The sequence below is a fragment of the Somniosus microcephalus genome, unplaced genomic scaffold, assembly GCF_052327205.1.
Source record: "Somniosus microcephalus isolate GS21.2 unplaced genomic scaffold, FLI_Smic_1.0 unresolved_chr3, whole genome shotgun sequence".
In the NCBI taxonomy this organism is placed as follows: Eukaryota; Metazoa; Chordata; class Chondrichthyes; order Squaliformes; family Somniosidae; genus Somniosus; species Somniosus microcephalus.
In genome coordinates this window covers 28,230,477-28,301,120 of record NW_028225181.1, presented here as the reverse complement: position 1 = coordinate 28,301,120, position 70,644 = coordinate 28,230,477, and positions in this window count along the sequence as shown.

The following is a 70,644-nucleotide window of genomic DNA, read 5'->3' as shown; positions in this document are numbered from 1 at the left end:
TGTCTGTCTCTCTCTCACTGTCTTCCCTGTCTTTCTCTTTCACTGTCTCCCCCTGTCTGCCTCTCCCTCACTGTCTCCCTCTGTCTTTCTCTCACACTGTCTCACCTGTCTGTCTCTCTCTCACTCTCTCCCCTGTCTGTCTCTCTCACTGTCTCTCACTTTCTCTTCCTGTCTGTCTCTCTCTCTCACAGTATCCCCCTGTCTGACTCTCCCTCACTGTCTCCCTCTGTCTTTCTATCTCTCACGGTCTCCCATTGTCTGTCTCTCTCTCACTCTCTCGCACTGTCTGTCTCTCGCTCACTCTATCACATGTCTGTATCTCTCTCACTAATTCCACAGTCTTTCTTTCTCTCACTGTCTCCCCTGCCTGTTTCATTCTCACAGCCTTCCCCTGTCTGTCTCTCTCTCACTCACTCTCTCTCCCTGTCTGTCTCTCTCTCACTGACTCCCCCTGTTTGTCTCTCTCTCACTGTCTACCCGTCAGTCTCTCTCTCACAGTTTCCCTCTGTCTGTCTCTCTCTCTCACAGTTTTCCTCTGTCTGTCTCTCTCTCACTGTCTCCCCTGTCCATCTCTCCCTCACTGTCTCCCTCTGTCTGTCTCTCTCTCACTCTCTCGCACTGTCTGTCTCTCGCTCACTGTCTCCGCTGTCTGTATCTCTCTCAATGTCTCCCCCTGTCTGTCTCTCTCTCACTGACTCCCCCTGTTTGTCTCTCTCTCACTGTCTACCCGTCAGTCTCTCTCTCACAGTTTCCCTCTGTCTGTCTCTCTCTCTCACAGTTTCCCTCTGTCTGTCTCTCTCTCACTGTCTCCCCTGTCCATCTCTCCCTCACTGTCTCCCTCTGTCTGTCTCTCTCTCACTCTCTCGCACTGTCTGTCTCTCGCACACTGTCTCCGCTGTCTGTATCTCTCTCTATGTCTCCCCCTGTCTGTCTCTCTCTCACTGTCTCCGCTGTCTGTATCTCTCTCAATGTCTCCCCCTGTCTGTCTCTCTCTCACTGTCTCCGCTGTCTGTATCTCTCTCAATGTCTCCCCCTGTCTGCCTCTCTCTCACTGTGTCCCCTGTCTGTCTCTCTCTCTCATTGTCTCCCCCTGTCTGTCTCTCTCTCACTGTGTCCCCTATCTGTCTCTCTCTCTCATTGTCTCCCTCTGTCTGTCTCTCTCTCACTGTCTCCCCTGTCTGTCTCTCTCTCAATGTCTCCCCCTGTCTGTCTCTCTCTCACTGTGTCCCCTGTCCGTCTCTCTCTCTCATTGTCTCCCCCTGTCTGTCTCTCTCTCACTGTCTCCCCTGTCTGTCTCTCTCTCAATGTCTCCCCCTGTCTGTCTCTCTCTCACTGTCTCCCCTGTCTGTCTCTCTCTCTCATTGTCTCCCCCTGTCTGTCTCTCTCTCACTGTGTCCCCTTGTAATGTCCGCATATCAATTAACACACGGACTGCAGGAGAACGGTAATAACAGGTGTTTACTGAACAGAGGGTATGCTGGATATTAAAGTACAGAAGCCTGCGACTGCTTTATATACAGGTGTGGTCACTGCCAGTACTACAGTATAAAAGCAGTTCTCTCTTAAAGGTACATACACAACAATTCCTCCCCTTTTAGATAAACAGTACATAACATTCATTTAACAATTAAATAATAACTAATTACAATTACAATTTACATTGTACTATATACATTAGCTGAAAGTAATCATTTATAAATTCAGTCTTTAAGGAGGCTTCCTGATCCTGTCTGGATAGCGCCTTACTCGAGTATCCTGTTCTTGCGGCGGAGTCGATTCTGGCTCATTGTCATTGGTTGGTTCGTCAGCTTCCAATACCACTGATTCTGAGGTAGACGCAATCTGAACTTCGGGTTCATTACCAGGTGCGCATGCTCGTGGTATGGGTTTGACTTGTTCCTGTGACTCTAGAATCTGGTCAGCATGGCGTCTCACGATGCTCTCGCCAACGTCTACTGTGTACATTAGTGGTCCCTGCCATGTGCATATCGTTCCTGGCTGCCATTTTTCTGTTCGGTAGTCACGGGCCAAGACTGGTTGCCCTATCTTGAAGCTCCTGGTTGGCTTTTCATTGATGTGCTGGAATTGCTTATTCTCAACATCTCGTCTTATGTTTGGTTTGAGCAAATCCAGGCGACATCTTAACCCATGGTTAAGGAACATCATGGCTGGAGCTTGGTTGGTGACTGCATGTGTTGCATTCTGGTAAGCAAACAAGAAATTATCTGTGGTGTATGTAACCTGTTCCACCTTAAGAGAACTACCTTAAGAGATGTACTACTTTCTCTTGGCTGCTGTATACTGTAATATCGGTGGTGACCACACTGGTATATAAACGTTGTGTAGGGATTTGCTGGGCAGTTCAGCCCTGACCTCCGAATAGTAAAGACCTGTTAAAAGTTATCCTTGTGGTCTGTGTCCAGTGATTTATAATAAGCATAACTGGGACACATAGACTTAACAGTGGCGACGAGTCCGATCTTACCCTGCGGCAGTTTTACATCCAAGGCAGCTTCGTCCTCAGAACAGGCGTCGAGAAGAGGCATCTGCCCTCATCATCCTGCTGAGCACCATCGCACGGGAGGCATCGAGAACCCGGGTTAAAAAGAAAAATTCTGACCACGAAGCCCTCCATCAGCGACAGGCAGTGATCATCCCTTCTACCATGGTGGTGGGTAAGCCGATCAGCGACACGAGCAGAAAGTCGGCCACGTTGACTGTGGAGTGGGGGAGGGAAAACGGCGTAAAAAGGGCGGAGAACTCGATCACGGCCGGTGAAAAGGGCCGGGCTGCAATCGAGGCCGAGAGGCGCAGCGACTGGGGCAGCTTAAGTCACGAGAGCTGCGGAGAACTCAAACACAGCCGATGTAAAGGACCGGTCTGCATGCGGGGCTGAGAGATGCAACAGCAGGGGAAGCGTGAATGCCCACGGGAACCGCGGGGGAGCAGAAAAAGCAGCGTCAGGGAATTGAGAACCGCTGGGGAGGCGAGAACGGCAGCAGCACGGCAATCGCCATTGCAGCCAGCGGGGGAAGAAGGCAAATGCGGGAATCTGCCATTGTAGTCAGCGGGGGAAGAAGACAAACGCGGGAAGCCGCCATTTTGAGAAAAAGAAAAATTTAAAAACTTGCAAGGATGCCTAAACATGGGAACATTAATACCTTTGATAGCGATATCGAAGATTGGACCACGTATGTAGAACGCATGGAAGTTTATTGTAAAGCAAATAAGGTACCAGATGATGAGAAAGCACTAACCTTATTAAGCTCAATGGGTGCGAAGACATACGGGCTATTGAAGCACCTTCTATCACCAGATAAACCGATGGATCAGACTTTCACGAATATTGTTACTGTCCTGAAAAATCATTTAAACCCCACGCCGCTGATGATAGCGGAACGATTTAAATTTTACAGAAGAACGCAGCTGAAAGACGAAAGCAACGCTGAATTTTTAATTGAACTGCGTAAGCTATCAAAGTACTGTCAGTTTGTAACAGGACTAGCAGATGCGCTGAGAGATAAACTTGTGTGTGGATTGTTAAAAGAAGGAACACAAAAGCGACTGCTTGAGGAGAATGATCTTACGCTTGATAAAGCTGTCACTTTTGCAGCATCGCATGAAGCCGCAGTGAGAGGCACTGCGGAAATGCAGCTACGGTCACCAGAACTCAGCACCAATCAAATGGTCTTGGGTACAGTAAAATGTTATCGTTGTGGAAAGACAACGCACGATCAGAACCAGTGCTGGTTCAAAAATCAGGAATGCAGAAAATGTGGCAGGCTTGGTCACATAGCTAAAGTATGCCGGTCAGGAAAGAAGACCAGCAACAAAAAGTCACCGCAGGAAAAGTACAGAAAGGTACACAAGGTGACAGAGAACAGTTCGAACGAACAGAAGTCAAATTCAGACTCCAGCAGTAATGAACTGGGTAGTCTAAGAGTACACAATGTTGGTAATGAAGCAGACCTCCAAACAATCTGGGTCACACTTCAGATAGCAGGAGTCCAAGTGAAGATGGAATTGGACACTGGATCGGCATTGACGGTCATGAATAAGCAAGATTACAAAAGGTTATTCCATCGTATTCCCCTACGGGATACGGAGATTGTATTGAAAACATACACGGGGCAATGAGTATACCCCATCGGGAAGATAGAGGTAAAGGTGGTCCACAAGGGCAAAGAAAGCCGAGGAATGGACTTATATGTGCTACCTGAGGGAGGTCCACCACTACTGGGACGGGAGTGGATTAGGAAAATAAATATGGACTGGCATTCCTTAAAAGCACTAACGGTAGATTCCGGTAAAAAAGATGTCAAACCTAAACGATTGTCCAGAATATTGGACGATGCTAAAGAGGTGTTCCAACAGGGACTGGGAACACTGAGAGGAATTACGGCAAACATCAAGGTTGAAGAACATGCAAACCCGAAATTTTTCAAAGCCAGACCGGTACCTTATGCGATACGACCTGCTGTGGAAGCTGAGCTGGAAGGGCTAGAACGTTCAGGAGTACTGTCTAAGGTAGACTGGAGTGAGTGGGCCACGCCCATTGTTCCCGTCATGAAGCGTTCATCGAGCAACAAGCCGGGGGAACCGGGGAAGGTTCACATCTGTGGAGATTTCAAGATCACTGTTAATCCGGTGCTTCACACGGTGCAGTATCCGCTTCCGCGGATTGAGGATATCTTCGCTTCGTTGTCTGGCGGGAAACACTTCACCAAGATAGACCTGGCGCAGGCGTACTTACAGATGGAAGTTGAGGAAGAGTCATGCCAGTATCTCACGATCAACATGCATAGAGGCTTGTACCGGTATAATAGACTGGTTTTTGGAGTGGCATCGGCTCGAGCAATTTGGCAGAGGGCCATGGAGCAGGTAATACAGGGAATGCCAGGCACACAATGTTACCTGGACGATATTCTGATTACAGGAGATGATGACGAGGAACACCTTGCAAATTTGGAACTGGTGCTCACCAGATTGAAAGAATATTGACTTCGAGTTAATCGCCAGAAATGTGAGTTCTTTCAGAAGCGGATCTCGTACTGTGGTCATGTCATTGACCAGGAGGGGCTTCATAAGTCTCCTGACAAGATCGAAGCTGTTGTGAAGGCTCCCGCTCCGGATAATGTATCCCAGTTGAGGTCGTTCCTAGGGTTGATTAACTATTACCATAAGTTTCTGCCAAATTTATCCACGGTGCTGCACCCGCTGAATGCTCTTTTGCAGAAGGGAGTACCATGGAAGTGGAGCGAGGACTGTAAGAGGGCCTTTCACAAAAGCAAGGCATTGATCACCTCAGAGGAAGTTTTGGCTCACTTCAACACAACGCTGCCTATTCGTTTGGTTTGTGATGCTTCTCCATATGGTATTGGGGCAGTACTCTCACACAAGTTGCCAAATGGCCTGGAGAGGCCAGTTGCGTTCGCATCCAGATCATTGACCTCCGCTGAGTGCAACTATGCTCAGATAGATAGGGAGGCTCTCAGCCTTGTGTGGGGAGTAAAGAAGTTTAATCATTACCTGCAGGGCCAAAAGTTTACGCTTCTGACAGACCACCAGCCGTTGGTATCCATTTTTAACCCTAAGAAGGGTGTTTCGGTGATGACAGCACAGAGACTCCAGAGATGGTCCCTTTTCCTAGGGGCACATCAATATCAGATCGAATTCAAAGGTACAAAGCAGCATGGTAATGCTGATGGGCTGTCGCGCCTGCCACTACCTACAGAGGAGGAGGCACTGACGGTTGACCCTGTTGAGTTATTTCACTCGACCATCATCGAATGTTTACCAGTCACCAATGCAAGTATTGAAAGAGAAACCAGGAACGACCCAACACTGTCCCGGGTCTACGAAGTGACAGTGAAGGGATGGCCAGCACATGGTGATCCACTGTTACCGGCATTCTCAGCAAGCCGAGACCAGCTGTCCGTCTGTCAAGGAACATTGATGTATGGAACAAGGGTGATTATTCCTCCTAAGTTAAGAGAGAGAGTTCTAAAGGAACTGCATGAAGGTCATCTGGGGGGAGTCAAGATGAAAAGCCTTGCTAGGGCTTATGTGTGGTGGCCGGGTATCGACCAACAGATAGAGGATCTGACGAAAAGCTGCTCAGGTTGCCAAAAAGTGCAAAATGCACCTCCGATTGCACCGCTGCATCCATGGGAATGGCCTTCAACCCCATGGCAATGTGTACATATTGACTTTGCTGGTCCATTCATGGACTCCATGTTTTTAATTGCGGTGGATGCACATTCTAAATGGTCAGAAGTGATTAAGACGACTACCACTACCTCAGAAAAGATGATCGCGGTGCTAAGAACGATATTTGCAAGAAATGGATTGCCAGAACAAATATGTTCAGACAACGGACCGCAGTTTGTGTCAGAAGAATTCCAGAAATTCAGGAAGAAGAATGGGGTGAAACATTATACCTCTGCCCCATAACATCCAGCTACAAACGGGTTGGCCGAGAGATTTGTACAAACGTTCAAAAAAGCAATAAAGGCCATGAGCGAAGATCAGATTCCACTACAACACAAGGTGGACAAATTCCTACTGGCATATCGAAACGCCACTCATGCAGTGACAAACCAAAGTCCTGCCATGATGTTCTATAACAGGAGGTTGCGGTCCAGGTTGGACTTGTTAAAACCAAATGTGCGGAGGGAAGTTGAAAACAAACAGTTCCAGCATATAAATAACAAGACCACTCGGAGTTTCGAAATAGGTCAACCAGTGTTAGCCCGGGACTATAAAAACGAGAAATGGCAATCTGGAACAATTCGGGCCAGACAAGGACCCCTGATGTACACGGTAGATGTGGTGTATGTGCCTTTAAGAGCAATTATGGTGTCTGTGCCTTTAAGAGCCCCAGGTGTGCATAATGCCGGTAATTGCCACTTGGGCTATATAAGCCTGTGTATTGTGTATATCCTTTAGAACCCCCCCCCCAGACTTGCTTAGTAAATAGCTATGAACCAACTCCTGTCTTCAGTGTCTTTTACTACACACGGATACTGCAGTGGCGATGAAGTGGAAACGGACTTACCTGCAATTCGGCAGCACCTCAAGGACATCGATTCCTCCAGCGTCCAGAAGACTCAAGGAAGTAAGAGAAACTGTGGTTTCACCAGCTGGCCAAGCTGGTGACAGGTACTGCGCTAATCCTTCCTGGGCGTCAGGCTGGGGCTCCAGCGGCGGGCTCTACAGCTGAGACAGGCAGCGAAATCGGAGGCAAGCAATAACGGACTGGGAGGGTGCACTCGAGAGACGGCCGGCGCGGCAAGCAGGTCAGCGTTTAGACCTCCGTTGGGAACAAGTCTCCAACAGTGAATAAACGGAAACCACAGTAAAACAGCGTTGTTATCGGTAGCAGCGGCGGGAAAGCGTGGGAAGCGCCATATCGTTGCTACAGAGAGAAAAAAAAAAGCGCGGGAAGCGCCATATTTTTTCTAAAATGCCTAACTCTGGTAATATTGAGGCTTTTGATGGCGAAATAGAAGATTGGACCACATACGTGGAAAGAGTAGAGGTTTATTGCACTGCAAATGGAATAACAGATGAAAAAAAAGCTTCAGTACTTCTGAACTTAATGGGCGCGAAGACATACGGGCTGTTACGAAATTTAATCACTCCAGCCAAACCAAAGGACAAGACTTTTAAAGAAATTGTTGATACCCTGCAGGAGCATTTAAACCCAACACCGCTGCTGATAGTGGAACGATTCAAGTTCTTCAAGAGAAATCAACACAAGAATGAAGGTAACGCTGATTACCTAACCGAATTAAGAAAGCTATCAAAGTACTGCCAATTCGGAGCAGGACTATCGGATTATCTTCGAGACAAATTTGTTTGCGGTCTCTTAAGTGAAGGAACACAAAAAAGACTACTTTCTGAAAAAGATTTAACATTGGACAAAGCTTTCAGTATGGCTGTATCATAAAAAGCAGCAGCAAAAGGAGCTGCAGAGATACAACAAGAGACACAGGACTTCGGCACCCATGAAATGACACAGGAGTTCGGAAGATGTTATCGCTGCGGCAGATCCACCCATAACCAGAGGGACTGCTGGTTCAAGGGCAAAGCATTCAGACAATGTGGTAAGATTGGACACATTGCACGGGCATGCCAATCTGGACAAAATAAATCCACTGACAGAAAACAAAAAATCAATAAAGAAAAGTACAGGAAGGTACAAATGATGATGGACAATAGCTCCGAAGACCAGAATAGCGATAGCGACTCCGGAAACAAGAGACTAAGCTGTCTCAAATTACATAATGTGCTTGCCAAAGAGGATTACCAAACCATTTGGGTTACCCTCACAATAGCAGGGTCCCCAGTTAAAATGGAGCTAGATACAGGATCAGCTCTAACCGTAATAAATCAACGAGATTACGAGAGGCTTTTTTCGCATATACCTCTAAAAGACACATCCATTATCTTAAAAGCATATACAGGGCAGAAAGTCTACCCCAAAGGAAAAATAAGGTGCCTGTGGTATACAACGGCAAAGAAATACAAAAGTTGTATTTATACATTCTACAAGATGGTGGTCCACCGTTGTTGGGACGTGAATGAATAAGGAAGATACGTTTAGACTGGCACTCCATTCAGGCACTGACGGTGACCAGTAAGGAAAAAAACAATGATGACATCATACCTGAACGATTAAAAGACATCTACTCCAACGCCAAAGAAGTGTTTCAAGAGAAACTAGGAACCTTGAAAGGCATCACCGCCTCAATAAAAGTGGAAGATACAGCAATTCCAAAATTTTTTAAGGCAAGACCGGTGCCATACACAATACGTCCGGCAGTCGAGGCAGAGCTGAAGAATTTGGAAAAGGCAGGCGTATTATCCAAAATAGATTGGAGCGAATGGGCAACACCCATCGTTCCAGTCATGAAAAGAACATTGAAAAATAACTCTGAGGAACAGAAAAAAATTCGCATCTGTGGGGACATTAAGGTGACTGTAAACCCGGTCCTTCACACGGTACAGTATCCTCTTCCAAGGATAGAAGATATTTTCGCCTCACTATCCGGAGGGAAACGTTTCACAAAAATTGACTTGGCACAGGCATATCTACAGATGGAGGTGGAGGAGACCTCTAAAAAGTATCTCACAATAAACACACACAAAGGCCTGTACCAGTACATTCGACTGGTTTTTGGAATAGCATCAGCTCCAGCTATCTGGCAAAGAGCTATGGAGCAAGTCCTGCAAGGGATTCCGGGGACTCAATGCTACCTAGACGACATCCTTATAACAGGCGAAGACGACAACGAGCACCTTGCCAATTTGGAGCAGGTGCTCACTAGGCTGAAAGAACGGGGCCTACGAGCAAATCGCCCCAAGTGCGAATTTTTCCAAAATCAGATATCATATTGTGGCCACATAATTAATAAGGAAGGGTTGCATAAGTCACCTGAAAAAATTGAAGCAGTTATAAAAGCCCCAGCACCTGAAAATGTTTCACAATTAAGGTCGTTCCTGGGATTAATAAACTACTATCATAAATTTTTACCGAACTTATCAACTATTCTACACCCCCTTAATGATCTTTTACAGACAGGAGTGATTTGGAAATGGAACAAAGACTGTAAACGTGCCTTCCATAAGTGTAAAGACTTAATCACATCCGAGAAAATTTTGGCTCATTACAACCCATCACTACCAATCAGACTGGCGTGCGATGCATCCCCTTACGGCATAGGAGCGGTATTGTCCCATAGATTCCCTGATGGCTCGGAACGGCCGATAGCTTTTGCGTCATGCTCATTGAACTCAGCTGAGCGTAACTATGCCCAGATAGACAGGGAAGCACTCAGCCTGGTATGGGGAGTGAAGAAATTCAACCATTACCTACACGGACAAAAATTTACCTTGCTGACTGACCATCAACCCCTCATCTCCATATTCAACCCTAAAAAAGGTGTCCCCATTATGAAGGCACAAAGACTACAGATGTGGTCCCTTTTTCTAGGGGCACACCAATACAACATTGAATACAAAGGGTCAAAACAGCATGGGAATGCTGACGGTTTATCACGCCTACCATTGCCAACGGTAGAAGAGGCACCTACAGTAGACCCAGTAGAGATATTCCACTCTACCATAGTGGAATGTCTACCGGTGACAAATTCTGCCATTGAAAGGGAGACAAGAAATGACCCTACTCTCTCACGGGTCTACGATTTAACAGTGAAGGGATGGCCAGCACATGGTGAACCACTGTTGCCAGCATTCTCGCAAAGAAGAGAACAGCTGTCAGTGTGCCGAGGCACCTTGATGTGTGGATCCAGAGTGGTGATTCCACCCAAACTCCAGGATAAAGTGCTAAAGGAGCTTCACGAGGGGCATCTGGGTGGAGTGAAAATGAAGAACCTAGCTAGGGCGTTTGTATGGTGGCCAGGTATCGATGGAGACATCGAAGACATGACCAAGAGCTGCCTAGGATGCCAGAAGGTCCAAAATGCTCCGCCACAGGCCCCTCTACATCCATGGGAGTGGCCCTCATCTCCCTGGCAAATGGTGCACATCGACTTTGCTGGTCCATTTATGGACTCAATGTTCTTAATCGCAGTTGATGCACACTCCAAGTGGCCGGAGGCAATAAAGATGTCCTCCACCACCACGGAAAAAACCATCACAGTATTAAGGACCATATTTGCCAGGAATGGGCTGCCGGAGCAGATATGTTCTGATAATGGACCGCAATTTGTGTCCGAAGAATTCAGAAAGTTCTTAAAGAACAATGGGGTATAGCACTACACGTCCGCCCCATACCATCCCGCCACCAATGGATTGGCTGAAAGGTTTGTCCAGACCTTCAAGAAGGCCATCAAGGCCATGGGTAATGAAGACATAAAACTTCAGCACAAGGTGGATAACTTCTTATTTGCATATAGGAATGCAACGCATATGGTTACTAACCAAACTCCCGCCATGATGTTCTACAATAGAAACCTAAGATGCCGGCTGGATTTGGTCAAGCCCAACATCCGAAGGGACGTGGAGAACCGGCAGTTTCAGGGCATGAATGAAAGGCCAACTAGGGCCTTCCAGATAGGCCAACCGGTTTTGGCCCGGGACTACCGTACCGAGAAATGGCAGCCTGGAACTATCTGCACACGATTAGGACCACTGATGTATACCGTGGACATCGGAGACAGCATAATAAGGCGCCATGCTGACCAAATCATCAAGTCATCCGAAAAGGGACAACCTACACCACCACTCGATACATCTAACGATGAAGTAGAGATACCCATATCTACCTCCGATCCGGTGATACTGGAGCCCGATGAACCCGACACTGGCCTTCAAGCCGAATCAGCCTTGCCAGAAGAACCTACTACACCACCAGAAACTACTACACCCCTGAGGCGTTATCCGGACCGAGTCAGGAAGCCTCCTGAGAGACTAACTTATAATTAATTAATATAGCAATGTATATTATTTTGCATATAACATGTAATTAATAATTACTTAAAATATGATGTACTAGTTAACTAGAAGGGGAGGAATTGTGGTGTATGTGCCTTTAAGAGCAATTATGGTGTATGTGCCTTTAAGAGCCCCAGGTGTGCATAATGCCGGTAATTGCCACTTGGGCTATATAAGCCTGTGTATTGTGTATATCTTTTAGAACCCACCCCCCCAGACTTGCTTAGTAAATACCTATGAACCAACTCCTGTCTTCAGTGTCTTTATCTACACACGGACACTACAGTAGATATTGGTGAAAATGTAATACGGTGTCATGCTGACCAACTGGTAGAATCGAGAACAAGGGTCGAACCCAGGGTTATGGCAGAGACAACCGTGGAAGAAGTTAGTGAACCTGAAGCATCTACCTCAGAAGTGAATGTACCTGAGGATGATGTCCAATCCATAAGAGATCAACTAGATGAGTCACCCCAGCAATGAGAATCAGAGACCCCTGAAAGGCGTTATCCAACTCGAATCAGGAGGCCTCCTCAGAGACTGAATCTTTGAACTGTTTTGCATGAAGTTGTATATATATATATCTATATGTTATTATGTTATGTTAAATGGGGATATAACTGTTAAGCTAAAAAGGGAGATTTGTGGTGTATGTAACCTGTTCCACCTTAAGAGAACTACCTTAAGAGATGTACTACTTTCTCTTGGCTGCTGTATACTGTAATACCGGTGGTGACCACACCGGTATATAAACATTGTGTAGGGATTTGCTGTGCAGTTCAGCCCTGACCTCCGAATAGTAAAGACCTGTTAAAAGTTATCCCTGTGGTCTGTGTCCAGTGATTTATAATAAGCATAACTGGGACACACAGACTTAACATTATCCACCTTGTGTTGCAGTGGTATGTTGTCGTTATACATCGCCTTTATTGCTTTTTAAAGGTTTGAACAAACCTCTCAGCTAATCCATTTGTGGCTGGATGATATGGGGTGGCTGTGTAATGCTTTACCCCATTATTCCTCAAAACCTCCGGAAATCCTCGGACACAAACTGTGGTCCATTGTCGGAGCAAATCTGTTCTGGCAAGCCATTCCTGGTGAAGGTGGTCCGTAGGACTGCAATAGTTTTCTCCGTGGTGGTGGAGGACATTTTGATGACCTCTGGCCATTGCGAATGTGCATCCACGGCGATTAAAAGCATTGAGTCCATAAATGGAGCAGCAAAATCAATGTGTACCCGTTGCCATGGAGATGAGGGCCACTCCCATGGGTGTAGCGGGGCCTGTGGTGGAGCGTTTCGGACTTTCTGGCATCCTGTGCATCTCTTGGTCATTTCCTCGATTTCTTTATCAATTCCCGGCCACCACACAAACGCCTTGGCGAGGCTTTTCATTTCTCCCCTCCAAGATGACCCTCATGAAGCTCATTGAGCACTCTTTGTCTCAACTTGGGTGGAATTACCACTTGGGATCCACACATCAAGGTCCCCCAGCTCACTGACAGCTGTTCTCTCCTTGGCGAGAATGCTGGCAACAGTGAGTCGCCATCCCTTCACCGTCAAATCATAGACCCGAGAGAGTGTCGGGTCATTTCGGGTTTCCTTCTCTATACTTGAGTTTGTAACAGGTAGACATTCGACTATGGTCAAATGGAATGTCTCAACAGGGTCCACTGCAGGTGCATCCTCCACCATAGGTAGTGGCAGGCGTGACAGCCCATCAGCGTTTCCATGCTGTTTCATGCCCTTATACTTTATGTCGTATTGATGTGCCCCTAGAAAAAAGGACCATCTTTGCAGCCGTTGCGCCATCATCACCGGAACGCCCTTCTTTGGGTTAAAAATGGAGACAAGAGGCTGGTGATCTGTCAGTAAGGTGAATTTCTGCCCGTGCAGATAGTGATTGAACTTCTTCACCCCCCACACCAGGCTGAGGGCCTCCCTGTCAATCTGGGCATAGTTACGCTATGCTGAGGTTAACAAGCGTGATGCAAAGGCTATTGGCCTCTCTGAACCGTCAAGGAATTTGTGTGACAGCACCGCTCCAATGCCATAGGGAGACGCATCACATGCCAAACGAATCGGTAGTGTTGGATTGTAGTGGGCCAATACCTCTTTTGAAGTGATTAGGCATTTACATTTCTGAAAGGCATGCTTACACACATCACTCCATTTCCATGCTACTCCAGTTTGCAGCAGGGCATTCAGCGGGTGCAGAATTGTAGACAAATTTGGCAAGAACTTATGGTAGTAGTTCACCAACCCGAGGAACGGCCTCAGTTGTGACACATTTTCCGGTGCTGGAGCCTTGACTACTGCCTCAATCTTGTCTGGGGACTTATGTAACCCCTCTTCATCAATCACGTGACCACAATACGAGATTTGTTTCCTGAAAAACTCGCATTTGAGGCGGTTGGCTCGTAGCCCATATTCTTGTAATCTAGTGAACACCTGCTCCAGGTTGGCAAGGTGTTCACTGTCATTTCCGCCCATAACCAGGATGTCATCCAAATAACACTGGGTCCCCGGGATCCCTTGCAGGACTTGTTCCATCGCCCTCTGCCAAATAGCCGGAGCTGATGTTACCCCGAATACCAGTCAGTTGTACTGGTAAAGACCTTTGTGAGTGTTTATCGTGAGGTATTTTCTAGATGCTTCTTCTACCTCCATTTGTAGATACGCTTGGGCCAGATCAATCTGCGTTTCCCTCCAGATAGTGAGGCGAAAATATATTCTCTCCGCGGAAGTGGATATTGTACTGTGTGAAGGACTGGGTTCACAGTTACCTTAAAGTCCCCACAGATGCGAACCTTCTTCGGTTCCCCGGGCGTGCTGCTCAATGATTTCTTCATTACAGGAACGATGGGTGTGGCCCACTCGCTCCAGTCCACATTGGACAGCACACCTGAATGGCCCAGACTCTCCAGCTCTGCTTCGACAGCTGGGCAGATCGCATACGGTACCAGTCTGGCCTTAGAACATTTTGGGTTTGCTTTATCTTCAATTTTTATCATTGCCGTTATGACTTTTAGAATCCCAAGTCCTTGCTGGAACACCTCTTTCGTGTCAGTTAGAATTTTTGACAGTCGTCCAGGTGTGACGTCGTCATCCCTTTTGTCAGCCACAGATACGCCTGAATGGAATGCCAATCCAATTGTATTTTTCGGATCCATTCACGTCCCAATAATGGTGGCCCTCCATCTTGCAGTATATATAGATACAGTTCCTGTGTTTCCTTGCCGTTGTATTTAACGGGCACCCTTATTTTCCCTCTGAGGTAGACTTTTTGCCCCATATATGTCTTCAAGACAATGGACGTATCCTTCAAGGGAATGTGTGAGAATAGCCGCTCATAGTCTCGTCGATTCATGACTGCTAGGGCTGATCCTGTGTCCAATTCCATCTTTACCTCGGACGCTGCTATCATGAGGGTGACCCAAATGGTTCGGTGATCCTCCTTTGCGATCATGTTGTGTAACTTTAGACAACTTAGTCTCCTGCTCCTGGAGTCATTATCACTCTTCTGATCTTCTGAACTACCGTCCGTCATCTTTTGTACTTTCTTGTACTTTTCCTTAGTAGTTCTTTTAGTGTTGGTTTTCTTTCCCGACCTGCAGACTCGTGCCATGTGTCCCACTTTTCCACATTGCCTGCATACTTTGTCCTTAACCCAGCAATCCTTCTGGTCATGTGTTGTTCTGCCGCAGCGATAGCACTTTTCTGCTCCATATGCCATTTCATTGGTGCTATATTCTTGCGGTTTCTGTTGTATTTCCACAGCTCCCCGAGCTGCTGCTTTGTAGGATACTGCAACGCTAAAAACCTTTTCTAGCGTAAGGTCCTTTTCCGAAAGTAGTCGTTTCTGGGTTCTTTCACTCTGGAGCCCGCAGACAAACTTATCCCTTAAGGTATCTACCAGTCCTGCTCCGAACTGGCAGTGTTTCGATAACTTGCATAGTTCCATAAGATAGTCAGCATTACTGTCGTCTTTGTGCTGGTTTCGTTTATGGAACTTGAATCTTTCTGCTATCAGCAGCAGGGTAGGGTTTAGATGTTCCTGTAAGATATTGACAATCTCTTCAAAACTTTTCTCCATTGGTTTAGCTGGGGTTATTAAATTTCGCAATAGGCCGTACGTTCTTGCGCCCATCAAATTCAATAATACCGACACCTTCATTTCAGTGGACACCTCATTTGCTTTGCAGTACACTTCAATTCTTTCCACATACGTGGTCCAGTCTTCTATTTCATTATGAAAAGCAGTGATTCTGCCACTCTTCGGCATCTTGGGTGGTTTAAAATGGCGCCTCCCGTGCTTTTCCTTCTTCCCCAATAGATTAAAATGGCGCCTCCCACGCTTTTCCGTCTTCCCCCTGCTGCCGATTCTGCTCCTAGTGTTCTAACAAGTAATGGCAGTGCCCCGCGGCTTTCTGCGCATCTCTTTCCCTTCCCCTTTTTATTAATATTTTTTCCAACGCTACCCGACTCTTGAGCACCGGCTGCGACCTGTGTGCTCCACCCTCTCTCTCACTTTTTCTTCCCGACGACGCTGCTCAGCCCCTTTGCAGAGCTGCTCAATTGAGCTCTAGCCCACCGCAGTCCGGGAAGGGTCAGCGTACTACCTGCTACCAGCCCGATTTGCTGGGACACCTTGACTGGAGAACCAGGCCCAGCTCTCCACAGCTTCCCCTGCAGTTCTCTGAACTCCGATGGATCACTGGGCGGTTGGCCATGGTCGACGCCCGTTGCTCTGGCTTCGACCTCCAAGAAGCTTCTTTTCAGGGATGGATCCCCGTGAGGTGATGCAGTACTGCAGGTGAGTTTGAACCTGCTCGTCGCCACTGTAGTGTCCGCGTATCAATAACACACGGACTGCAGGAGAACGGTAATAACAGGTGTTTACTGAACAGAGGGTATGCTGGAACTGATAGTACAGAAGCCTGCTACTGCTTTATATACAGGTGTGGTCACTGCCGGTACTACAGCATAAAAGCAGTTCTCTCTTAAAGGTACATACACAACACCCCTGTCTGTCTCTCTCTCTCTCACTGTCTCACCTCTCTGTCCCTCTCTCACAGTCTCACCCGTCTGTCTCCCACACTCTCTCTCGCTTTAACTTCCTTTCTGACTTTCTCTCACTGTCTCCCCCTGTCTGTCTCTCTCACTCTCTGCCCCTGTCGGTCTCTCTCTCATTCTGTCCCCCTGTCTGTCCCTCACTCACTGTCTCCCCCTGTCTGTCTCTGTCTCACTGTCTCCCCTGTCTGTCTCTCTCTCTCACTGTCAGTCTCACTCTCGCTGTCTCCACCTGTCTGTCTCTGTTTCACTGTCTCCCCCTGTCTCTCTCTCACTGTCTCCACCTGTCTGTCCCTCTCTCACTGTCTCCCCCTGTCTCTCTCTCACTGTCTCCCCATATCTGTCTCTCTCTCTCACTGACTCCCTTGCTTATCTCTCTCTCACTGTCAGTCTCACTCTCGCTGTCTCCACCTGTCTGTCTCTGTTTCACTGTCTCCCCTGTCTGTCTCTCTCTCTCATTGTCTCCCCCTGTCTGTCTCTCTCACTTTCTGCAACATTCTCTTCCCGTCTGTCTCTCTCTCACTTTCTCCCCTGTCTGTCACTCTCTCACTGTGTCCATCTCTCTGTCTCTCTCTCTCTCACTGTCTCACTCTGCCTATCTCTCTCACACTGTCACCCTCTGTCTGTCTCTCTCTCTCACTGACTCCCCATCTCTGTCTCTGTCTCACTGTCTCCCTCCGTCTCTCTCTCATTATCTCCCCCTGCCTGTCTTTCTCTCACTGTCTCCCCCAGTCTGTGTACCTCACTGTCTCCCCTGTCCATCTCTCTCAATGTCTCCCTCCGTCTCTCTCTCACTGTCTCCCCTGTCTCCCTCTCTCTCAATGTCTCCCTCCGTCTCTCTCTCAATGTCTCCCTCTGTCCCTCTCTATCACTGTCTCCCCTGTCCCTCTCTCTCTCTCACTGTCTTTGCCTCTCTGTCTCTCTCACGGTCTCCCCTGTCTGTGTATCTCCCTGTCTCCCCTATCCATCTCTCTCACTGTGTCTGCCTGTCCATCTCTGTCACTGTCTCCCCGTCTGTCTCTCTCTCACTGTCTCCCCCTGTCTGTGTCTGTCTCACTGTCTCCCTCTGTCTGTCTCTCTCCCACTGTCTCACCTGTCTGTTTCTCTCTCTCACTGTCTCCCCCCATCTGTCTCTCCCACTCTCTCTCACTTTCTCTTCCTGTCTGTCTTTCTCTCACTATATCCCCCTGTCTGCCTCTCTCTCACTGTCCACCTCTGTCTTTCTCTCTCTCACGGTCTCCAGCTATCTGTCTCTCTTACTTTCAAGCATTGTCTGTCTCTCGCTCACTCTATCCCATGTCTGTCTCTCTCAGTCTTTCTCTCTCCATCGATCTCTATCTCTCTCTGCATCGCTCTCCCTCTGTCTCTTTCTCTCTCTCTCTCTCTCTCTCTCTCTCACTCTCTATCTCTCACTCGCTCTCTCACTCTCTGCCTCTCTCTCTGTCGCTGTCTCTCTCAATCTCTGTCCCTCTCTCTCTCTGTCTCTTTTTGTCTCTCGCTCTATCTCTCTGTCGCTGGCTCTCTCTGTTGCTATTTCTCTCTCTCTATCTTTCTGTCTCTTTCTGTCTATCTCTCTCTCCGTCTGTCTCTCTAACTCTGTCTGTCTCTCTCTCTGTCTCTCTTTTTCTCTCTCTGCCTGTCTCTCTTTCTCTGTGTGTCTCTCTCTTTCTGTCTCTCTCTCCAGCTCCCAATCTCTCTCAATCTCTTTCTCTCTCACTGTCTCTCTCTCTCTGTCTGTCTCTCTCTGTCTCTATCTGTCGCTCTGTCTGTCTCTCTCTCTCTCTCTATCACGCTCTGGCTCTCTCTCCCTCTCGCTCTCTCATGCTCTGCCTCTCTCTCTCTGTTACTATCTCTCTCTCAATCTCTTTCTCTCTCACTGTCTCTCTATCTCTCTCTATCTATCTCTCTCTGGCTCTCTTTCTTTGTCACTCTCTCTATCTATCGCTCTCTGGCTCTCTTTCTCCCTCACTATCTGTCAATGCTTTTCCCTTTCTTGCTATGTCACTTTCTGCCTCTCACTCTGTCTCTGTCTCTCTATGAATCTATCTCTCTTTCTCTCTGTCTCTCCCCCTCCCCCTCTCTGTGTCTCACTCTCTGTCTCTCTTTCTCTCTCTGTCTCTCACTCTCTGTCTCTCACTCTCCTCTCTCTCTCTGTCTCTCCCTCTCTCTGCTCTCTCGCTCTGTCTCTCTCTCTTCTCTGTCTGTCTCTCTCTCTTCTATGTCTGTCTCTCTCTCTGTCTCTCTGTCACTCTCTCTGTCTGTGTCACTCTCTCTCTCTCTGTCTCTCCGTCTGTCTCTCTCTCTTCTCTGTCTATATCTCTCTCTGTCCTTCTATCTCTCTGTTTTTCTGTCTGTCTCACACTCTTTCTCCCTGTCTCTCTCTCTCTATCTCTCTCTCTCGCTCTGTATGTCCGTTTCGCTCTGTCTCTGTCTCTCTCTCAATTCAATTCAATTCAAATTGCTTTATTGGCATGACAAGGTACATTTAATGTTGCCAAAGCACAGAAAAAGCATGTATGGTTGAACACATAAACGCGGATGTATCCATACAGTGTATAAACAGATATATCCCTGTGTGTATAAATATACACTCATATAATATGCATATAATCTTTCTTAGGTTTAATGGTTGTCCCTCTGCTTATGGCAAGCTGTAACATAGTTTGCTGCTAAGGTTACGCAATTTCTCTGTTCCCCTAGTAGGTATGGGTGTTTTTGGTCGTCATTCAAATTTTTGAATTCCGGGCATATTTTTATGAATTTTGGGTAGAAATTCCCCCTTATGCCCTGATATTTTCCACAAGCTGTGAGGAAGTGCATCTCTGTCTCCACCACTCCCTGACTGCAGTGAGAGCATATCCTGTCCTCTCTGGGCAGCCGGGTCTGTCTGTGTCTGCCTTTTTCGATGGCCAGGCTATGCTCACTAAGTCTGTACATAGTCAAGGTTTTTCTCAATTTGCTATCGTTTACCATGGTCAGGTATTTAGCCATGGTGCATTGTCTGCTTAGGACCAAATAGCAATCGAGTTTGTTTTGGGTTTTTGTTGTTTCTGTCAAATAGGTCAGATATTTTTCCTTTTGTTTATTGACAATTGTGTTGGGTCGAATTCTCTGTGCTACGATGTCACTGTCCTGGAGTTGGTCATTATTAGTAGAGTTAGTAGTTACTTCAGTGAGTCCCAGGACTAGTTGACTGAGGGACTCATCTCTATAATCATCTCTTGGCATTTCAGGGCTTCGTAATGAAATATAGAAGATAGGAGCAGGAGTAGGCCATTCGGCCCTTCGAGCCTGCTCCGCCATTCAATGAGATCATGGCTGATCATCCAAATTCAGTACCCTGTCCCTGCCTTCTCCCCATATCCCTTGATCCCTTTAGCCTTAAGAAATATATCCAACTCTTTTTTGAATACATTTAATGAACTGGTCTCCACCGCCCTCTGTGGCAGAGAATTCCACAGGTTCACCACACTCTGGGTGAAGAAATTCCTCCTCATTTCAGTCCTAAATAGCTTATCCCTTATCCTTAGACTATGACCCCTGGTTCTGGACTCCCCGGCCATCATAAACTACCTTCCTGCATCTAGTCTCTCAATCTTCTAAACTCCAGTGAGTATAATCCCAATCGACACAATCTCTCCTCATACGTCATTCCTGCCATCCCAGGTATCAGCTTGGTGAATCTTCGCTGCACTCCTTCCATGGCAAGAACGTCCTTCCTCAGGTAAGGCGACCAAAACTGCACACAATACTCAAGGTGCGGCCTCACCAAGGCCCTGTACAACTGTAGCAAGACATCCTTATTCCTGTACTCGAACCCTCTCACTACGAAGGCCAACGTACCATTTGCCTTCTTAACCGCCTGCTGCACCTGCATGCTTACCTTCAGCGACTGGTGCACAAGAACACCCAGGTCTCGTTGCACTTCCCCTTCTACCAATCTATTGCCATTCACATAATAATCTGCCTTCCTGTTTTTGCCACCAAAGTGGATAACCTCACATTTATCCACATTGTAGTGCATTTGCCATGTTTCTGCCCAATCACCCAATCTGTCCAAATCGTACTGGAATTTCACGACATCCTCCTCACAGCTTACCCTCCCACCCAGCTTTGTGTCGTCTGCATATTTGGAGATATTACATCCAATTCCCTCGTCCAGATCATTAATATATATTGTGAACAGCTGGGGTCCTAGGACCGGTCCTTGCGGTACCCCACTAGTCACTGCCTGCCACTCGGTAAACGACCCGTTTATTCTAACTCTTTGCTTACTGTCCACCAACCAGTTCTCTATCCAAGTCAATACCTTGCCCCCAATCCCATGTGCCTTAATTTTGCACGCCAATCTCTTATGTGGGACCTTATCGAAAGCCTTCTGAAAGTCCAAATACACCACATCCACTGGTTCTCCCTTATCTATGTTACCAGTTACATCCTCAAAAAAATGATAGCAGTGGGGGTTGCTCATTTTTAGGTGTTTCCAAAATTTGGTTGCTCTGTTTTGGATATTAATTAGTAGTGGATATTGGCCTAGTTCTGCCCTGCATGCATTGTTTGCGGTTTTCCTCTGAGTCCGGAGGATACTGTTACAGAATTCTGCATGTAGAATCTCAATTGGGTGTTTGTCCCATTTTGCAAATTCTTGTTTTGTTAGCGGACCCCACACCTCACTGCCATAGAGTGCAATTGGTTCAATTACTGATTTAAAAATTTTGAGCCAAATGCCAATTCGGATTTCTATTTGGATTGAATTTTTAATTGCATAGAAAGCCCTTTTTGCTTTCTCTTTCAGTTCATTCACAGCCAGATGAAAATTTCCCATAGAACTGATTTTTAAGCCTAAGTATGTGTAATTTGTAGTTTGTTCAATTTTAGTTGCTCCTAGTGTGAAATTTATTCTGGGTCCCTGATGTTTGGATCTTTGCTGGAACACAAGCACTTTGGTTTTTTGGGGGTTTATTGTCAGGGCCCAGGTCTGACAGAATGACTGTAGCAGATCCAGGTTCTGTTGTAGACCTCCTCAGTTGGTGAGAGCAGAACCAGGTCATCTGCATAGAGGAGGAATTTAACCTTGGAGTCATATAGGGCGAGGGCAGGTGCTGTAGATTTTTCAAGTAGTTTTGCCAATTCATTTATGTAAATATTAAAGAGCGTCGGTGAGATGGGCGAGCCCTGTAGCACGCCATGCCCCTGTGAGGAGTATTTTGTTTGTTTGTCTCCAATTTTAACTGCACATTTATTGTTTGTATACATTGATTTACTTACATCATATGTTTTTCCCCCTACACTACTTTCAATAAGTTTCAAGAATAGACCGTCATGCCAAATAGAATCGAAAGCCTTCTGGAAATCTATAAAGCAGGCAAAAATTTTGCTTTTGTTTTGGTGGACATGTTTGCCAATTAGGGTGTGTAGGGTGAAGATATGATCCGATGTTCTATAATTTGGTAAGAATCCAATTTGGATTTTACTCAAGACATTGTGCTCCTCAAGGAAGTTTATAAGTCTTTGGTTTATGATACTACAGAATACCTTCCCCAGGTTACTGTTCACACAGATGCCTCGATAGTTATTTGGGTCAACTTTGTCTCCACTTTTGTATATGGGCGCTATGAGTCCTGTGTTCCAGATATCAGGGAAGTAACCGACACTCAGAACCAAGTTGAAGAGTTTTAGGATAGCCAATTTAATTTTATCATCCGTGTGTTGAATCATCTCGTTTAGGATGCCATCTGAACCACAAGCTTTTCTAGCTCGCAGCTCCTTGAGTTTTTCAAATAACTCTTTTTCAGTTATTAGGGAGTCTAACGGGTTTTGTTTATCTTTTATGGCCAGTTCGAGCTTATCCAATTTTTTACATATTTGATCTTGCTCTGGGCTTAGTGTATTTTTCTGGTATAATTTTCCAAATGGTTTTCCCATGTGTCTCCGTTTTGAATGGGCAATTCTTCGTGTTGCTTTTTGTGTAATGTATTCCAGTTGTCCCAGAATCAATAGATTCCTCAATGGAGCTGAGTGTATTCTTAATGTACTATTCTTTCTTGGTTCTGCGTGTGTTTTTGTATTGTGTTAGTGCCTGACAATAACTAAGGCGTAATTCCTCGTTTTCTGTTTGTCTGTGTTTTTGGTTTGATATTTTTCTGAGTTTTTTCCTCATGTTATGACAGTCTGAATCAAACCATTTTTCATAGTTTTTTGTTTTGGGTTTATTCTTGCGAACTTTCAAGTTTGACATTGATGCCAAATTATCAATAATATTATTTAGGTTATTCACTGCCCGGTTTATGCCTTCTTTATTGTGAGTGTATGTGTTTTCCAGAAAGGTGTCCAAGAGAGCTTGAGTTGATTGATTGCTAATTGCTTTCTGGTATTTTTCCATGCTGTTTTTGGCCCATCTGTAGGATTTTTTAATGTTGTACAGCTTACTGGGCTGTGTTTCTGTGTTGGTTGTTTCTGTCCGTTTAAGATACGCAGTAATTTGGCTGTGGTCTGACAGTGTTGTTTGTGGTTTGACTGTGAATGCTCTGAAAGAGGATGGATCCAGATCCGTAATCATATAATCTACGGTGCTGAAGCCAAGAGGTGAGGAATAGGTGGATCTTCCTACCATTGACAACGTACAGACCCAGGCTTCGACAGAGCTGTAGGAGCTGTTTTCCGTTTGCATTTGTCTGTTTGTCGCATGGTGACAGATTGTGGAATGCAGATGTTGAAAGGGACCTGGGTGTTTTGTACATGAGTCACTGAAAGTGAATGTGCAGGTTCAGCAAGCCATTAGGAAGGCAATGGTAAGCTGGCCTTCATTAAAAGAGGATTTGAGTGCAGGAGTAAAGAGGTCTCAATCCAATTATATAGGGCCTTGGTGAGACCACACCTGCAGTATTGTGTACAAGTTTGGTCTCCTTACCTAAGGAAGGATATACTTGTCATAGCTGGAGTGCAACAAAGTTTCATGAGATTGATTCCTGGGATGGCGGGACTGTTGTATGAGAAGAGATGGAGTAAACTAGGCCTGTATTCTCTTGAATTCCGAAGAATGAGAGGGGATCTCATTGAAGCATACAAAATTATTACAGGGCTTGATAGGGTGGATGCTGGGAGAATGTTTCCCTTGGCTTGGGAGTCTAGAACCAGGGGCCACAGCCTCAGGATAAAGGGTAGGCCATTCACGTCTGAGATGTCTGAGATGAGAAGAGGGTGGTGAATCTTTGGAATTCTCTAACCCAGAGGGCTGTGGAGGCTCAGTCATTGGGTATATTCAAAACAGAAGTCGATAGATTTCTGACTAGTAAAGACAGCAAGGGGTATGGCGATAGGGACGGTAAGTGGAGTTGAGGCAGAAGATCAGCCATGATCTCATTGAATGGTGGAGCAGGCTCGAAGGGCCGAATAGCCTACTCCTGCTCCTATTTCTTACATTCTTATGTTCTTATATACATATATCAAGAAAAGCAGTGGTCCTACTACCGACCCCTGGGAAACCACTGTATACTTTCCTCCAGTCTGGAAAGCAACCCTTCAGAACTACTCTCTATTTCCTGTCACTTAGCCAATTTCGTATCCATGCTGTCATTGTCACTTTTTACCATGTGTTCAACTTTTCTGGCAAGTCAATTATGTGGCACTTTATCCACGTCTTTTTGAAGTACATGTAAACCACATCAACCGCATTGCCATCATCAACCCTCTGTGTTAAATCATCAAAAAACAGGATCAAGTTAGTTAAAGCACGATTTGCCTTTGACAAATCTGTGCTGGATTTCATTAATTAATCCACACTTGTCCAAGTGCCTATTCATTTTGTCCCGGATTACCGTTTCTAAAAGCTTCCCAACCCCCAATGTTAAACTGACTGGCTTGTAGTTGCCGGGTTTATGCTTACACCCGTTTTGAACAAGGGTGTAACATTTGCAATTCTCCACACCTTATCTAAGGAAGGTTGGAAGAGTATGGCCTGTACCTCCGCGGATTCCACCCTTACTTCCCTCAGCATCCGAGGATGCATCCTATCCGCTCCTGGTGACTGATCTACTTTAAGTTCAGCCAGCCTTTCTAGTACCTCGTCTTTATCAATTTTGAGCCCATCCAGTATCTCAACTGCCTCCTCTTTGCCTATGAATTTGGCAGCAGCTTCTTCCTTGGTAAACACAGATGAAAAGTATTCATTTAGAATATCAGCCATGCCCCTCTGCCTCCATTCGTAGGTCTCCTTGTTGGCCGTTAATCGGCCCCACCACTCCTCTTACTGCCCGTTTAATATTTATATGCCTATAGAAGACGTCTTGATTCCATTTTATGTTAGCTGCCAATCTATTCTAGTACTCGCTCTTTGCCCCTCTTATTTCCTTTTTCAGTTCCTCTCTGAACTTTCTATATTCAGCCTGGTTCTCACTTGTATTCTGAACATGACATCTGTCATATGCCCCATTTTTCTGCTTCCTCTTGCTCTCTATCTTCCACTATCTCTTTTGTAATCCAGGGAGCTTTGGCTTTGGTTGCCCTACATTTCCTCGTCTTGGGAATGTACCTTGATTGTACCTGAATCATCACTTCATTAAAGGCAGCCCATTGTTCAATTCCAATTTTGCCTGCCAATCTTTGATTCCAATTTACCCAAGCGAGCTCTGTTCTCAACCCACTGAAATTGGCCCTCCCCCAATTAAGTATTTTTTGCTCAAGATTGCTCCCTGTCCTTTTCAATAGCTAAACTAAACCTTATGATACTATGATCACTGTTCCCTACATGTTCCTTTAATGACACTTGCTCCACTTCACTTACCTCATTCCCCAGAACTAGATCCAGCAAAGCCTCCTTCCTCTTTGGGCTGGAAATGCACCAATCAAGAAAGTTCTCTTGAACTCAAGTCGGAAATTCTTCCCCTTCTCTGGCCTTTATACTATTACTATCCCAGTCTATATTAGGATAACTAAAGTCTCACATTATCACTATTCTATAATTCTTCTGTAATTTCCCTGCACATTTGCTCCTCTATATCCTTCCCACTAGTTGGTGGCCTATAGAATACACCCAGCAGTGTAATGGTATCTCTGTTGTTTCTGAACACAAACCAAATAAGTTCTGTCCTTGACCCCTCCAGGACATCCTCTCTCTCCAGCACTGTAATATTCTCCTGTATCAATACTGCTACTCCACCTCCTTTGTATCCTTCCCTATCTTTCCCGGAGATCTGATAATCAGGAATATTTAGTAGCCACTCCTGCCCTTTTTGAGCCAGGTCTTTGTTATCAACACAACATAATTTTCCTATGTGGCTATTTGCACCTGTAGCTCACCAACCTTAATTACCATGAGGTTTAAAAAGCCTGTGTGACTGATCCTGTCTCTTTATAAAAGCCTGTGTGATAGTCCTGTCTCTGGAGAAGGCTGTGTGTCTGTTCCTGTCCTTTTTAAAAGCGTGTATGTGACTGGTCCTGTCCCTTTTAAAAGCCTGTGTGACTGTTACTGTCTATTTAAAAAGCATTTGTGTCTCTTCCTGTCTGTTTAAAAGCCTGCATGTGACTGTCCTGTCTCTGTGAAAAGCCTGTGTGACTGGTCCTGTCTCCTTAAAACGCATAAGTGTCAGTTCCTGACTCTTTACAAAGCCTGTGAGTGGCCCTGTCTCTATAAAATGCCCGTGGGACTGCTCATACCTCTTTAAAAAGTCTATATGTGACTGGTCCTGTCTCTGTTAGAAGTCTGTGTGATTGGTCCTGTTTCCATAAAAGTCTGTGTGACTGGTTGTATCTGCATAAAAAGCCTGTGCGACTGATCCTATCACTTTAAAAATACTTTGTGACTGCACCTGTCTCCTTCAAAAGCCTGTGTGACTGGTCCTGTCTCTTTATAAAGCATGTGTGGCTGGTCCTGTCCCTTTAAAAAGCCTGTGTGACTGGTCCTGTCTCCTTCAAAAGCCTGTGTGACTGGTCCTGTCTCTTTATAAAGCATGTGTGGCTGGTCCTGTCCCTTTAAAAAGCCTGTGTGACTGGTCCTGTCTCTTTATGAAGCCTGTGTGTCTGGTCCTGTCTCTTTATAAAGTATGTGTGACTGGTCCTGTCTCTTTAAAAAGCATGTGTGGCTGGTCCTGTCCCTTTAAAAAGCCTGTGTGACTGGTCCTGTCTCTTTATAAAGCCTGTGTGACTGGCCCTGTCTCTTTATAAAGCCTGTGTGACTGGTCCTGTCTCTTTATATATCCTGTGTGACTGGTCCTGTCTCTTTATACATCCTGTGTGACTGGTCCTGCCTCTTTATAAAGCCTGTGTGACTGGTCCTGTCTCTTTATAAAGCCTGTGTGACTGGTCCTGTCTCTTTATATAGCCTGTGTGTCTCGTCCTGTCTCTTTATAAAGCCTGTGTGACTGGTCCTGTCTCTTTATAAAGCCTGTGTGACTGGTCCTGTCTCTTTATAAAGCCTGTGTGTCTGGTCCTGTCTCTTGAAAAGCCTGTGTGTCTGTTCCTGTCTCTTTATAAAGCCTGTGTGACTCGTCCTGTCTCTTTATAAAGCCTGTGTGACTGGTCCTGTCTCTTTATAAAGCCTGTGTGACTGGTCCTGTCTCTTTATAAAGCCTGTGTGTCTGGTCCTGTCTCTTTATAAAGCCTGTGTGTCTGGTCCTGTCTCTTTATAAAGCCTGTGTGACTGGTCCTATCTCTTTATAAAGTCGGTGCGACTGGTCCTGTCTCTTTATAAAGCCTGTGTGACAGGTCCTGTCTCCTTATAAAGTCTGTGTGTCTGGTCCTGTCTCTTTATAAAGCCTGTGTGACTGGTCCTGTCTCTTTATAAAGCCTGTGTGACTGGTCCTGTCTCTTTATAAAGCCTGTGTGACAGGTCCTGCCTCTTTATAAAGCCTGTGTGTCTGGCCCTGTCTCTTTAAAAAGCCTCTGTGACTGGTCCTGTCTCTTTATAAAGCCTGTGTGACTGGTCCAGTCTCTTTATAAAGCCCGTGTGACTGGTCCTGACTCTTTATAAAGCCTGTGTGACTGGTCCTGTCTCTTTATAAAGCCTGTGTGACTGGTCCTGTCTCTTTATAAAGTCTGTGTGTCTGGTCCTGTCACATTACATAGCCTGTGTGACTGGTCCTGTCTCTTTAGAAAGCCTGTGTGACTGGTCCTGTCTCTTTATAAAGCCCGTGTGACTGATCCTGACTCTTTATAAAGCCTGTGTGACTGGTCCTGTCTCTTTATAAAGCCTGTGTGACTGGTCCTGTCTCTTTATAAAGCCTGTGTGACTGGTCCTGTCTCTTTATAAAGCCTGTGTGACTGGTCCTGTCTCTTTATAAAGCATGTGTGACTGGTCCTGTCTCTTTATAAAGCCTGTGTGACTGGTCCTGTCTCTTTATAAAGCCTGTGTGACTGATCCTGACTCTTTATAAAGCCTGTGTGACTGGTCCTGTCTCTTTAAATAGCCTGTGTGACTGGTCCTGTCTCTTTATAAAGCCTGTGTGACTGGTCCTGTCTCTTTATAAAGCCTGTGTGACTGGTCCTGTCTCTTTATAAAGCCTGTGTGACTGGTCCTGTCTCTTTATAAAGCCTGTGTGACTGGTCCTCTCTCTTTATAAAGCCTGTGTGACTGGTCCTGTCTCTTTATAAAGCCTGTGTGACTGGTCCTGTCTCTTTATAAAGCCTGTGTGATTGGTACTGTCTGTTTACAAAGCCTTTGTGACTGGGCCTGTCTCCATAAAAAGCCTGTGTGACTGGTCCTGTCTCTTTATAAAGCCTGTGTGACTGGTCCTGTCTCATTATAAAGCCTGTGAGACTGGTCCTGTCTCTTTATAAAGCCTGTGTGACTGGTGCTGTCTCTTTATAAAGCCTGTGTTTCTGGTCCTGTCTCTTTATAAAGTCTGTGTGACTGGTCCTGTCTCTTTATAAAGCCTGTGTGACTGGTCCTGTCTCTTTATAAAGCCTGTGTGTCTGGTCCTGTCTCTTTACAAAGCCTGTGTGACTGGTCCTGTGTCTTTATAAAGATTGTGTGAGTGGTCCTGTCCCATATAAAGCCTGTGTGACTGGTCCTGTCTCTTTATAAAGCCTGTGTGACTGGTCCTGTCCCATATAAAGCCTGTGTGACTGGTCCTGTCTCTTTATAATGCCTGTGTGACTGGTCCTGTCCCATATAAAGCCTGTGTGACTGGTCCTGTCTCTTTTCAAAGCCTGGGTGACTGGTCCTTTCTCCAAAAAATGCCAGTGTGACTGGTCCTGTCTCCTTTTAAACTCTGTGTGACTGCTCCTATCTCCATAAAAAGCCTGTGTGACTGGTCCTGTCTCTTTATAAAGCCTGTGTGACTGGTCCTGTCTCTTTTTAAAGCCTGTGTGACTGGTCCTGTCTCTTTCCAAAGCCTGTGTTACTGGTCCTGTCTCTTTATAAAGTCTGTGTGACTGGTCCTGTCTCTTTATAAAGCCTGTGTGACTGGTCCTGTCTCTTTAAAAAGCCTGTGTGACTGGTCCTGTCTCTTTATAAAGCCTGTGTGACTGGTCCTGTCTCTTTATAAAGCCTGTGTGACTGGTCCTGTCTCTTTATAAAGCATGTGTGACTGGTCCTGTCTCTTTATAAAGCCTGTGTGACTGGTCCTGTCTCATTCCAAATCCTGTGTTACTGGTCCTGTCTCTTTATAAAGCCTGTGTGACTGCTCCTGTCTCTTTCCAAAGCCTGTGTGACTGGTCTTGTCTCTTTATAAAGCCTGTGTGACTGGTCCTGCCTCTTTACAAAGCCTGGGTGACTGGTCCTATCTCCAAAAAATACCAGTGTGACTGGTCCTGTCACCTTTTAAACTCTGTGTGACTGGTCCTATCTCCATAAAAAGTCTGTGTGACTGATCCTGTCTCTTTATAAAGCCTGTGTGACTGGTCCTGTCTCTTTATAAAGCCTGTGTGACTGCTCCTGTCTCTTTATAAAGCCTGTGTGACTAGTCCTGTCTCTTTATAAAGCCTGTATGACTGGTCCTGTTTCTTTATAAAGTCTGTGTGACTGGTCCTGTCTCTTTATAAAGCCTGTGTGACTGGTCCAGTCTCTTTATAAAGCCTCTGTGACTGGTCCTGTCTCTTTATAAAGCCTGTGTGACTGGTCCAGTCTCATTATAAAGCTTGTGTGACTGGTCCAGTCTCTTTATAAAGCCGGTGTGTCTGGTCCTGTCTCTTTATAAATCCTCTGTGACTGGTCCTGTCTCTTTATAAAGCCTCTGTGACTGGTCCTGTCTCTTTGTAAAGCCTGTGTGACTGGTCCTGTCTCTTTATAAAGCCTGTGTGAATGGTCCTGTCTCATTATAAAGCCTGTGTGAATGGTCCTGTCTCTTTATAAAGCCTGTGTGTCTGGTTCTGTCTCTTTATAAAGCCAGTGTGACAGGCCCTGCCTCTATATTAATCCTGTGTGACTGGTCCTGTCTCTTTATAAAGCCTGTGTGTCTGGTCCTGTCTCTTTATAAAGCATGTGTGTCTGGTCTTGTCTCTTTATAAAGCTTGTGTGACCGGTTCTGTCTCTTTGTAAAGCCTGTGTGTCTGGTCCTGTCTCTTTATAAAGCCAGTGTGACTGGTCCTGTCTTCTTATAAAGCCTGTGTGATATGGGTCTGTCTCTTTATAAAGCCTGTGTGTCTGGTCCTGTCTCCTTATAAAGCCCGTGTGTCTGGTCCTGTCTCTTTATAAAGCCTGTGTGACTGGTCCTGTCTCTTTATAAAGCCTGTGTGACTGGTCCTGTCTCTTCAGAAAGCCTGTGTGACTGGTCCTGTCTCATTATATTGTCTGTGTGACTGGTCCTGTCTCTTTATAAAGCTTGTGTGACTGGTCCTGGCTCTTAAAAAAGCCTGTGTGACTGGTCCTGTCGCTTTATAAAGTCTGTGTGACTGGTCCTGTCCCTTTATAATGTCTGTGTGACTGGTCCTGTCTCTTTATAAAGTCTGTGTGACTGGTCCTGTCTCTTTATAAAGTCTGTGTGACTGGTCCTGTCTCTTTATAAAGCCTGTGTTACTGGTCATGTCTCTTTATAAAGCCTGTGTGTCTGGTCCTGTCTCTTTATAAAGCCTGTGTGACTGGTCCTGTCTCTTTATACAGCCTGTGTGAGTGGTCCTGTCTCTTTATAACACCTGTGTGTTTGGTCCTGTCTCTTTATAGAGCCTGTGTGACTGGTCCTGTCTCTTTATAACGCCTGTGTGATTGGTCCTGTCTCTTTATAAAACCTGTGTGACTGGTCCCGTCTCTTTATCAAGCCTGTGTGACTGGTTTTGTCACTCAGAATGCCTGTGTGTCTGGTCCTGTCTCTTTATAAAACCTGTGTGACTGGTCTTGTCTCTTCCGGAAACCTGTGTGTCTGGTCCTGTCTCTTTATAAAGCCTGTGTGATTGGCCTGTCTCTTTATAAAGCCTGTGTGACTGGTCCTGTTTCTTCAGAAAGCCTGTGTGACTGGTCCTGTCTCTTAATAAAGCCTGTGTGACTGGTCCTGTCTCTTCAGAAAGCCTGTGTGTCTGGTCCTGTCTCTTTATAAAGCCTGTGTGACTGGTCCTGTCTCTTTATAAAGCCTGTGTGACTGGTCCTGTCTCTTTATAAATCCTGGGTGACTGGTCCTGTCTCTTTATAAAGCCTGTGTGACTGGTCCTGTCTCTTTATAAATCCTGGGTGACTGGTCCTGTCTCTTTATAAAGCCTGTGTGACTGGTCCTGTCTCTTTATAAAGACTGTTTGACTGGTCCTGTCTCTTTATAAATCCTGTGTGACTGGTCCTGTCCCTTTATAAAGTCTGTGTGACTGGTCCTGTCTCTTTATAAAGTCTGTGTGTCTGGTCCTGTCTCTTTAAAATCCCTGTGTGACTGGTCCTGTCTCTTTCTAAAGCCTGTGTTACTGGTCCTGTCTCTTTATAAAGCCTGTGTGACAAGTCCTGTCTCGTTATAAAGCCTGTGTGACTGTTCCTTTCTCTTTATAATGCCTGTGTGACTGGTCCTGTCTCTTTATAAAGCCTGCGTGACTGGTCCTGTCTCTTTATAAAGACTGTGTGACTGGTCCTGTCTCTTTATAAAGCCTGTGTGACTCGTCCTGTCTCTTTTTAAAGTCTGTGTGACTGCTCCTGTCTCTTTATAAAGCCTGTGTGACTGGTCCTGTCTCTTTATAAAGCCTGTGTGACCGGTCCTGTTTCTTTATAAAGTCAGTGTGACTGGTCCTGTCTCTTTATAAAGCCTGTGTGACTGGTCCAGTCTCTTTATAAAGCCTCTGTGACTGGTCCTGTCTCTTTATAAAGCCTGTGTGACTGGTCCAGTCTCGTTATAAAGCTTGTGTGACTGGTCCAGTCTCTTTATAAAGCTGGTGTGACTGGTCCTGTCTCTTTATAAAGCCTCTGTGACTGGTCCTGTCTCTTTTTAAGCCTGTGTGACTGGTCCAGTCTCTTTATAAAGCCTGTGTGACTGGTCCTGTCTCTATATAAAGCCTGTGTGACTGATCCTGTCTGTTTATAAAGCCTGTGTGACTGGTCCAGTCTCTTTATAAAGCCTGTGTGACTGGTCCTGTCTCTTTATAAAGCCTGTGTGAGTGGTCCTGTCTCTTTATAAAGCTGGTGTGACTGGTCCTGTCTCTTTATAAAGTCTGTGTGACTGGTCCTGTCTCTTTATAAAGCCTCTGTGACTGGTCCTGTCTCTTTGTAAAGCCTGTGTGACTGGTCCTGTCTCTTTATAAAGCCTGTGTGACTGGTCCTGTCCCATTATAAAGCCTGTGTGAATGGTCCTGTCTCTTTATAAAGCCTGTGTGTCTGGTTCTGTCTCTTTATAAAGCCAGTGTGACAGGCCCTGCCTCTATATTAATCCTGTGTGACTGGTCCTGTCTCTTTATAAAGCCTGTGTGTCTGGTCCTGTCTCTTTATAAAGCCTGTGTGTCTGGTCCTGTCTCTTTATAAAGCTTGTGTGACCGGTCCTGTCTCTTTATAAAGCCTGTGTGTCTTGTTCTGTCTCTTTATAAAGCCAGTGTGACTAGTCCTGTCTCTTTATAAAGCCAGTGTGACTGGTCCTGTCTTCTTATAAAGCCTGTGTGACTGGTCCTGTCTCTTTATAAAGTCTGTGTGACTGGTCCTGTCTCTTTATAAAGCCTGTGTGACAGGTCCTCTCTCTTTATAAAGCCAGTGTGACTGGTCCTGTCTCATTATATAGCCTGTGTGACTGGTGCTGTCTCTTTATAAAGCCTGTGTGACTGGTCCTGTCTCTTTAAAAAGCCTGTGTGACTGGTCCTGTCTCTTCAGAAAGCCTGTGTGACTGGTCCTGTCTCATTATATTGTCTGTGTGACTGGTCCTGTCTCTTTATAAAGCCTGTGTGACTGGTCCTGTCTCTTTATATATCCTGTGTGACTGGGCCTGTCTCTTTATAAAGCCTGTGTGACTGGTCCTGTCTCTTTACAAACGCTGTGTGACTGGTCCTGTCTCTTTATATAGCCTGTGTGTCTGGTCCTGTCTCTTTATGAAACCTGTGTGACTGGTCCTGTCTCTTTATAAAGCCTGTGTGACTGGCCCTTTCTCTTTATAAAGCCTGTGTGACGGGTACTGTCTCTTTATAAAGCCTGTGTATCTTGTCCTGTCTCTTTATAAAGCCTGTGTGTCTGGTCCTGTCTCTTTATAAAGCCTGTGTGACTGGTGCTGTCTCTTTACAAAGCCTTTGTGACTGGTCCTGTCTCTTTATAAACCTGTGTGACTGGTGCTGTCTCTTTATAAAGCCTGTGTGACTGGTACTGTCTCTTTATAAAGCCTGTGTGTCTGGTCCTGTCTCTTTATAAAGCCTATGTGTCTGGTCCTGTCTCTTTCTAAAGCCTGTGTGTCTGGTCCTGTCTCTTTATAAAGCCTGTGTGACTGGTCCTGTCCCTTTATATAGTCTGTGTGACTGGTCCTGTCTCTTTATAAAGTCTGTGTGTCTGGTCCTGTCTCTTTAAAATCCCTGTGTGACTGGTCCTGTCTCTTTATAAAGCCTGTGTTACTGGTCCTGTCTCTTTATAAAGCCTGTGTGACAAGTCCTGTCTCGTTATAAAGCCTGTTTGACTGTTCCTTTCTCTTTATAATGCCTGTGTGACTGGTCCTGTCTCTTTATAATGCCTGTGTGGCTGGTCCTGTCTCTTTATAATGCCTGTGTGGCTGGTCCTGTCTCTTTATAAAGTCTGTGTGTCTGGTCCTGTCTCTTTAAAAACCCTGTGTGACTGGTCCTGTCTCTTTATAAAGCCTGTGTGACTGGTCCTGTCTCTTTATAAAGCCTGTGTGACAGGTCCTGTCTCTTTAGAAAGCCTGTGTGACTGGTCCTGTCTCTTTATAAAGCCTGTGTGACTGGTCCTGTCTCTTTATAAAGTCTGTGTGACTGGTCCTGTCTCTTTATAAAGCCTGTGTGACTGGTCCTGTCTCTTTATAAAGCCTGTGTGACTGGTCCTGTCTCTTTATAAAACCTGTGTGACTGGTCCTGTCTCTTTATAAAGCCTGTGTGACTGGTCCTGTCTCTTTATAAAGCCTGTGCGACTGGTCCTGTCTCTTTATATATCCTGTGTGACTGGGCCTGCCTCTTTATAAAGCCTGTGTGACTGGTGCTGTCTCTTTATAAAGCCTGTGTGACTGGTCCTGTCTCTTTATAAAGCCTGTGTGTCTGGTCCTGTCTCTTTATAAAGTCTGTGTGACTGGTCCTGTCTCTTTATAAAGCCTGTGTGTCTGGTCCTGTCTCTTTATAAAGCCTGTGTGACTGGTGCTGTCTCTTTATAAAGCCTGTGTGACTGGTGCTGTCTCTTTATAAAACCTGTGTTTCTGGTCCTGTCTCTTTATAAAGTCTGTGTGACTGGTCCTGTCTCTTTATAAAGCCTGTGTGTCTGGTCCTGTCTCTTTACAAAGCCTGTGTGACTGGTCCTGTGTCTTTATAAAGATTGTGTGAGTGGACCCGTCCCCATAAAAAGCCTGTGTGACTGGTCCTGTTTCTTTATAAAGCCTGTGTGATTGGTCCTCTCTCTTCATAAAGCCTGTGTGACTGGTCCTGTCCCATATAAAGCCTGTGTGACTGGTCCTGTCTCTTTTCAAAGCCTGGGTGACTGGTCCTTTCTCCAAAAAATACCAGTGTGACTGGTCCTGTCTCCTTTTAAACTCTGTGTGACTGCTCCTATCTCCATAAAAAGCCTGTGTGACTGGTCCTGTCTCTTTATAAAGACTGTGTGACTAGTCCCATCTCTTTATAAAGTCTTTGTGACTTTTTGTGTCTCTTTATAAAATCTGTGTGACTGGTCCTGTCTCTTTATTAAGCCTGTGTGACTGGTCCTGTCTCTTTATAAAGCCTGTGTGACTGGTCCTGTCTCTTTCCAAAGCCTGTGTTACTGGTCCTGTCTCTTTATAAAGTCTGTGTGACTGGTCCTGTCTCTTTATAAAGCCTGTGTGACTGGTCCTGTCTCTTTATATATCCTGTGTAACTGGGCCTGTCTCTTTATAAAGCCTGTGTGTCTGGTCCTGTCTCTCTATGATGCCTGTGTGACTGGCCCTGTCTCTTTATAAAGCCTGTGTGACTGGTCCTGTCTCTTTATAAAGCCTGTGTGTCTGGTCCTGTCTCTTTATAAAGCCTGTGTGTCTGGTCCTGTCTCTTTATAAAGCCTGTGTGACTGGTGCTGTCTCTTTACAAAGCCTGTGTGACTGGTGCTGTCTCTTTATAAAGCCTGTGTGTCTAGTCCTGTCTCTTTATAAAGCATGTGTGTCTGGTCCTGTCTCTTTATAAAGCCTGTGTGACTTGTCCTGTCTCTTTCTAAAGCCTGTGTGACTGGTCCTGTCTCTTTATAAAGTCGGTGTGACTGGTCCTGTCTCTTTATAAATACTGTGTGACAGGTCCTGTCTCTTTATAAAGCCTGTGTGTCTGGTCCTGTCTCTTTATAAAGCCTGTGTGACTGGTCCTGTCTCTTTATAAAGCCTGTGTGACTGGTCCTGTCTCTTTATAAAGCCTGTGTGACAGGTCCTGTCTCTTTATAATGCCTGTGTGTCTGGCCCTGTCTCTTTATAAAGCCCGTGTGACTGGTCCTGACTGTTTATAAAGCCTGTGTGACTTGTCCTGTCTCTTTATAAAGCCTGTGTGACTGGTCCTGTCTCTTTATAAAGCCTGTGTGACGGGTCCTGTCTCTTTATAAAGCCTGTGTGACTGGTCCTGTTTCATTACAATGCCTGTGTGACTGGTCCTGTCTCCATAAAAATCTGTGTGACTTGTCCTGTCTCTTTATAAAGCCTGTGTGACTGAGCCTGTCTCTTTATAAAGCCTGTGTGACTGGTGCTGTCTCTTTATAAAGCCTGTGTGTCTGGTCCTGTCTCTTTATAAAGTCTGTGTGACTGGTCCTGTCTCTTTATAAAGCCTGTGTGTCTGGTCCTGTCTCTTTACAAAGCCTGTGTGACTGGTCCTGTCTCTTTTCAAAGCCTGGGTGAATGGTCCTTTCTCCAAAAAATACAAGTGTGTCTGGTCCTGTCTCCTTTTAAACTCTGTGTGACTGGTCCTATCTCCATAAAAAGCCTGTGTGACTGGTCCTGTCTCTTTCTCAAGACTATGTGACTGGTCCCATCTCTTTATAAAGCCTGTGTGACTGGTCCTGTCTCTTTATAAAGTCTGTGTGACTGGTCCTGTCTCTTTATAAAGCCTGTGTGACTGGTCCTGTCTCTTTATAAAGTCTGTGTGACTGGTCCTGTCTCTTTCCAAAGCCTGTGTGACTGGTCCTGTGTCTTTATAAATCCTGTGTGACTGGTCCTGTCTCTTTATAAAGTCTGTGTGTCTGGTCCTGTCTCTTTATAAAGCCTGTGTGACTGGTCCTGTCTCTTTAGAAGGCCTGTGTGACTGGTCCTGTCTCTTTCTAAAGCCTGTGTTACTGGTCCTGTCTCTTTATAAAGCCTGTTTTACTGGTCCTGTCTCTTTATAAAACCTGTGTGTCTGGTCCTGTCTCTTTATAAAACCTGTGTGTCTGGTCCTGTCTCTTTATAAAGCCTGTGTGACTGGTCCTGTCTCTTTCTAAAGCCTGTGTTACTGGTCCTGTCTCTTTATAAAGCCTGTTTTACTGGTCCTGTCTCTTTATAAAACCTGTGTGTCTGGTACTGTCTCTATATAATGCCGGTGTGACAGGTTCTGTCTCTTCATAAAGCCTTTGTGACTGGTCCTGTCTCTTTACAAACTCTGTGTGACTGGTCCTATCTCCATAAAAAGCCTGTGGTGTGGTCCTGTCTCTTAATAAAGATTGTGTGACTGGTTCTGTCTATTTATAAAGCAAGTGTGACTGGTCCTGTCTCATTCTAATGCCTGTGTGACTGGTCCTGTCTCTTTATAAAGACTGTGTGACTGGTCCTGTCTCTTTATAAAGCCTGTGTGACTGATCCTGTCTCTATACAAAGCATGTGGGACGAGTCCTGTCTCTTTATAAAGCCTGTGTGACTGGTCCTGTCTCTTTATAAAGCCTGTGTGACTGGTCCTGTCTCTTTGTAAAGCCTGTGTGTCTGGTCCTGTCTCTTTATAAAGACTGTGTGACTGGTCCTGTCTCTTTATAAAGCATGTGTGACAGGTCCTGTCTCTTTATAAAGCCTGTGTGACTGGTCCTGTCTCTTTATAAAGTCTGTGTGTCTGGTCCTGTCTCTTTTTAAAGCCTGTGTGACTGGTCCTGTCTCTTTAAAAAGCCTGAATGACTGATCCTGTCTCTTTATAAAGTCTGTGTGACTGGTCCTGTCTCTTTATAAATCCTGTGTGACTGGTCCTGTCTCTTTGAAAGCCTGTGTGACTGGTCCTGTCTCTTTATAAAGCCTGTGTGACTGGTCCCGTCTCTTTAAAAGCCTGTGTGACTGATCCTGTCACTTTCTAAAGCCTGTGTAACTGGTCCTGTCTATTTATAAAGCCAGTGTGACTGGTCCTGTCTCTTTATAAAGCCTGTGTGACTGGTCCTGTCTCTTTATAAAGCCTGTGTGACTGGTCCGGTCTCTTCATAAAGCCTGTGTGACTGGTCCTGTCTCTTTATAAAGCCTGTGTGACTGGTCCGGTCTCTTCATAAAGCCTGTGTGACTGGTCATGTCTCTTTATAAAGCCTGTGTGACTGGTCCTGTCTCTTTATAAAGCCTGTGTGACTGGTCCTGTCTCTTTATTAAGCCTGTGTGACTGGTCCTCTCTCTATATAAATCCTGTGTGACTGGTCCTGTCTCTTTATAAAGCCTGTGTGACTGGTCCTGTCTCATTATAAAGCCTGTGTGACTGGTCCTGTCTCTTTATAAAGCCTGTGTGACTGGTCCTGTCTATTTATAAAGCCAGTGTGACTGGTCCTGTCTCTTTGTAAAGCCTGTGTGACTGGTCCTGTCTCTTTATAAAGCCTGTGTGACTGGTCCTGTCTCTTTTTCAAGCTGGTGTGACTGGTCCTGTCTCTTTAAAAAGCCTGTTTGACTGGTCCTGTCTCTTTATAAAGCCTTTGTGACTGTTCCTGTCTCTTTAAAAAGACTGTGTGACTGGTCCTGTCTCTTTATAAAGCCTGTGTTTCTGGTCCTGTCACTTTATAAAGCCTGTGTGACTGGTCCTGTCTCTTTATAAAGTCTGTGTGACTGGTCCTATCTCTTTATAAAGCCTGTGTGTCTGGTCCTGTCTCTTTATTAAGCCTGTGTGACTGGTCCTGTCACTTTATAAAGCCTGTGTGACTGGTCCTGTCTCTTTATAAAGTCTGTGTGACTGGTCCTATCTCTTTATAAAGCCTGTGTGTCTGGTCCTGTCTCTTTAAAAAGCCTGTGTGACTGGTCCTGTCACTTCATAAAGCCTGTGTGTCTGGTCCTGTCTCTTTAAAAAGCCGGTGTGACTGGTCCTGTCTCTTTATAAAGCCTGTGTGTCTGGTCCTGTCTCTTTATAAAGCCTGCGTGTCTGGTCCTGTCTCTTTAAGAAGCCGGTGTGACTGGTCCTGTCTCTTTATAAAGCCTGTGTGACTGGTCCTGTCTCTTTATAAAGCATGTGTGACTGGTCCTTTCTCTTTAAAAAGCCGGTGTGACTGGTCCTGTCTCTTTATAAAGCCAGTGTGACTGGTCCTGTCACTTAAAACCGCCAGTGTGACTGGTCCTGTCTCTTTATAAAGCCTGTGTGACTGGTCCTGACTATTTATAAATCCTGTGTGACTGGTGCTGTCTCTTTATAAAGCCTGTGTCAATGGTCCTGTCCCTTTATAAAGCCTGTGTGACAGGTCCTGTCTCTTTATCAAGCCTGTGTGACTGAACCTGCCTCTTTAGGAGGGCAAAGGGCATGATCAAGAGGGGCAAAATAGCTTACAAAAACAAGCTGGCGGAAAATATAAAAACTAACTCCAAAAGCTTTTATAAATATATCAAAAGGAAAAGACTGGTGAAAACCAAAGTTGGTCCATTGCAGTCAGATACGGGGGAATATATAATGGGAAATAAGGAAATGGCAGATCAACTAAATGCATACTTTGGGTCAGTCTTTACGAAGGAAGACACAAAAAACCTCCCTGGGATATCGGGAAAAATAGGGACATTGGCAAAGGAGGAACTGACGCAAATCAATATCTCTAAGGATATGGTGTTAAGGAAGCTAAAGGGATTGAAGGTGGACAAATCCCCAGGGCCCGATAACATGCATCCTAGGGTACTGAAGGAGGTGGCCCTAGAGATAGCGGATGCACTAAGGATGATTTTTCAGAATTCATTAGACTCGGGAACAGTGCCGATGGATTGGAGGGTAGCTAACGTTACCCCACTATTCAAAAAGGGGGGTAGGGAAAAAGCAGGTAATTACAGACCTGTAAGCCTTACATCAGTTGTGGGCAAAATGCTGGAGTCCATCATTAAGGATGAAATAGCGGAGCACTTAGCAAATGGGGACAGGATAGGACAGAGTCAACATGGATTTACAAAGGGTAAATCGTGCTTGACTAATCTATTGGAATTTTTTGAGGGAGTAACTGGTAGAATAGATGGGGGAGAGCCAGTAGATGTGGTGTACCTGGACTTCCAAAAGGCCTTCGATAAGGTCCCACATAAAAGATTAGCATGGAAAATTGAGGCTCATGGGATAAAGGGGAAAGTTTTGGCGTGGATAGGGAACTGGCTGTCAGATAGAAAACAGAGAGTTGGAATAAACGGCTCATTTTCTGAATGGCAGGCAGTAACAAGTGGGGTACCACAGGGATCTGTCCTGGGCCCCCAGCTGTTCACAATTTACATTAATGACCTGGATCAGGGAGTCGGATGCAGCATTTCCAAATTTGCAGACGACACTAAACTAGGAGGGGGGGTGGGCTCAGAGGAAGAGACCAGGAAGCTCCAGAGCGATTTGGACAGACTGGGCGATTGGGCGGATAAATGGCAGATGCACTATAATGTGGACAAGTGCGAAGTTATCCACCTTGGGTGCAGGAACGGGAGGGCAAATTATTATTTAAATGGCAATAGATTGGGAGAGGGGGAAGTACAGAGAGACCTGGGTGTTCTTGTACACCAGTCACTGAAGGCGAGCATGCAGGTGCAACAGGCGGTCAAGAAGGCAAACGGTATGCTGGCCTTCATAGCAAAAGGGTTAGAATACAGGAACAGGGATACCTTGCTGCAGCTGTACAGGGCACTGGTGAGACCACACCTCGAGTACTGTGTACAGTTTTGGTCGCCTCATCTGAGGAAGGATGTTCTTGCCATGGAGGGGGTGCAGCGGCGATTCACCAGGCTGATACCAGGAATGGCGGGAATGACCTATGAGGAGAGACTATGTAGTTTAGGGATGTACACACTGGAGTTTAGAAGATTGAGAGGGGACCTCATAGAAGTGTATAAAATTCTGACAGGTCTAGACAGACTGGATGCAGAAGGAATGTTTCCCTTGGCGGGTGAAAACAGAACTAGAGGACATAATTTAAGGATAAGGGCTAAACCATTTAGGACAGAGATGAGGGGGAATTTCTTCACTCAGAGAGTGGTGAACCTGTGGAACTCATTGCCACAGAGGGCAGTGTACGCCAGCTCATTAAATATATTTAAGAGGGAATTAGATATATTTCTACGGGCAAAAGGGGTTAAGGGTTACGGAGAGAAGGCGGGGACGGGATACTGAATTAAAGGATCAGCCATGATCTCATCGAATGGCGGAGCAGGCACGAAGGGCCGAATGGCCTACTCCTGCTCCTATCTTCTATGTATCTATGTATCTATGTATTTATAAAGCCTGTGTCACTGGTCCTGTCCCTTTATAAAGCCTGTGTGACAGGTCCTGTCTCTTTATAAAGCCTGTGTGACTGGTCCTGTCTCTTTTTAAAGCCTGTGTGACTGGTCCTGACTGCTTATAAATCCTGTGTGACTGGTCCTGTCTCTTTATAAAGCCGTGTGACTGGTCCTGTCTCTTTATAAAGCCTGTGTGACTTGTCCTGTCTCTTGAAAAAGCCTGTGTGACTGGTCCTGTCTCTTTATAAATCCTGTGTGACTCGTCCTGTCTCCTTATAAAGCCGTGTGACTGGTCCTGTCTCTTTATAAATCCTGTGTGACTGGTCCTGTCTCTTTATAACGTCTGTGTGACAGGTCCTGTCTCTTTATAAAGCCTGTGTGACTGGTCCTGTCTCTTTATAAAGCCGTGTGACTGGTCCTGACTCTTTATAAAGGCTGTGTGACTGTTTCTGTCTCTTTATAAAGCCTGTGTGACTGGTCCTGTCTCTTTATAAAGCCCGTGTGACAGGTCCTGTCTCTTTATAAAGCCTTTGTGACTGGTCCTGACTATTTATAAATCCTGCGTGACTGGTCCTGTCTCTTTATAAAATCAGTGTGACAGGTCCTGTCTCGTTATAAAGCCTGTGTGACTGGTCCTGTCTCTTTATAAAGCCTGTGTGACTGGTCCTGTCTCTTTATAAAGCCTGTGTGACTGGTCCTGCCTCTTTATAAAGCCTGTGTGACTGGTGCTGTCTCTTTTTAAAACCTGTGTGACTGGTCCTGTCTCTTTATAAAGCCTGTGTGACTGGTCCTGACTCTTTATAACGTCTGTGTGACAGGTCCTGTCTCGTTATAAAGCCTGTGTGACTGGTCCTGTCTCTTTATAAAGCCGTGTGACTGGTCCTGTCTCTTTATAAAGCCTGTGTGACTGGTCCTGTCTCTTTATAAAGCCTGTGTGACTGGTCCTGTCTCTTTATAAAGCCCGTGTGACTGGTCCTGTCTCTTTATAAAGCCTGTGTGACTGGTCCTGGCTATTTATAAATCCTGTGTGACTGGTCCTGTCTCTTTATAAAGTCAGTGTGACAGGTCCTGTCTCGTTATAAAGCCTGTGTGACTGGTCCTGTCTCTTTATGAATCCTGTGAGACTGGTCCTGTCTCTTTATAAAGCCTGTGTGACTGGCCCTGTCTCTATATAATGTCTGTGTGACTGGTCCTGTCTATTTATAAAGCCTGTGTGACTGGTCCTGTCTCTTTATAAAGCCAGTGTGGCTGGTCCTGTAACTTAAAACAGCCAGTGTGACTGGTCCTGTCTCTTTATAACGTCTTTGTCTCTGGTCTTGTCTCTTTATAAAGCCTGTGTGTCTGGTCCGGTCTCTTTATAAAGCCTGTGTGACTGGTCCTGTCTCTTTATAAAGCCTGTGTGACTGGTCCTGTTTCATTACAATGCCTGTGTGATTGGTACTGTCTGTTTACAAAGCCTTTGTGACTGGTCCTGTCTCCATAAAAATCTGTGTGACTGGTCCTGTCTCTTTATAAAGCCTGTGTGACTGGTCCTGTCTCTTTATAAAGCCTGTGTGACTGGTGCTGTCTCTTTATAAAGCCTGTGTGTCTGGTCCTGTCTCTTTATAAAGTCTGTGTGACTGGTCCTGTCTCTTTATAAAGCCTGTGTGTCTGGTCCTCTCTCTTTACAAAACCTGTGTGACTGGTCCTGTCTCTTTTCAAAGCCTGGGTGACTGGTCCTTTCACCAAAAAATACCAGTGTGACTGGTCCTGTCTCCTGAAAAAGCCTGTGTGACTGGTCCTGTCTCTTTAGAAAGCCTGTGTGACTGGTCCTGTCTCTTTCGAAAGCCTGTGTTACTGGTCCTGTCTCTTTATAAAGCCTGTTTTACTGGTCCTGTCTCTTTATAAAACCTGTGTGTCTGGTCCTGTCTCTTTATAAAACCTTTGTGTCTGGTCCTGTCTCTTTATAAAGCCTGTGTGACTGGTCCTGCCTCTTTCTATAGCCTGTGTTACTGGTCCTGTCTCTTTATAAAGCCTGTTTTACTGGTCCTGTCTCTTTATAAAACCTGTGTGTCTGGTACTGTCTCTATATAACGCCGGTGTGACAGGTTCTGTCTCTTTATAAAGCCTTTGTGACTGGTCCTGTCTCTTTACAAACTCTGTGTGACTGGCCCTATCTCCACAAACAGTCTGTGGTGTGGTCCTGTCTCTTTATAAAGACTGTGTGACTGGTTCTGTCTATTTATAAAGCAAGTGTGACTGGTCCTGTCTCTTTCTGATGCCTGTGTGACTGGTCCTGTCTCTTTATAAAGCCTGTGTGACTGGTCCTGTCTCTTTATAAAGCCTGTGTGACCGGTCCTGTCTCTTTATTAAGCCTGTGTGACTGGTCCTCTCTCTATATAAATCCTGTGTGACTTGTCCTGTCTCTTTATAAAGCCTGTGTGACTGGTCCTGTCTCTTTATAAAGCCAGTGTGACTGGTCCTGTCACTTAAAACAGCCAGTGTGACTGCTCCTGTCTCTTTAAAAAGCCTGTTTGACTGGTCCAGTCTCTTTATAAAGCCTGTGTGACTGGTCCTGTCTCTTTATAAAGCCTGTGTGACTGATCCTGTCTCTATACAAAGCATGTGGGACGAGTCCTGTCTCTTTATAAAGCCTGTGTGACTGGTCCTGTCTCTTTATAAAGCCTGTGTGACTGGTCCTGTCTCTTTATAAAGTCTGTGTGTCTGGTCCTGTCTCTTTTTAAAGCCTGTGTGACTGGTCCTGTCTCTTTAAAAAGCCTGAATGACTGATCCTGTCTCTTTATAAAGTCTGTGTGACTGGTCCTGTCTCTTTATAAAGCCTGTGTGACTGGTCCTGTCTCTTTGAAAGCCTGTGTGACTGGTCCTGTCTCTTTATAAAGCCTGTGTGACTGGTCCCATCTCTTTAAAAAGGCTGTGTGACTGGTCCTGTCTCTTTGTAAAGCCTGTGTGACTGGTCCTGTCTCTTTATAAAGCCTGTGTGACTGGTCCTGTCTCTTTGTAAAGCCTGTGTGACTGGTCCTGTCTCTTTATAAATCCTGTGTGACTGGTCCTGTCTCTTTATGAAGCCTGTGTGACTGGTCCTGTCTCTTTATAAAGCCTGTGTGACTGGTCCTCTCTCTATATAAATCCTGTGTGACTGGTCCTGTCTCTTTATAAAGCCTGTGTGACTGGTCCTGTCTCTTTATAAATCCTGTGTGACTGGTCCTCTCTCTATATAAATCCTGTGTGTCTGGTCCTGTCTCTTTATAAAGCCTGTGTGACTGGTCCTCTCTCTATATAAATCCTGTGTGACTGGTCCTGTCTCTTTATAAAGCCTGTGTGACTGGTCCTGTCTCTTTACAAAGCCTGTGTGACTGGTCCTCTCTCTAAATAATCCTGTGTGACTGGTCCTGTCTCTTTATTAAGCCTGTGTGACTGGTCCTCTCTCTTTATAAATCCTGTATGACTGGTCCTGTCTCTATATAAAGCCAGTGTGACTGCTCCTGTCTCTTTATAAAGCCAGTGTGACTGGTCCTGTCTCTTTAAAAAGCCTGTTTGTCCGATCCAGTCTCTTTATAAAGCCTGTGTGACTGGTCCTGTCTCTTTATAAAGCCTGTGTGACTGGTCCTGTCTATTTATAAAGCCAGTGTGACTGGTCCTGTCTCTTTGTAAAGCCTGTGTGACTGGTGCTGTCTCTTTATAAAGCCTGTGTGACTGGTCCTGTCTCTTTTTCAAGCTGGTGTGACTGGTCCTGTCTCTTTAAAAAGCCTGTTTGACTGGTCCTGTCTCTTTATAAAGCCTTTGTGACTGTTCCTGTCTCTTTAAAAAGCCTGTTTGACTGGTCCTGTCTCTTTATAATGCCTGTGTACTGGTCCTGTCACTTTATAAAGCCAGTGTGACTGGTCCTGTCACTTAAAACAGCCAGTGTGACTGCTCCTGTCTCTTTAAAAAGATTGTGTGACTAGTCCTGTCTCTTTAAAAAGCCTGTGTTTCTGGTCCTGTCACTTTATAAAGCCTGTGTGACTGGTCCTGTCTCTTTATAAAGTCTGTGTGACTGGTCCTGTCTCTTTATAAAGCCTGTGTGTCTGGTCCTGTCTCTTTATTAAGCCTGTGTGACTGGTCCTCTCTCTATATAAAGTCTGTGTGACTGGTCCTATCTCTTTATAATGCCTGTGTTTCTGGTCCTGTCTCTATATAAATCCTGTGTGACTGGTCCTGTCTCTTTATAAAGCCTGTGTGACTGGTCCTGTCTCTTTAAAAAGCCAGTGTGACTGGTCCTGTCACTTAAAACAGCCAGTGTGACTGCTCCTGTCTCTTTAAAAAGAATGTGTGACTGGTCCTGTCTCTTTATAAAGCCTGTGTTACTGGTCCTGTCACTTTATAAAGCCTGTGTGGCTGGACCTATATCTTTATAAAGCCTGTGTGTCTGGCCCTGTCTCTTTAAAAAGCCTGTGTGACTGGTCCTGTCACTTTTTGAAGTCTGTGTGTCTGGTCCTGTCTCTTTAAAAAGCCTGTGTGACTGGGCCTCTCTCTTTATAAAGCCTGCGTGTCTGGTCCTGTCTCTTTAAAAAGCTGGTGTGACTGGTCCTGTCTCTTTATAAAGCGTGTGTGACTGGTCCTGTCTCTTTATAAAGCCTGTGTGACTGGTCCTGTCTCTTTATAAAGCCTGTGTGACTTGTCCTGTCTCTTTAAAAAGCCGGTGTGACTGGTCCTGTCTCTTTATAAAGCCTGTGTGAATCGTCCTGTCTCTTTAAAATGCCTGTGTGACTGGTCATGTCTCTTTATAAAGCCTGTGTGACTGGTCCTGTCACTTAAAACAGCCCGTGTGACTGGTCCTGTCTCTTTATAAAGCCTGTGTGACTGGTCCTGTCTCTTTATAAAGCCAGTGTGACTGGTCCTGTCACTTAAAACCGCCAGTGTGACTGGTCCTGTCTCTTTATAAAGCCTGTGTGACTGGTCCTGTCACTTAAAACCGCCAGTGTGACTGGTTCCGTCTCTTTATAAAGCCTGTGTGTCTCGTCCTGCCTCTTTATAAAGCCTGTGTGACTGGTCCTGTCCCTTTATAAAGCCTGTGTGACAGGTCCTGTCTCTTTATAAAGCCTGTGTGACTGGACCTGTCTCTTTATAAAGCCTGTGTGACTGGTCCTGACTACTTATAAATCCTGTGTGACTGGTCCTGTCTCTTTATAAAGCCGTGTGACTGGCCCTGTCTCTTTATAAAGCCTGTGTGACTGGTCCTGTCTCTTTTTAAAGTCTGTGTGACCGGTCCTGTCTCTTTATAAAGCCGTGTGACTGGTCCAGTCTCTTTATAAAGCCTGTGTGGCTGGTCCTGTCTCTTTATAAATCCTGTGTGACTGGTCCTGTCTCTTAATAAACCGTGTGACTGGTCCTGTCTCTTTATAAATCCTGTGTGACTGGTCCTGTCTCTTTATAAAACCTGTGTGACTGGTCCTGTCTCTTTATAAATCCTGTGTGACTGGTCCTGTCTCTTTATAACGTCTGTGTGACAGGTCCTGTCTCTTTATAAAGCCTGTGTGACTGGTCCTGTCTCTTTATAAAGCCGTGTGACTGGTCCTGTCTCTTTATAAAGCCTGTGTGACTGGGCCTCTCTCTTTATAAAGCCTGCGTGTCTGGTCCTGTCTCTTTAAAAAGCTGGTGTGACTGGTCCTGTCTCTTTATAAAGCGTGTGTGACTGGTCCTGTCTCTTTATAAAGCCTGTGTGACTGGTCCTGTCTCTTTATAAAGCCTGTGTGACTTGTCCTGTCTCTTTAAAAAGCCGGTGTGACTGGTCCTGTCTCTTTATAAAGCCTGTGTGAATCGTCCTGTCTCTTTAAAATGCCTGTGTGACTGGTCCTGTCTCTTTATAAAGCCTGTGTGACTGATCCTGTCTCTATACAAAGCATGTGGGACGAGTCCTGTCTCTTTATAAAGCCTGTGTGACTGGTCCTGTCTCTTTATAAAGCCTGTGTGACTGGTCCTGTCTCTTTATAAAGTCTGTGTGTCTGGTCCTGTCTCTTTTTAATGCCTGTGTGACTGGTCCTGTCTCTTTAAAAAGCCTGAATGACTGATCCTGTCTCTTTATAAAGTCTGTGTGACTGGTCCTGTCTCTTTATAAAGCCTGTGTGACTGGTCCTGTCTCTTTGAAAGCCTGTGTGACTGGTCCTGTCTCTTTATAAAGCCTGTGTGACTGGTCCCGTCTCTTTAAAAAGGCTGTGTGACTGGTCCTGTCTCTTTGAAAAGCCTGTGTGACTGGTCCTGTCTCTTTATAAAGCCTGTGTGACTGGTCCTGTCTCTTTGTAAAGCCTGTGTGACTGGTCCTGTCTCTATATAAATCCTGTGTGACTGGTCCTGTCTCTTTATGAAGCCTGTGTGACTGGTCCTGTCTCTTTATAAAGCCTGTGTGACTGGTCCTCTCTCTATATAAATCCTGTGTGACTGGTCCTGTCTCTTTATAATGCCTGTGTGACTGGTCCTGTCTCTTTATAAATCCTGTGTGACTGGTCCTCTCTCTATATAAATCCTGTGTGACTGGCCCTGTCTCTTTATAAAGCCTTTGTGACTGGTCCTGTCTCTTTACAAAGCCTGTGTGACTGGTCCTCTCTCTATATAAATCCTGTGTGACTGGTCCTGTCTCTTTATTAAGCCTGTGTGACTGGTCCTCTCTCTTTATAAATCCTGTATGACTGGTCCTGTCTCTATATAAAGCCAGTGTGACTGCTCCTGTCTCTTTATAAAGCCAGTGTGACTGGTCCTGTCTCTTTAAAAAGCCTGTTTGTCTGGTCCAGTCTCTTTATAAAGCCTGTGTGACTGGTCCTGTCTCTTTATAAAGCCTGTGTGACTGGTCCTGTCTATTTATAAAGCCAGTGTGACTGGTCCTGTCTCTTTAAAAAGCCTGTTTGACTGGTCCTGTCTCTTTATAAAGCCTTTGTGACTGTTCCTGTCTCTTTAAAAAGCCTGTTTGACTGGTCCTGTCTCTTTATAATGCCTGTGTACTGGTCCTGTCACTTTATAAAGCCAGTGTGACTGGTCCTGTCACTTAAAACAGCCAGTGTGACTGCTCCTGTCTCTTTAAAAAGATTGTGTGACTAGTCCTGTCTCTTTAAAAAGCCTGTGTTTCTGGTCCTGTCAGTTTATAAAGCCTGTGTGACTTGTCCTGTCTCTTTATAAAGTCTGTGTGACTGGTCCTGTCTCTTTATAAAGCCTGTGTGTCTGGTCCTGTCTCTTTATTAAGCCTGTGTGACTGGTCCTCTCTCTATATAAAGTCTGTGTGACTGGTCCTGTCTCTTTGTAAAGCCTGTGTGACTGGTCCTGTCTCTATATAAATCCTGTGTGACTGGTCCTCTCTCTATATAAAGTCTGTGTGACTGGTCCTGTCTCTTTATGAAGCCTGTGTGACTGGTCCTGTCTCTTTATAAAGCCTGTGTGACTGGTCCTCTCTCTATATAAATCCTGTGTGACTGGTCCTGTCTCTTTATAAAGCCTGTGTGACTGGTCCTGTCTCTTTATAAATCCTGTGTGACTGGTCCTCTCTCTATATAAATCCTGTGTGTCTGGTCCTGTCTCTTTATAAAGCCTGTGTGACTGGTCCTCTCTCTATATAATTCCTGTGTGACTGGTCCTGTCTCTTTATAAAGCCTGTGTGACTGGTCCTGTCTCTTTACAAAGCCTGTGTGACTGGTCCTCTCTCTATATAAATCCTGTGTGACTGGTCCTGTCCCTTTATTAAGCCTGTGTGACTGGTCCTCTCTCTTTATAAATCCTGTATGACTGGTCCTGTCTCTATATAAAGCCAGTGTGACTGCTCCTGTCTCTTTATAAAGCCAGTGTGACTGGTCCTGTCTCTTTAAAAAGCCTGTTTGTCTGGTCCAGTCTCTTTATAAAGCCTGTGTGACTGGTCCTGTCTCTTTATAAAGCCTGTGTGACTGGTCCTGTCTATTTATAAAGCCAGTGTGACTGGTCCTGTCTCTTTAAAAAGCCTGTTTGACTGGTCCTGTCTCTTTATAAAGCCTTTGTGACTGTTCCTGTCTCTTAAAAAAGCCTGTTTGACTGGTCCTGTCTCTTTATAATGCCTGTGTACTGGTCCTGTCACTTTATAAAGCCAGTGTGACTGGTCCTGTCACTTAAAACAGCCGGTGTGACTGCTCCTGTCTCTTTAAAAAGATTGTGTGACTAGTCCTGTCTCTTTAAAAAGCCTGTGTTTCTGGTCCTGTCACTTTATAAAGCCTGTGTGACTGGTCCTGTCTCTTTATAAAGTCTGTGTGACTTGTCCTGTCTCTTTATAAAGCCTGTGTGTCTGGTCCTGTCTCTTTATTAAGCCTGTGTGACTGGTCCTCTCTCCATATAAAGTCTGTGTGACTGGTCCTATCTCTTTATAATGCCTGTGTTTCTGGTCCTGTCTCTATATAAATCCTGTGTGACTGGTCCTGTCTCTTTATAAAACCTGTGTGACTGGTCCTGTCTCTTTAAAAAGCCAGTGTGACTGGTCCTGTCACTTAAAACAGCCAGTGTGACTGCTCCTGTCTCTTTAAAAAGAATGTGTGACTGGTCCTGTCTCTTTATAAAGCCTGTGTTACTGGTCCTGTCACTTTATAAAGCCTGTGTGGCTGGACCTATCTCTTTATAAAGCCTGTGTGTCTGGCCCTGTCTCTTTAAAAAGCCTGTGTGACTGGTCCTGTCACTTTTTGAAGTCTGTGTGTCTGGTCCTGTCTCTTTAAAAAGCCTGTGTGACTGGGCCTCTCTCTTTATAAAGCCTGCGTGTCTGGTCCTGTCTCTTTAAAAAGCCGATGTGACTGGTCCTGTCTCTTTATAAAGCGTGTGTGACTGGTCCTGTCTCTTTATAAAGCCTGTGTGACTGGTCCTGTCTCTTTATAAAGCCTGTGTGACTTGTCCTGTCTCTTTAAAAAGCCGGTGTGACTGGTCCTGTCTCTTTATAAAGCCTGTGTGAATCGTCCTGTCTCTTTAAAATGCCTGTGTGACTGGTCATGTCTCTTTATAAAGCCTGTGTGACTGGTCCTGTCACTTAAAACAGCCAGTGTGACTGGTCCTGTCTCTTTATAAAGTCTTTGTCTCTGGTCTTGTCTCTTTATAAAGCCTGTGTGTCTGGTCCGGTCTCTTTATAAAGCCTGTGTGACTGGTCCTGTCTCTTTATAAAGCCTGTGTGACTGGTCCTGTTTCATTACAATGCCTGTGTGATTGGTACTGTCTGTTTACAAAGCCTTTGTGACTGGTCCTGTCTCCATAAAAATCTGTGTGACTGGTCCTGTCTCTTTATAAAGCCTGTGTGACTGGTCCTGTCTCTTTATAAAGCCTGTGTGACTGGTGCTGTCTCTTTATAAAGCCTGTGTGTCTGGTCCTGTCTCTTTATAAAGTCTGTGTGACTGGTCCTGTCTCTTTATAAAGCCTCTGTGTCTGGTCCTCTCTCTTTACAAAACCTGTGTGACTGGTCCTGTCTCTTTTCAAAGCCTGGGTGACTGGTCCTTTCACCAAAAAATACCAGTGTGACTGGTCCTGTCTCCTGAAAAAGCCTGTGTGACTGGTCCTGTCTCTTTAGAAAGCCTGTGTGACTGGTCCTGTCTCTTTCGAAAGCCTGTGTTACTGGTCCTGTCTCTTTATAAAGCCTGTTTTACTGGTCCTGTCTCTTTATAAAACCTGTGTGTCTGGTCCTGTCTCTTTATAAAACCTTTGTGTCTGGTCCTGTCTCTTTATAAAGCCTGTGTGACTGGTCCTGCCTCTTTCTATAGCCTGTGTTACTGGTCCTGTCTCTTTATAAAGCCTGTTTTACTGGTCCTGTCTCTTTATAAAACCTGTGTGTCTGGTACTGTCTCTATATAACGCCGGTGTGACAGGTTCTGTCTCTTTATAAAGCCTTTGTGACTGGTCCTGTCTCTTTACAAACTCTGTGTGACTGGCCCTATCTCCACAAACAGTCTGTGGTGTGGTCCTGTCTCTTTATAAAGACTGTGTGACTGGTTCTGTCTATTTATAAAGCAAGTGTGACTGGTCCTGTCTCTTTCTGATGCCTGTGTGACTGGTCCTGTCTCTTTATAAAGCCTGTGTGACTGGTCCTGTCTCTTTATAAAGCCTGTGTGACCGGTCCTGTCTCTTTATTAAGCCTGTGTGACTGGTCCTCTCTCTATATAAATCCTGTGTGACTGGTCCTGTCTCTTTATAAAGCCTGTGTGACTGGTCCTGTCTCTTTATAAAGCCAGTGTGACTGGTCCTGTCACTTAAAACAGCCAGTGTGACTGCTCCTGTCTCTTTAAAAAGCCTGTTTGACTGGTCCAGTCTCTTTATAAAGCCTGTGTGACTGGTCCTGTCTCTTTATAAAGCCTGTGTGACTGATCCTGTCTCTATACAAAGCATGTGGGACGAGTCCTGTCTCTTTATAAAGCCTGTGTGACTGGTCCTGTCTCTTTATAAAGCCTGTGTGACTGGTCCTGTCTATTTATAAAGCCAGTGTGACTGGTCCTGTCTCTTTAAAAAGCCTGTTTGACTGGTCCTGTCTCTTTATAAAGCCTTTGTGACTGTTCCTGTCTCTTTAAAAAGCCTGTTTGACTGGTCCTGTCTCTTTATAATGCCTGTGTACTGGTCCTGTCACTTTATAAAGCCAGTGTGACTGGTCCTGTCACTTAAAACAGCCAGTGTGACTGCTCCTGTCTCTTTAAAAAGATTGTGTGACTAGTCCTGTCTCTTTAAAAAGCCTGTGTTTCTGGTCCTGTCACTTTATAAAGCCTGTGTGACTTGTCCTGTCTCTTTATAAAGTCTGTGTGACTGGTCCTGTCTCTTTATAAAGCCTGTGTGTCTGGTCCTGTCTCTTTATTAAGCCTGTGTGACTGGTCCTCTCTCTATATAAAGTCTGTGTGACTGGTCCTGTCTCTTTGTAAAGCCTGTGTGACTGGTCCTGTCTCTATATAAATCCTGTGTGACTGGTCCTCTCTCTATATAAAGTCTGTGTGACTGGTCCTGTCTCTTTATGAAGCCTGTGTGACTGGTCCTGTCTCTTTATAAAGCCTGTGTGACTGGTCCTCTCTCTATATAAATCCTGTGTGACTGGTCCTGTCTCTTTATAAAGCCTGTGTGACTGGTCCTGTCTCTTTATAAATCCTGTGTGACTGGTCCTCTCTCTATATAAATCCTGTGTGTCTGGTCCTGTCTCTTTATAAAGCCTGTGTGACTGGTCCTCTCTCTATATAAATCCTGTGTGACTGGTCCTGTCTCTTTATAAAGCCTGTGTGACTGGTCCTGTCTCTTTACAAAGCCTGTGTGACTGGTCCTCTCTCTATATAAATCCTGTGTGACTGGTCCTGTCTCTTTATTAAGCCTGTGTGACTGGTCCTCTCTCTTTATAAATCCTGTATGACTGGTCCTGTCTCTATATAAAGCCAGTGTGACTGCTCCTGTCTCTTTATAAAGCCAGTGTGACTGGTCCTGTCTCTTTAAAAAGCCTGTTTGTCTGGTCCAGTCTCTTTATAAAGCCTGTGTGACTGGTCCTGTCTCTTTATAAAGCCTGTGTGACTGGTCCTGTCTATTTATAAAGCCAGTGTGACTGGTCCTGTCTCTTTAAAAAGCCTGTTTGACTGGTCCTGTCTCTTTATAAAGCCTTTGTGACTGTTCCTGTCTCTTATAAAAGCCTGTTTGACTGGTCCTGTCTCTTTATAATGCCTGTGTACTGGTCCTGTCACTTTATAAAGCCAGTGTGACTGGTCCTGTCACTTAAAACAGCCAGTGTGACTGCTCCTGTCTCTTTAAAAAGATTGTGTGACTAGTCCTGTCTCTTTAAAAAGCCTGTGTTTCTGGTCCTGTCACTTTATAAAGCCTGTGTAACTGGTCCTGTCTCTTTATAAAGTCTGTGTGACTTGTCCTGTCTCTTTATAAAGCCTGTGTGTCTGGTCCTGTCTCTTTATTAAGCCTGTGTGACTGGTCCTCTCTCCATATAAAGTCTGTGTGACTGGTCCTATCTCTTTATAATGCCTGTGTTTCTCGTCCTGTCTCTATATAAATCCTGTGTGACTGGTCCTGTCTCTTTATAAAACCTGTGTGACTGGTCCTGTCTCTTTAAAAAGCCAGTGTGACTGGTCCTGTCACTTAAAACAGCCAGTGTGACTGCTCCTGTCTCTTTAAAAAGAATGTGTGACTGGTCCTGTCTCTTTATAAAGCCTGTGTTACTGGTCCTGTCACTTTATAAAGCCTGTGTGGCTGGACCTATCTCTTTATAAAGCCTGTGTGTCTGGCCCTGTCTCTTTAAAAAGCCTGTGTGACTGGTCCTGTCACTTTTTGAAGTCTGTGTGTCTGGTCCTGTCTCTTTAAAAAGCCTGTGTGACTGGGCCTCTCTCTTTATAAAGCCTGCGTGTCTGGTCCTGTCTCTTTAAAAAGCCGATGTGACTGGTCCTGTCTCTTTATAAAGCGTGTGTGACTGGTCCTGTCTCTTTATAAAGCCTGTGTGACTGGTCCTGTCTCTTTATAAAGCCTGTGTGACTTGTCCTGTCTCTTTAAAAAGCCGGTGTGACTGGTCCTGTCTCTTTATAAAGCCTGTGTGAATCGTCCTGTCTCTTTAAAATGCCTGTGTGACTGGTCATGTCTCTTTATAAAGCCTGTGTGACTGGTCCTGTCACTTAAAACAGCCAGTGTGACTGGTCCTGTCTCTTTATAAAGTCTTTGTCTCTGGTCTTGTCTCTTTATAAAGCCTGTGTGTCTGGTCCGGTCTCTTTATAAAGCCTGTGTGACTGGTCCTGTCTCTTTATAAAGCCTGTGTGACTGGTCCTGTTTCATTACAATGCCTGTGTGATTGGTACTGTCTGTTTACAAAGCCTTTGTGACTGGTCCTGTCTCCATAAAAATCTGTGTGACTGGTCCTGTCTCTTTATAAAGCCTGTGTGACTGGTCCTGTCTCTTTATAAAGCCTGTGTGACTGGTGCTGTCTCTTTATAAAGCCTGTGTGTCTGGTCCTGTGTCTTTATAAAGTCTGTGTGACTGGTCCTGTCTCTTTATAAAGCCTCTGTGTCTGGTCCTCTCTCTTTACAAAACCTGTGTGACTGGTCCTGTCTCTTTTCAAAGCCTGGGTGACTGGTCCTTTCACCAAAAAATACCAGTGTGACTGGTCCTGTCTCCTGAAAAAGCCTGTGTGACTGGTCCTGTCTCTTTAGAAAGCCTGTGTGACTGGTCCTGTCTCTTTCGAAAGCCTGTGTTACTGGTCCTGTCTCTTTATAAAGCCTGTTTTACTGGTCCTGTCTCTTTATAAAACCTGTGTGTCTGGTCCTGTCTCTTTATAAAACCTTTGTGTCTGGTCCTGTCTCTTTATAAAGCCTGTGTGACTGGTCCTGCCTCTTTCTATAGCCTGTGTTACTGGTCCTGTCTCTTTATAAAGCCTGTTTTACTGGTCCTGTCTCTTTATAAAACCTGTGTGTCTGGTACTGTCTCTATATAACGCCGGTGTGACAGGTTCTGTCTCTTTATAAAGCCTTTGTGACTGGTCCTGTCTCTTTACAAACTCTGTGTGACTGGCCCTATCTCCACAAACAGTCTGTGGTGTGGTCCTGTCTCTTTATAAAGACTGTGTGACTGGTTCTGTCTATTTATAAAGCAAGTGTGACTGGTCCTGTCTCTTTCTGATGCCTGTGTGACTGGTCCTGTCTCTTTATAAAGCCTGTGTGACTGGTCCTGTCTCTTTATAAAGCCTGTGTGACCGGTCCTGTCTCTTTATTAAGCCTGTGTGACTGGTCCTCTCTCTATATAAATCCTGTGTGACTGGTCCTGTCTCTTTATAAAGCCTGTGTGACTGGTCCTGTCTCTTTATAAAGCCAGTGTGACTGGTCCTGTCACTTAAAACAGCCAGTGTGACTGCTCCTGTCTCTTTAAAAAGCCTGTTTGACTGGTCCAGTCTCTTTATAAAGCCTGTGTGACTGGTCCTGTCTCTTTATAAAGCCTGTGTGACTGATCCTGTCTCTATACAAAGCATGTGGGACGAGTCCTGTCTCTTTATAAAGCCTGTGTGACTGGTCCTGTCTCTTTATAAAGCCTGTGTGACTGGTCCTGTCTCTTTATAAAGTCTGTGTGTCTGGTCCTGTCTCTTTTTAAAGCCTGTGTGACTGGTCCTGTCTCTTTAAAAAGCCTGAATGACTGATCCTGTCTCTTTATAAAGTCTGTGTGACTGGTCCTGTCTCTTTATAAAGCCTGTGTGACTGGTCCTGTCTCTTTGAAAGCCTGTGTGACTGGTCCTGTCTCTTTATAAAGCCTGTGTGACTGGTCCCGTCTCTTTAAAAAGGCTGTGTGACTGGTCCTGTCTCTTTGTAAAGCCTGTGTGACTGGTCCTGTCTCTTTATAAAGCCTGTGTGACTGGTCCTGTCTCTTTGTAAAGCCTGTGTGACTGGTCCTGTCTCTTTATAAATCCTGTGTGACTGGTCCTGTCTCTTTATGAAGCCTGTGTGACTGGTCCTGTCTCTTTATAAAGCCTGTGTGACTGGTCCTCTCTCTATATAAATCCTGTGTGACTGGTCCTGTCTCTTTATAAAGCCTGTGTGACTGGTCCTGTCTCTTTATAAATCCTGTGTGACTGGTCCTCTCTCTATATAAATCCTGTGTGTCTGGTCCTGTCTCTTTATAAAGCCTGTGTGACTGGTCCTCTCTCTATATAAATCCTGTGTGACTGGTCCTGTCTCTTTATAAAGCCTGTGTGACTGGTCCTGTCTCTTTACAAAGCCTGTGTGACTGGTCCTCTCTCTAAATAATCCTGTGTGACTGGTCCTGTCTCTTTATTAAGCCTGTGTGACTGGTCCTCTCTCTTTATAAATCCTGTATGACTGGTCCTGTCTCTATATAAAGCCAGTGTGACTGCTCCTGTCTCTTTATAAAGCCAGTGTGACTGGTCCTGTCTCTTTAAAAAGCCTGTTTGTCCGATCCAGTCTCTTTATAAAGCCTGTGTGACTGGTCCTGTCTCTTTATAAAGCCTGTGTGACTGGTCCTGTCTATTTATAAAGCCAGTGTGACTGGTCCTGTCTCTTTGTAAAGCCTGTGTGACTGGTGCTGTCTCTTTATAAAGCCTGTGTGACTGGTCCTGTCTCTTTTTCAAGCTGGTGTGACTGGTCCTGTCTCTTTAAAAAGCCTGTTTGACTGGTCCTGTCTCTTTATAAAGCCTTTGTGACTGTTCCTGTCTCTTTAAAAAGCCTGTTTGACTGGTCCTGTCTCTTTATAATGCCTGTGTACTGGTCCTGTCACTTTATAAAGCCAGTGTGACTGGTCCTGTCACTTAAAACAGCCAGTGTGACTGCTCCTGTCTCTTTAAAAAGATTGTGTGACTAGTCCTGTCTCTTTAAAAAGCCTGTGTTTCTGGTCCTGTCACTTTATAAAGCCTGTGTGACTGGTCCTGTCTCTTTATAAAGTCTGTGTGACTGGTCCTGTCTCTTTATAAAGCCTGTGTGTCTGGTCCTGTCTCTTTATTAAGCCTGTGTGACTGGTCCTCTCTCTATATAAAGTCTGTGTGACTGGTCCTATCTCTTTATAATGCCTGTGTTTCTGGTCCTGTCTCTATATAAATCCTGTGTGACTGGTCCTGTCTCTTTATAAAGCCTGTGTGACTGGTCCTGTCTCTTTAAAAAGCCAGTGTGACTGGTCCTGTCACTTAAAACAGCCAGTGTGACTGCTCCTGTCTCTTTAAAAAGAATGTGTGACTGGTCCTGTCTCTTTATAAAGCCTGTGTTACTGGTCCTGTCACTTTATAAAGCCTGTGTGGCTGGACCTATATCTTTATAAAGCCTGTGTGTCTGGCCCTGTCTCTTTAAAAAGCCTGTGTGACTGGTCCTGTCACTTTTTGAAGTCTGTGTGTCTGGTCCTGTCTCTTTAAAAAGCCTGTGTGACTGGGCCTCTCTCTTTATAAAGCCTGCGTGTCTGGTCCTGTCTCTTTAAAAAGCTGGTGTGACTGGTCCTGTCTCTTTATAAAGCGTGTGTGACTGGTCCTGTCTCTTTATAAAGCCTGTGTGACTGGTCCTGTCTCTTTATAAAGCCTGTGTGACTTGTCCTGTCTCTTTAAAAAGCCGGTGTGACTGGTCCTGTCTCTTTATAAAGCCTGTGTGAATCGTCCTGTCTCTTTAAAATGCCTGTGTGACTGGTCATGTCTCTTTATAAAGCCTGTGTGACTGGTCCTGTCACTTAAAACAGCCCATGTGACTGGTCCTGTCTCTTTATAAAGCCTGTGTGACTGGTCCTGTCTCTTTATAAAGCCAGTGTGACTGGTCCTGTCACTTAAAACCGCCAGTGTGACTGGTCCTGTCTCTTTATAAAGCCTGTGTGACTGGTCCTGTCACTTAAAACCGCCAGTGTGACTGGTTCCGTCTCTTTATAAAGCCTGTGTGTCTGGTCCTGCCTCTTTATAAAGCCTGTGTGACTGGTCCTGTCCCTTTATAAAGCCTGTGTGACAGGTCCTGTCTCTTTATAAAGCCTGTGTGACTGGTCCTGTCTCTTTATAAAGCCTGTGTGACTGGTCCTGACTACTTATAAATCCTGTGTGACTGGTCCTGTCTCTTTATAAAGCCGTGTGACTGGCCCTGTCTCTTTATAAAGCCTGTGTGACTGGTCCTGTCTCTTTTTAAAGTCTGTGTGACCGGTCCTGTCTCTTTATAAAGCCGTGTGACTGGTCCAGTCTCTTTATAAAGCCTGTGTGACTGGTCCTGTCTCTTTATAAATCCTGTGTGACTGGTCCTGTCTCTTAATAAACCGTGTGACTGGTCCTGTCTCTTTATAAATCCTGTGTGACTGGTCCTGTCTCTTTATAAAACCTGTGTGACTGGTCCTGTCTCTTTATAAATCCTGTGTGACTGGTCCTGTCTCTTTATAACGTCTGTGTGACAGGTCCTGTCTCTTTATAAAGCCTGTGTGACTGGTCCTGTCTCTTTATAAAGCCGTGTGACTGGTCCTGTCTCTTTATAAAGCCTGTGTGACTGGGCCTCTCTCTTTATAAAGCCTGCGTGTCTGGTCCTGTCTCTTTAAAAAGCTGGTGTGACTGGTCCTGTCTCTTTATAAAGCGTGTGTGACTGGTCCTGTCTCTTTATAAAGCCTGTGTGACTGGTCCTGTCTCTTTATAAAGCCTGTGTGACTTGTCCTGTCTCTTTAAAAAGCCGGTGTGACTGGTCCTGTCTCTTTATAAAGCCTGTGTGAATCGTCCTGTCTCTTTAAAATGCCTGTGTGACTGGTCCTGTCTCTTTATAAAGCCTGTGTGACTGATCCTGTCTCTATACAAAGCATGTGGGACGAGTCCTGTCTCTTTATAAAGCCTGTGTGACTGGTCCTGTCTCTTTATAAAGCCTGTGTGACTGGTCCTGTCTCTTTATAAAGTCTGTGTGTCTGGTCCTGTCTCTTTTTAATGCCTGTGTGACTGGTCCTGTCTCTTTAAAAAGCCTGAATGACTGATCCTGTCTCTTTATAAAGTCTGTGTGACTGGTCCTGTCTCTTTATAAAGCCTGTGTGACTGGTCCTGTCTCTTTGAAAGCCTGTGTGACTGGTCCTGTCTCTTTAAAAAGCCTTTGTGACTGGTCCCGTATCTTTAAAAAGGCTGTGTGACTGGTCCTGTCTCTTTGTAAAGCCTGTGTGACTGGTCCTGTCTCTTTATAAAGCCTGTGTGACTGGTCCTGTCTCTTTGTAAAGCCTGTGTGACTGGTCCTGTCTCTATATAAATCCTGTGTGACTGGTCCTGTCTCTTTATGAAGCCTGTGTGACTGGTCCTGTCTCTTTATAAAGCCTGTGTGACTGGTCCTCTCTCTATATAAATCCTGTGTGACTGGTCCTGTCTCTTTATAAAGCCTGTGTGACTGGTCCTGTCTCTTTATAAATCCTGTGTGACTGGTCCTCTCTCTATATAAATCCTGTGTGACTGGTCCTGTCTCTTTATAAAGCCTGTGTGACTGGTCCTGCCTCTTTACAAAGCCTGTGTGACTGGTCCTCTCTCTATATAAATCCTGTGTGACTGGTCCTGTCTCTTTATTAAGCCTGTGTGACTGGTCCTCTCTCTTTATAAATCCTGTATGACTGGTCCTGTCTCTATATAAAGCCAGTGTGACTGCTCCTGTCTCTTTATAAAGCCAGTGTGACTGGTCCTGTCTCTTTAAAAAGCCTGTTTGTCTGGTCCAGTCTCTTTATAAAGCCTGTGTGACTGGTCCTGTCTCTTTATAAAGCCTGTGTGACTGGTCCTGTCTATTTATAAAGCCAGTGTGACTGGTCCTGTCTCTTTAAAAAGCCTGTTTGACTGGTCCTGTCTCTTTATAAAGCCTTTGTGACTGTTCCTGTCTCTTTAAAAAGCCTGTTTGACTGGTCCTGTCTCTTTATAATGCCTGTGTACTGGTCCTGTCACTTTATAAAGCCAGTGTGACTGGTCCTGTCACTTAAAACAGCCAGTGTGACTGCTCCTGTCTCTTTAAAAAGATTGTGTGACTAGTCCTGTCTCTTTAAAAAGCCTGTGTTTCTGGTCCTGTCACTTTATAAAGCCTGTGTGACTGGTCCTGTCTCTTTATAAAGTCTGTGTGACTGGTCCTGTCTCTTTATAAAGCCTGTGTGTCTGGTCCTGTCTCTTTATTAAGCCTGTGTGACTGGTCCTCTCTCTATATAAAGTCTGTGTGACTGGTCCTGTCTCTTTGTAAAGCCTGTGTGACTGGTCCTGTCTCTATATAAATCCTGTGTGACTGGTCCTCTCTCTATATAAAGTCTGTGTGACTGGTCCTGTCTCTTTATGAAGCCTGTGTGACTGGTCCTGTCTCTTTATAAAGCCTGTGTGACTGGTCCTCTCTCTATATAAATCCTGTGTGACTGGTCCTGTCTCTTTATAAAGCCTTTGTGACTGGTCCTGTCTCTTTATAAATCCTGTGTGACTGGTCCTCTCTCTATATAAATCCTGTGTGTCTGGTCCTGTCTCTTTATAAAGCCTGTGTGACTGGTCCTCTCTCTATATAAATCCTGTGTGACTGGTCCTGTCTCTTTATAAAGCCTGTGTGACTGGTCCTGTCTCTTTACAAAGCCTGTGTGACTGGTCCTCTCTCTATATAAATCCTGTGTGACTGGTCCTGTCTCTTTATTAAGCCTGTGTGACTGGTCCTCTCTCTTTATAAATCCTGTATGACTGGTCCTGTCTCTATATAAAGCCAGTGTGACTGCTCCTGTCTCTTTATAAAGCCAGTGTGACTGGTCCTGTCTCTTTAAAAAGCCTGTTTGTCTGGTCCAGTCTCTTTATAAAGCCTGTGTGACTGGTCCTGTCTCTTTATAAAGCCTGTGTGACTGGTCCTGTCTATTTATAAAGCCAGTGTGACTGGTCCTGTCTCTTTAAAAAGCCTGTTTGACTGGTCCTGTCTCTTTATAAAGCCTTTGTGACTGTTCCTGTCTCTTTAAAAAGCCTGTTTGACTGGTCCTGTCTCTTTATAATGCCTGTGTACTGGTCCTGTCACTTTATAAAGCCAGTGTGACTGGTCCTGTCACTTAAAACAGCCAGTGTGACTGCTCCTGTCTCTTTAAAAAGATTGTGTGACTAGTCCTGTCTCTTTAAAAAGCCTGTGTTTCTGGTCCTGTCACTTTATAAAGCCTGTGTGACTGGTCCTGTCTCTTTATAAAGTCTGTGTGACTGGTCCTGTCTCTTTATAAAGCCTGTGTGTCTGGTCCTGTCTCTTTATTAAGCCTGTGTGACTGGTCCTCTCTCCATATAAAGTCTGTGTGACTGGTCCTATCTCTTTATAATGCCTGTGTTTCTGGTCCTGTCTCTATATAAATCCTGTGTGACTGGTCCTGTCTCTTTATAAAACCTGTGTGACTGGTCCTGTCTCTTTAAAAAGCCAGTGTGACTGGTCCTGTCACTTAAAACAGCCAGTGTGCCTGCTCCTGTCTCTTTAAAAAGAATGTGTGACTGGTCCTGTCTCTTTATAAAGCCTGTGTTACTGGTCCTGTCACTTTATAAAGCCTGTGTGGCTGGACCTATCTCTTTATAAAGCCTGTGTGTCTGGCCCTGTCTCTTTAAAAAGCCTGTGTGACTGGTCCTGTCACTTTTTGAAGTCTGTGTGTCTGGTCCTGTCTCTTTAAAAAGCCTGTGTGACTGGGCCTCTCTCTTTATAAAGCCTGCGTGTCTGGTCCTGTCTCTTTAAAAAGCCGATGTGACTGGTCCTGTCTCTTTATAAAGCGTGTGTGACTGGTCCTGTCTCTTTATAAAGCCTGTGTGACTGGTCCTGTCTCTTTATAAAGCCTGTGTGACTTGTCCTGTCTCTTTAAAAAGCCGGTGTGACTGGTCCTGTCTCTTTATAAAGCCTGTGTGAATCGTCCTGTCTCTTTAAAATGCCTGTGTGACTGGTCATGTCTCTTTATAAAGCCTGTGTGACTGGTCCTGTCACTTAAAACAGCCCGTGTGACTGGTCCTGTCTCTTTATAAAGCCTGTGTGACTGGTCCTGTCTCTTTATAAAGCCAGTGTGACTGGTCCTGTCACTTAAAACCGCCAGTCTGACTGGTCCTGTCTCTTTATAAAGCCTGTGTGACTGGTCCTGTCACTTAAAACCGCCAGTGTGACTGGTTCTGTCTCTTTATAAAGCCTGTGTGTCTGGTCCTGCCTCTTTATAAAGCCTGTGTGACTGGTCCTGTCCCTTTATAAAGCCTGTGTGACAGGTCCTGTCTCTTTATAAAGCCTGTGTGACTGGTCCTGTCTCTTTATAAAGCCTGTGTGACTGGTCCTGACTACTTATAAATCCTGTGTGACTGGTCCTGTCTCTTTATAAAGCCGTGTGACTGGCCCTGTCTCTTTATAAAGCCTGTGTGACTGGTCCTGTCTCTTTTTAAAGTCAGTGTGACCGGTCCTGTCTCTTTATAAAGCCGTGTGACTGGTCCAGTCTCTTTATAAAGCCTGTGTGACTGGTCCTGTCTCTTTATAAATCCTGTGTGACTGGTCCTGTCTCTTAATAAACCGTGTGACTGGTCCTGTCTCTTTATAAATCCTGTGTGACTGGTCCTGTCTCTTTATAAAACCTGTGTGACTGGTCCTGTCTCTTTATAAATCCTGTGTGACTGGTCCTGTCTCTTTATAACGTCTGTGTGACAGGTCCTGTCTCTTTATAAAGCCTGTGTGACTGGTCCTGTCTCTTTATAAAGCCGTGTGACTGGTCCTGTCTCTTTATAAAGCCTGTGTGACTGGGCCTCTCTCTTTATAAAGCCTGCGTGTCTGGTCCTGTCTCTTTAAAAAGCTGGTGTGACTTGTCCTGTCTCTTTATAAAGCGTGTGTGACTGGTCCTGTCTCTTTATAAAGCCTGTGTGACTGGTCCTGTCTCTTTATAAAGCCTGTGTGACTTGTCCTGTCTCTTTAAAAAGCTGGTGTGACTGGTCCTGTCTCTTTATAAAGCCTGTGTGAATCGTCCTGTCTCTATAAAATGCCTGTGTGACTGGTCATGTCTCTTTATAAAGCCTGTGTGACTGGTCCTGTCACTTAAAACAGCCCGTGTGACTGGTCCTGTCTCTTTATAAAGCCTGTGTGACTGGTCCTGTCTCTTTATAAAGCCAGTGTGACTTGTCGTGTCTCTTTATAAAGCCCGTGTGACTGGTCCTGTCTCTTTATAAAGCCTGTGTGTCTGGTCCTGTCTCTTTATAAAGCCTGTGTGTCTGGTCCTGTCACTTAAAACCGCCAGTGTGACTGGTCCTGTCTCTTTATAAAGCCTGTGTGACTGATCCTGCCTCTTTATAAAGCCTGTGTGACTGGTCCTGTCTCGTTATAAAGCCTGTGTGACAGGTCCTGTCTCTTTATAAAGCCTGTGTGACTGGTCCTGTCTCTTTATAAAGCCTGTGTGACTGGTCCTGACTACTTATAAATCCTGTGTGACTGGTCCTGTCTCTTTATAAATCCGTGTGACTGGCCCTGTCTCTTTATAAAGCCTGTGTGACTGGTCCTGTCTCTTTATAAAGCCTGTGTGACTGGTCCTGTCCCTTTATAAAGCCTGTGTGACAGGTCCTGTCTCTTTATAAAGCCTGTGTGACTGGTCCTGTCTCTTTATAAAGCCTGTGTGACTGGTCCTGACTACTTATAAATCCTGTGTGACTGGTCCTGTCTCTTTATAAAGCCGTGTGACTGGCCCTGTCTCTTTATAAAGCCTGTGTGACTGGTCCTGTCTCTTTTTAAAGCCTGTGTGACCGGTCCTGTCTCTTTATAAAGCCGTGTGACTGGTCCAGTCTCTTTATAAAGCCTGTGTGACTGGTCCTGTCTCTTTATAAATCCTGTGTGACTGGTCCTGTCTCTTTATAAATCCTGTGTGACTGGTCCCGTCTCTTTATAACGTCTGTGTGACTGGTCCTGTCTCTTTTCAAGCCCGTGTGACAGGTCCTGTCTCTTTATAAAGCATGTGTGACTGGTCCTGACTATTTATAAATCCTGTGTGACTGGTCCTGTCTCTTTATAAAATCAGTGTGACAGGTCCTGTCTCGTTATAAAGCCTGTGTGACTGGTCCTGTCTCTTTATAAAGCCTGTGTGACTGGTCCTGTCTCTTTATAAAGCCTGTGTGACTGGTCCTGCCTCTTTATAAAGCCTGTGTGACTGGTCCTGTCTCTTTTTAAATCCTGTGTGACTGGTCCTGTCTCTTTATAAAGCCTGTGTGACTGGTCCTGTCTCTTTATAATGTCTGTGTGACAGGTCCTGTCTCGTTATAAAGCCTGTGTGACTGGTCCTGTCTCTTTATAAAGCAGTGTGACTGGTCCTGTCTCTTTATAAAGCCTGTGTGACTGGTCCTGTCTCTTTATAAAGCCTGTGTGACTGGTCCTGTCTCTTTATAAAGCCCGTGTGACTGGTCCTGTCTCTTTATAAAGCCTGTGTGACTGGTCCTGACTATTTATAAATCCTGTGTGACTGGTCCTGTCTCTTTATAAAGCCCGTGTGACTGGCCCTGTCTCTTTATAAAACCTGTGTGACTGGTCCTGTCTCTTTATAAAGCCTGTGAGACTGGTCCTGTCTCTTTATAAAGTCAGTGTGACAGGTCCTGTCTCGTTATAAAACCTGTGTGACTGGTCCTGTCTCTTTATAAAGCCTGTGAGACTGGTCCTGTCTCTTTATAAAGCCCGTGTGACTGGCCCTGTCTCTATATAATGTCTGTGTGACTGGTCCTGTCTATTTAAAAAGCCTGTGTGACTGGTCCTGTCTCTTTATAAAGCGAGTGTGGCTGGTCCTGTAACTTAAAACAGCCAGTGTGACTGGTCCTGTCTCTTTATAAAGTCTGTGTCTCTGGTCTTGTCTCTTTATAAAGCCTGTGTGTCTGGTCCGGTCTCTTTATAAAGTCTGTGTCTCTGGTCCTGTCTCTTTATAAAGCCTGTGTGACTGGTCCTGTCTCTTTAAAAAGCCTGTGTGACTGGTCCTGTCTCTTTATAAAGCCTGTGTCTCTGGTCCTGTCTCTTTATAAAGCCTGTGTGACTGGTCTTGTCTCTTTATAAAGCTTGTGTGTCTGGTCCTGTCTCTTTATAAAGCCTGTGTGACTGGTCCTGTCTCTTTATAAAGCTTGTGTCTCTGGTCCTGTCTCTTTATAAAGCCTGTGTGACTGGTGCTGTCGGTTTATAAAGCCCGTGTGACTGATCCTGTCTCTTTAAAAAGCCTGTTTGACTGGTCCAGTCTCTTTATAAAGCCTGTGTGACTGGTGCTGTCTCTTTATAAAGCCTGTGTGACTGGTCCTGTCTATTTATAAAGGCAGTGTGACTGGTCCTGTCTCTTTGTAAAGCCTGTGTGACTGGTCCTGTCTCTTTATAAAGCCTGTGTATCTAGTCCTGAGTACTTATAAATCCTGTGTGACTGGTCCTGTCTCTTTATAAAGCCGTGTGACTGGTCCTGTCTCTTTATAAAGCCCGTGTGACTGGTCCTGTCTCTTTATAAAGCCGTGCGACTGGTCCAGTCTCTTTATAAAGCCTGTGTGACTGGTCCTGTCTCTTTATAAATCCTGTGTGACTGGTCCTGTCTCTTTATAAAGCCGTGTGACTGGTCCTGTCTCTTTATAAATCCTGTGTTACTGGTCCTGTCTCTTTATAAAGCCTGTGTGACTGGTCCTGTCTCTTTATAAATCCTGTGTGACTGGTCCTGTCTCTTTATAACGTCTGTGTGACTGGTCCTGTCTCTTTTCAAGCCCGTGTGACAGGTCCTGTCTCTTTATAAAGCATGTGTGACTGGTCCTGACTATTTATAAATCCTGTGTGACTGGTCCTGTCTCTTTTTAAAATCAGTGTGACAGATCCTGTCTCGTTATAAAGCCTGTGTGACTGGTCCTGTCTCTTTATGAAGCATGTGTGACTGGTCCTGTCTCTTTATAAAGCCTGTGTGACCGGTCCTGCCTCTTCATAAAGCCTGTGTGACTGGTCCTGTCTCTTTTTAAATCCTGTGTGACTGGTCCTGTTTCATTATAAAGCCTGTGTGACTGGTCCTGTCTCTTTATAATGTCTGTGTGACAGGTCCTGTCTCGTTATAAAGCCTGTGTGACTGGTCCTGTCTCTTGATGAAGCCTGTGTGACTGGTCCTGTCTCTTTATTAAGCCTGTGTGACTGGTCCTGTCTCTTTATAAATCCCGTGTGACTGGTCCTGTCTCTTTATAAAGCCTGTGTGACTGGTCCTGACTATTTATAAATCCTGTGTGACTGGTCCTGTCTCTTTATAAAGTCAGTGTGACAGGTCCTGTCTCGTTATAAAACCTGTGTGACTGGTCCTGTCTCTTTATAAAGCCTGTGAGACTGGTCCTGTCTCTTTATAAAGCCCGTGTGACTGGCCCTGTCTCTATATAATGTCTGTGTGACTGGTCCTGTCTATTTAAAAAGCCTGTGTGACTGGTCCTGTCTCTTTATAAAGCGAGTGTGGCTGGTCCTGTAACTTAAAACAGCCAGTGTGACTGGTCCTGTCTCTTTATAAAGTCTGTGTCTCTGGTCTTGTCTCTTTATAAAGCCTGTGTATCTGGTCCGGTCTCTTTATAAAGTCTGTGTCTCTGGTCCTGTCTCTTTATAAAGCCTGTGTGATTGGTCCTGTCTCTTTAAAAAGCCTGTGTGACTGGTCCTGTCTCTTTATAAAGCCTGTGACTCTGGTCCTGCCTCTTTATAAAGCCTGTGTGACTGGTCCTGTCTCATTATAAAGCTTGTGTGTCTGGTCCTGTCTCTTTATAAAGCCTGTGTGACTGGTCCTGTCTCTTTATAAAGCTTGTGTCTCTGGTCCTGCCTCTTTATAAAGCCTGTGTGACTGGTCCTGTCTCTTTATAAAGCCCGTGTGACTGATCCTGTCTCTTTAAAAAGCCTGTTTGACTGGTCCAGTCTCTTTATAAAGCCTGTGTGACTGGTGCTGTCTCTTTATAAAGCCTGTGTGACTGGTCCTGTCTATTTATAAAGGCAGTGTGACTGGTCCTGTCTCTTTGTAAAGCCTGTGTGACTGGTCCTGTCTCTTTATAAAGCCTGTGTGACTAGTCCTGACTACTTATAAATCCTGTGTGACTGGTCCTGTCTCTTTATAAAGCCGTGTGACTGGTCCTTTCTCTTTATAAAGCCCGTGTGACGGGTCCTGTCTCTTTATAAATCCTGTGTGACTGGTCCTGTCTCTTTATAAAGCCGTGCGACTGGTCCAGTCTCTTTATAAAGCCTGTGTGACTGGTCCTGTCTCTTTATAAATCCTGTGTGACTGGTCCTGTCTCTTTATAAAGCCGTGTGACTGGTCCTGTCTCTTTATAAATCCTGTGTGACTGGTCCTGTCTCTTTATAAAGCCTGTGTGACTGGTCCTGTCTCTTTATAAAGCTGTGTTACTGGTCCTGTCTCTTTATAAAGCCTGTGTGACTGTTCCTGTCTCTTTATAAAGCCTGTGTGACTGGTCCTGACTCTTTATAAATCCCGTGTGACAGGTCCTGTCTCTTTATAAAGCCTGTGTGACTGGTCCTGACTATTTATAAATCCTGTGTGAATGGTCCTGTCTCTTTATAAAATCAGTGTGACAGGTCATGTCTCGTTATAAAGCCTGTGTGACTGGTCCTGTAACTTTATAAAGCCTGTGTCTCTGGTCCTGTCTCTTTATAAAACCTGTGTGACTGGTCCTGTCTCTTTAAAAAGCCTGTGTGACTGGTCCTGTCTCTTTATAAAGCCTGTGTCTCTGGTCCTGTCTCTTTATAAAGCCTGTGTGACTGGTCCTGTCTCTTTATAAAGCCTGTGTGACTGGTCCTGTCTCTTTATAAAGCTTGTGTGTCTGGTCGTGTCTCTTTATAAAGCCTGTGTGACTGGTCCTGTCTCTTTATAAAGCTTGTGTGACTGGTCCTGTCTCTTTATAAAGCCTGTGTGACTGGTCCTGTCTGTTTATAAAGCCTGTGTGACTGATCCTGTCTCTTTAAAAAGCCTGTTTGACTGGTCCAGTCTCTTTATAAAGCCTGTGTGACTGATCCTGTCTCTTTATAAAGCCTGTGTGACTGGTCCTGTCTCTTTAGAAAGCCTGTGTGACTGGTCCTGCCTCTTTATAAAGCCTGTGCGACTGGTCCTGTCTCTTTATAAAGCCTGTGTGACTGGTCCTGTCTCTTTATAAAGCCGGTGTGACTGGTCCTGTCTCTTTTTAAAGCCTGTGTAACTGGTCCTGTCTCTTTAAAAAGCCTGTTTGACTGGTCCTGTCTCTTTATGAAGCCTTTGTGACTGTTCCTGTCTCTTTAGAAAGCCTGTGTGATTGGTCCTGTCAATTTATAAAGCCTGTGTGACTGGTCCAGTCTCTTTAGAAAGCCTGTGTGACTGGTCCTGTCTCTTTATAAAGACAGTGTGACTGGTCCTGTCTCTTTATAAAGCCAGTGTGACTGGTCCTGTCTCTTTAAAAAGCCAGTGTGACTGGTCCTGTCTCTTTATAAAGCCAGTGTGACTAGTCCTGTCTCTTTATAAAGCCTGTGTGACGGGTCCTGTCTCTTTATAAAGCCTGTGTGACTGGTCCTGTCTCTTTATAAAGCCTGTGTGACTGGTCCTGTCTCTTTATAAAGACTGTGTGACTGGTCCTGTCTCTTTAAAAAACCTGTGTGTCTGGTCCTGTCTCTTTATAAAGCTTTTGTGACTGGTCCTGTCTCTTTATAAAGCCTGTGTGACTGGTCCTGTCTCTTTATGATGCCTGTGTGACTGGTCCTGTCTCTTTATAAGTAAGTGTGACTGGTCCTGTCTCTTTATGATGCCTGTGTGACTGGTCCTGTCTCTTTATAAAGTCTGTGTGACTGGTCCTGTCTCTTTATAAAGCCTGTGTGACTGGTTCTGTCTCTTTATAAAGCCTGTGTGACTGGTCCTGTCTCTTCATAAAGCCTGTGTGACTGGTCCTGTCTCTTTATAAAGCCTGTGTGTCTGGTCCTGTCTCTTTATAAAGCCAGTGTGACTGGCCCTGTGCCTTAATAAAGTCTGTGTGACTGGTCCTGTCTCTTTATAAATCCTGTGTGACTGGTCCTGTCTCTTTATAAAGTCTGTGTGACTGGTCCTGTCTCTTGCCTGTGTGACTGGTCCTGTCTCTTTCTAAAGCCTGTGTGACTGGTCCTGTCTCTTTATAAAGCCTGTGTGACTGGTCCTGTCTCTTTATAAAGCCTGTGTGACTGGTCCTGTCTCTTTATAAAGCCTGTGTGACTGGTCCTGTCTCTTTTTAAAGCCTGTGTGACTGGTCCTGTCTCTTTCTAAAGCCTGTGTGACTGGTCCTGTCTCTTTATAAAGCCTGTGTGACTGGTCCTGTCTCTTTATGAAGCTTGTGTGTCTGGTCCTGTCTCTTTATAAAGCCTGTGTGACTGGTCCTGTCTCTTTATAAAGCCTGTGTGACTGATCCTGTCTCTTTAAAAAGCCTGTTTGACTGGTCCTGTCTCTTTATAAAGCCTGTGTGACTGGTCCTGTCTCTTTAAACCGCCTGTGTGACTGGTCCTGTCTATTTATAAAGCCAGTGTGACTGGCCCTGTCTCTTTATAATGCTTGTGAGACTGGTCCTGTCTCTTTATAAAGCCTGTGTGACTTGTCCTGTCTCTTTAAAAAGACTGTGTGACTGATCCTGTCTCTTTATAAAGCCTGTGTGACTGGTCCTGTCACTTAAAACCGCCAGTGTGACTGGTCCTGTCTCTTTATAAAGCCTGTGTGACTGGTCCTGTCTCTTTATAAAGCCTGTGTGTCTGATCCTGTCTCTTTATAAAGCTTGTGTGTCTGGTCCTGTCTCTTTATAAAGCCTGTGTGACTGGTCCTGTCTCTTTATAAAGCTTGTGTGACTGGTCCTGTCTCTTTATAAAGCCTGTGTGACTGGTCATGTCTGTTTATAAAGCCTGTGTGACTGATCCTGTCTCTTTAAAAAGCCTGTTTGACTGGTCCTGTCTCTTTATAAAGCCTTTGTGACTGTTCCTGTCTCTTTAAAAAGCCTGTTTGACTCGTCCTGTCTCTTTATAAAGCCTTTGTGACTGTTCCTGTCTCTTTTTAAAGTCTGTGTGACTGGTCCAGTCTCTTTAGAAAGCCTGTGTGACTGGTCCTGTCAATTTATAAAGCCTGTGTGACTGGTCCTGTCTGTTTATAAAGCCAGTGTGTCTGGTCCTGTCTCTTAATAAAGCCTGTGTGACTGGTCCTGTCTGTTTATAAAGCCTGTGTGACTGGTCCTGTCTCTTTATAAAGCCTGTGTGTCTGGTCCTGTCTCTTTATAAAGCCAGTGTGACTGGTCCTGTCTCTTTATAAAGCCTGTGTGACTGGTCCTGTCTCTTTATAAATTCTGTGTGACAGGTCTTGTCTCTTTATGAAGCCAGTGTGACTGGTCCTGTCTCTTTATAATGTCTGTGTCTCTGGTCCTGTCTCTTTATAAAGCCTGTGTGTCTGGTCCTGTCTCTTTATAAAGCCTGTGTGACTGGTCCTGTCTCTTTATAAAACCTGTGTGACTGGTCCTGTCTCTTTATAAAGCCTGTGTGATTGGTCCTGTCTCTTTATAAAGCCTGTGTGACTGTTCCTGTCTCTTTATAAAGCCTGTGTGACTGGTCCTGTCTCTTTATAAAGTCTGTGTCTCTGGTCCTGTCTCTTTATAAAGCCTGTGTGACTGGTACTGTCTCTTCATAAAGCCTGTGTGACTGGTCCTGTCTCTTTATAAAATCGGTGTGACTGGTCCTGTCTCTTTCTTAAGCCTGTGTGACTGGTCCTGTCTCTTTATAAAGCCTGTGTGACTGGTCCTGTCTCTTTCTAAAGACTGAAGACTGGTTCTGTCTCTTTAAAAAGCCTGTGTGTCTGGTCCTGTCTCTTTATAAGCCTGTGTGACTGGTCCTGTCTCTTTATAAAGCCTGTGTGACTGGTCCTGTCTCTTTATGATGCCTGTGTGACTGGTCCTGTCTCTTTATGATGCCTGTGTGACTGGTCCTGTCTCTTTATAAAGTCTGTGTGACTGGTCCTGTCTCTTTATAAAGCCTGTGTGACTGGTCCTGTCTCTTTATAAAGCCTGTGTGACTGGTCCTGTCTCTTTATAAAGCCTGTGTGTCTGGTCCTGTCTCTTTATGATGCCTGTATGACTGGTCCTGTCTCTTTATAAAGTCTGTGTGACTGGTCCTGTCTCTTTATAAAGCCTGTGTGACTGGTCCTGTCTCTTTATAATGTCTGTGTGACTGGTCCTGTCTCTTTCTAAAGCCTGTGTGACTGGTCCTGTCTCTTTCTAAAGCCTGTGTGACTGATCCTGTCTCCTTATAAAGCATGTGTGTCTGGTCCTGTCTCTTTATAAAGCCCGTGTGTCTGGTCCTGTCTCTTTATAACCCTGTGTGACTGGTCCTGTCTCTTTATAAAGCCTGTGTGACTGGTCCTGTCTCTTTATAAAGCCTGTCTGACTGGTCCTGTCTCTTATAAAGCCTGTGTGTCTCGTCCTGTCTCATTATAAAGCCCGTGTGTCTGGTCCTGTCTCATTATAAAGCCTGTGTGACTGGTCCTGTCTCTTTCGAAAACCTGTGTGACTGGTCCTGTCTCGTTATAAATCCTGTGTTACTGGAGCAGTGAGGGGGGAGTGAATGGGGTGAGCGGGGGGGAGGAGTGAGAGTGGTGAGGGTGGGAGGGAGGGGGCTGGAGTGGAGAGGTGGAGGGGGCAGC